Below are 72,089 nucleotides of genomic sequence, written 5' to 3'. Positions count from 1 at the left end.
CGCAGAGAAAGGAACCCCAGCGCATGCGCGGAATCATGCCGGACGTTCAGTGCCAGCTGGAGCTGCGTGGACCAATCCAGCGCCACCCTAGCCTCCTAGGAATGGGAGCATTCAGCATTATCGGGGACCGTTGATGCCGGAGCGGTTGGCACCACTTTTAACGCCGGCATGGGGACATAGCCTCATTATTGGAGAATCCCGCCCATCTCTCCCTCTCTCTCTACTCACTTAAGATGCTCCTTGAAACCTACCGCTGATCAATCTTATGGTCACCTGTCTTAATAGCTCCCGACTTAGCGTAGGGTCATTTTGTTTGATAATACTCCTGAGAATTGTCTTGCAAGTTTTATTATGTGAAAGGCACCACATGAATGCAAGTCGTCATTGCTATGCCAGGCGATTCACAGTGTATTATTCTGCTGCTCAGGTGGAGCCACATGATTTGTGCCGTTGAGGCAAATCATTCCAACCCTGAGATCAATTGGAGTTGAACTACTGCGAGTGAAAGCTATCTGGGAAGCACATACATAATTATTCATGAAGTGCTTGGCATAGAAACAACAGAAAGCAGGGACGAACAGCAACTTCCTGACCTTAGGAGGTTTGTTGGATGTTTTAAATTTTTTGATTAAAATGGGAGCGACGATTACACTCTAATAGATATTATTTAGCCATCGGTAGAAAATAAGCTGGCAAAAAATTATCCTTTGCATAATTTAAGCAAATATTGGGCGATAAACTGCATTGTTTTAAGATTAAAATAAAGGTCCATTGCCAGAGTAATTTATGTTATCTGTTGCTTGCTATGTGTGAGCGAAGAATACTTAATTCAACTCAGCAATATTTCTTCCTCCAATATTGTCACAACTCACATTGATCAACATGCATTATAAAGAATTCATGATATGGGGGAGAAAGTCATTTTTCACTCTTATTGCCATATTCATACATAAGTTGCAAGCAGATGCCAAAGAGAATGAGTTATGCTTTGCCGATTTAGGAGATCCCCTAAGGTTCAGATTGTGGTTAACTGCAGTGTGCTTGCTGATGTTTCTTTGAGCTTATGCACAATAGGAGCTGGGCCTGCCACTGCATTAGTGAAACATTATTTTGCTTGACTGGCAAGTAGTGAAGTTATCACACATTGCTGATGCTGAATTATACACAAGCTCACAGTTACGAGTTATCACCGATGCAATGTTGCTATTCCTATTAATGCAGCCTCTCAGAAAATCAGCTCCGGGTTGAAATAATTTGTTTTCAATCCACACGACATCTTGGGCTGGATTTAGCCGAACCTCTGGGGAGGGCATCTTTCCACTGGCGTGCCGCACTGCCATGGGCAGGGAAGGCAGCGGGACTGAGCCACAGGGAAAGCCCATGGGATGCTGGACAAAGAAATTCCACTTCAACCCAATAAAGTCCATTGGCCATCCGGTTGCCGGCTGTCTGTCCCAGCATCAAGCAACCTTTCAGCATTATCCATATCTTAACACTGGATTTCCCAAGGAATCTAGAAAGCATCTGCACCAGGGCATAAAGCATGACTTTGATCCAATCCCAGACTCCTGACAAAGTTTCAGCCTCCCTGGAAAACTCACAGAATTCGATTTCTCAGTGGCTAGGCCTGCATTTTTATTGCCAATCCCTAATTGCCCTTGAGAAGATGGTGGTGAACCGCCTTCTGGAATCATAGAGACATAGAAAATAGGAGCATGAGGAGGCCATTCAGTCCTTTGAGACTGTTCCGCCATTCATTATGATCATGGCTGATCATCTGTAATTGGTCAACTTTAATTTGCATATAGATTGGGCAAATCAAATTACAGGTGTTTCCTTATCGAATGCATCTCTAATTTCCTGTTTATTGACATCCCCCAAATCGCCACTACAGTTTGGGGGCCTATATACAACCCCCACTAATGTGTTTTGCCCCTTACAGTTTCTCAGCTCTCCCCAAACAGATTACACATCGTTGGAGCCAATATCCTTCCTCGCTAAAGCATTAATTTCTTCTTTAACCTGCAATGCAACTCCGCTGCCTTTTCCTTTTTGTCTGTCCTCCCTAAATTCTGAATAACCCTAGATCTTCAGTTCCCCTCTCTGGTCACCCTGCAGCCATGTTTCTGTAATCCCAATTATATCATGCCCGTTTACATCTAGTTGCGCAATTAATTCATCCACTTCATTCTGAATGCCTTGTGCATTCAGGCACACCGCCTTAAGGCATGTCGTTTTACCATTCCTTGTCCCATTCCCATTATTTTTCACTGTGGCCCTGTGTAGTCCTGGCACTTGATTTCTCTGTCTATCATTTTTCTTATTCCGCTTTCTGCCTTTTGTTCTTGTCTGTGTTTCCCCCTCCTAAGACCATAAGACATAGGAGCAGAATTAGGCCACTCGGCCCATCGAGTCTGCTCCACCATTCAATCATGGCTGATATTTTTCTCATCCCCATTCTCCTGTCTCTTTCCCATAACCCCTGATCCCATTATTAATCAAGAACCTATCTATCTCTAGCCTCCAAAGTCTTCTCCGGCAAAGAGTTCCACAGATTCACCATCCTCTGGCTGAAGCAATTTCTCCTCACCTCTGTTTTAAAGCATCGCCCCTTTAGTTTGAGATTGTGCCCTCTGGTTCTAGTTTTTCCTACAAGTGGAAACATCCTCTCCTCGTCCACTCTATCAATGGCCTCGCAGGATCCTGTAAGTTTCAATAAGATCCCCCCTCATCCTTCTAAACTCCAACGAGTACAGACCCAGAGTCCTCAACCGTTCCTATGTCTCCTTGCATCGGTTCCTATCCCCCTGTCATTTTAGTTTATACCCTCCCCAACCATGTGAGTAAATATACCCTGAGGACATCAGTCCCACTCCTGCCCAAATGTAACCTGTCCAGTTTGTACTGGTCCCTCCTTCCCCAGACCGGCCCCAACATTATCCAAAGCGGTATGTCTGTTTTGCAGGGGAATGGTCACAGGAGATTCCTGCACTGCCTGCCTGTTTTTCTTGCTCTGCCAGCTGGTCACCCATTCCCTTCCTGCCTGTAGAGTGTTAGCCTGTCATGTGACCACCTCCCTATACGTGCTATCACGATACGCACCGCCTCGTGGATGCTCCACAATGTCCCCAGCTGCTGCGCCTGCTCCAAAACCCGAGCTTCCAGAATCTGCGGCCGGAAACACTTCCTTCACATATGTTGGCCCCGGACACTGGAAATGTTCCCGACTTCCTACATAGAGCAGGAGGAGCACACCATAGCTTTGAGCTCTCCTGCCATAACTTACCCCTTTAAATAAAACCATTTGGAAGATACTTAATATTAAATAATATCAATTGCTATAGGGCCCTTCTTCCTTGACCTTCGTTACAGCAGAATGTAGCCCTTACAAACTATACACCACAAAATAAGGACCACACACACTATAAGCAAGAAATACTTTATACAGTGTACTCACCTAACCAGCTGCTCCGCATCACTTTTCAATCCTGAAGTGACCTCAGAAGCTCCAAACTCGAAGCCAGCACTCAGAATTCTCACATGCGCTCTCATGCTGTTTTCAATGTACTGACTGCCTCTCCTCTTGCGCTGTTTTCAATCTCCTAGCTCTCCGCTCGTGCTCTTTTGTCCTCCTGGCTCTTCTCTCAAGTCTTGCTCTATCTCTCGCACTTTTATCTCCCCAGTTTCGCCGCAGTTGCTGTAATGTAGGTACAACTGGAGTGCTGCTAGAGAGGGAGTGCCAGGGTTTTGTCCAGCGACAGTGACTGAACGGCGATATAGTTCCAAGTCAGGATGGTGTGTGGCTTGGAAGGAAGCCTGCAGGTGGCGGTGTTCCCAGGTATCTGCTTCCCTGGTCCTTCTCGATGGGTTTGGAAGGTGATGTTGAATAAGCCTTGGTGGGTTGCTGCAGTGCATCTTATAGATACCACACACTGTTGCTACTGTGCGTCGGTAGTGGGGAGAATAGATGTTGATGGGGTGGAGGTTGTGCCAATTAAGCGAACTGCTTTGTCCTGAATGGTGTCAAGCTTCTTTATTTATATAAATTTAGAGTACCCAATTATTTTTTTCCAATTAAGGAACAATTTAGCGTGGCCAATCCACCTACTCTGCACATCTTTGGGTTGTGGGGGTGAAACCCACGCTGTCACGGGGAGAATGTGCAAACTCCACACGGACAGTGACCCAGGGCCGGGATTCGAACCTGGGTCCTCAGCGCCGCAGTCCCAGTGCTAACCACTGCACCACATGCCGCCGTAGTGTCAAGCTTCCTGAGTGTTGTTGAAACTGTACTTATCCAGGCAGGTGGAGGGCATTCCATCACACCCCTGACTGCTGCCAGGCTTTGTGGAGTCTGGAGGTGAGTTACTTAGGATTTATAGCCTCTGACCTCTTGTAGCCACAGTATTTATATGGCTATTCCAGTCCAGTTTCTGGTCAATGATAAAAAATTAAATACAGTCACCATAGTCTCAGATGACCATCGGCTGCTTTCCCCTTTGAGGGGGAGAGCTGATTGGTGGTGATTTAACCTGAGGATCACTGCACGTCAGATGAGGGCAAGATTGTGAAGGCAGGGCTGAAACAGCTGACCGTGTTTGGGCCTAGGACGCTACTCTGAGAAACTCCTGCAGTAATGTCCTGGAAATTAGATTGCTTTGACCACCTCATAGATGAGGGGTGGGATTCTCTGACCCCCCGCGGGTTAGAATCATAGAATACCTACAGTGCAGAAGGAGGCCAGTTGGCCCATCAAGTCTGCACCAACCCTCTGCAAGAACACCTACCTAGGTCCACTCCCCCACCCTATACCCATAACCCCATCTAGCCTTTGGACACTGAGGGGCAATATAGCACGGTTCATCCACCTAACCTGCACATCTTTGGACTGTGACAGGAAGCCAGAGCACCTGAAGGAAATGCAGGCACACACAGGGAGAAAGTTCAAACTCCACACAGACAGTCACCCAAGGCTGGAATTGAACCCGGGTCTCTGGTGCTTTGAGGCAGCAGTGCTAACCACTGTGCCGCACTCCTGGTAATCAGTTTCTGGATGCTTTTAGAAATATCTTGTTTGTTAACAGGAAGGGGTTCCGTTGACTCTTGGAGAATCACCCTGCAGCAATTCAGCCAATGGTTGATTGTACATTTTCAGCCATCTTTGACTTTGAGATCATTTTAAAAAAACTCAAGTGTTATTTGAAGTTCGCTACTTCATGCATAATTCTGTGGGGGTGGTTTTCCCCATAATCCTGACAAGATTACTGACCGCTAACATTCAGAACTATTTGCCTTTGTGCGAAGTATGACTCCAACCAGTGGCAGGTGTTTCCCCTGATTTCCATTGACTCCAGTTTTGCGAGGGCTGTTTGCGACCATACTTGGTCAAATGCAGCCTTGATGTCAAGGGCAGTTACCCTCACCTCACCTCTGTAGTTCAGTACTTGTGTCCATGTTTGTCAAAGGCTGTACTGGGGTCAGAAGCTGAGTGACCCTGGCGGGACCATTCTATGTGTGAAGAAGCCCTTAATTGGCCAATTAAGGGTCTCAATTGGCCTCTTGGCGGGAGGCTGATTGGATATATTGCCATCGAACCCTACTCTTGTGTTCGATCCTTCACTCTAACAAAGATCATTCCATTTTATTGTTCCCATCTCCCACTTTTCCAAGCTTGCGTCTTCATATCGAGGCACCCCAATCCTGCTGTTAAGGAATTGGTGAAGATTTTTTCAAGATTTTTGGAGAAGATGTTTGGAGATAGTAAATTTTCTAAGAACCTTTGTTGAATGTTACTGGCCATTGCCAGGACAATGAGCACAGAAAATATCCCTCAAACGTTGCTCCCTCATATTTGTATTCTATTCAGCAACTGAATAAAGCAAATACCCACACAGATGAGACAACTGTTCGAACACTAAAAATATCTCCCATAAATAAATATTTAATTTGTTAAGTTCCCAAGTTCACCATTTTCTTGTGAAATGATTTATCACAGACACAGTCCTGGACCTGATTAAAGTTCCCGCTAAGCTCAATGGAACATTTCTCATAGTTTAAAAGACATTAATTGCCGTGGAATAAGAATCTATCATTGTTAAAACCATGTAAGTTCCCTGGAGTCAACTATGTCATTCATTTGAACTTGAGCAAAACAAATTTCACTTTGAAATTTGAGGAGCCCACGAGATTTATATTAATCATTAGCTCTCTTATTGGCACAGACTGAAAAATTCCGACTCCACCTATAACAGCAACTAATTCAGTGCGCTATGCTCATTCAGCAGGTGACAGTGTGTGTGTGATTGAGCCAAATTCAGGTGCAGACTGTGGGCATTTAATGGGCAACCGAGATGTGGAGATCCATTAATCGCCTGATTGATATCTTCCCGCCCACCTGAACTGCCCCCATAACATGGTGGGTGGGTAAGGCACCAGCCAGTTCACCAGCCCTTAGGTCTATTGAGACGCTAAACGTCATGACCTATTTCTGCCTGAACTGCAGTAATATGTGTGGCGAGCTGCTATGAATCCAGTTGAAGTTATAAACCCAGTTGATGCCCGTGAAGGCAGCACGGTAGCACAGTGGTTAGCACTGTGGCTTCACAGCACCAGATTACCAGGTTCGATTCCCGGCTTGGGTCACTGTCTGTGTGGAGTCTGCACGTTCTCCCCGTGTCTGCGTGGGTTTCCTCCGGATGCTCCAGTTTCCTCCTACAAGTCCCAAAAGACGTGCTATTAGGTAAATTGGACATTCTGAATTCTCCCTCTGTGTACCCGAACAGGCGCCGGAATGTGGCGACTAGGGGCTTTTCACAGTAACTTCATTTCAATGTAAGCCTACTTGTGACAATAAAGATTAATATTATTATTAAATAATAGTAAATAATAAATAATCTTCATTCGTGTCACAAGTATGCTTACATTAACACTGCAATGAAGTACCCCTGTTCGGGTACACTGAGGGAGAATTCAGAATGTCCAGCTCACCTGACAAGCACGTCTTTCGGGACTTGTGGGAGGAAACCGGAGCGCCCGGAGGAAACCCACGCAGACACGGGGAGAACAGACAGTGACCATGGCCGGGAATCAAACCCTGGTCCCTGGTGCTGTGAAGCAACAGTGCTAACCACTGTGTTACTGTGCTGCCCACAAACTGGATGGAAAGCTCCCAGAATGGAACCCTGGCTTAAAAGTCTGTGGATTCCCCGTTGGCGGGATGCTCCATTTTGCTGGCAGCCCGGGGGCTTCATGATGGCGTGGGGCTGCCCCACCATGGGAAACCCCATTGACCAGCCGACGTAATGGAGCATCCCGCCGGCGGGGTGAAATAGAAATGTGGCACATTGTGGTGGACAATCCAGCCTTGTAACTTTTAATTTTTTAAAATTAAACGTGGAGAAACAGAGTCACAGGATCACCAATTAATCTTAACAACAAGAAAAAAAACATTTATTAATTCATGAATAGTTGGATTATTATACAATATTCATTTACACCCCCTTAGCTTAACAAATACACATATATGTTAAGGCTAACATGGATTACAAAGTACATCCTATGCTACAATTTCCCCACAATGACAAATCCCGGGCGAAATTCTCCGGAAACGGCGCGATGTCCGCCGACTGGCGCTCAAAACGGCGCAAATCAGTCAGGCATCGCGCCGCCCCAAAGGTGCGGAATGCTTCGCATCTTTGGGGGCCGAGCCCCAACCTTAAGGGACTAGGTCGGCGCCGGACGAATTTCCGCCCCGCCAGCTGGCGGAAAAGGTCTTTGTTGCCCCGCCAGCTGGCGCGGAAATGATATCTCCAGGCGGCGCATGTGCGGGAGCGTCAGCGGCCGCTGACGGCATTCCCGCGCATGCGCAGTGGAGGGAGTCTCTTCTGCCTCTGCCATGGTGGAGACCGTGGTGGAGGCGGAAGGGAAAGAGTGCCCCCATGGCACAGGCCTGCCCGCGGATTGGTGGGCCCCGATCGCGGGCCAGGCCACCGTGGGGGCACCCCCCGGGGCCAGGTTGCCCCGCGCCCCCCCAGGACCCAGGGGTCCGCCCACGCCGCCTTGTCCTGCCGGTAAAGTAGGTGGTTTAATCTACGCCGGTGGGTCAGGCATTTTAGCGGCGGGACTTCGGCCCATCCGGGCCGGAGAATTGCGCGGGGGGGCCCGCCAACCGGCGCGGCGCGATTCCCGCCCCCGCCGAATCTCCGGTGCCAGAGACTTCGGCAACCAGCGGGGGCGGGAGTCACGCCAGCCCCCGCCGATTCTCCGACCCGGCGGGGGGTCGGAGAATTTCGCCCCCCATTTTTAAGCATACAGGATGGCTGTGGTCAAACACATGCACTCCTCTCTGACCCAAATTAGAGTCTGTGGAATTCCCTTCAGAATCCCCACAGATGATTGTCACATGAAAGTTTCCAAACTCCACTCCCAAAAACATGCTTTAAAATCTTCTCTCACAAGAATTCGTTCGCTTAGCGGTTTGCGCTCTGAAATCCAGTCCAGATTTGACAAATTACTCTTTTGAACAGAGCTCCCACTCCACTTTTAAGAGGGAACACAGTCCAGGTTTTACACCAATCTCCTTATGATCTTTTTGTCTTGACGGCTGTACAAACTGTTCAAAATTGTTTAAACTCTCGATTCCCAGACTGTACTAAAATGACATTAAACATTTCATTTACATTTGAAGTCTGCTGTCCCATTTGAAAATATGGTGACTGCAATTGTCTCAGAACATTTTGTTTATTCTTCTTTGAATTCTTCTGATAAATGCCTTTGTCTTTGTTCTCTTACCTCCAGTCATCTTATGAAATTCTTTCTGTCCCAATTCCCTGGTTATCTGGACTGTAACTGGTACTTTAGGAAGACTGCCTCTTTGCAGCTCCCATTCTGTTCAGCCTTTCATCTAGCAGAGTTGAGTAAGGTTCACGCCCCAGTGTCCTGCCTTCAATTGCAGTCGAATTAGCTAAACTAACATTTAAAAGGTTCTCTACTGTACAAGGCCCCTGTTGCTGAGCAACCACTGCTGGTTTATTTAATCTTCACGCCGTAGCCCTCTCTAAGCACAGTAGAATCACAGTCCGAATTGAAACCTACCCTCATACATACAAACACCTTTGTCCAGCATGAATCTAACTATAGGTTTTACCCTTCCAGGCACAGAAACAAATGAATTAGACTCACTTAAAACTGTACCTTACTTCGAATGTTTACCAGTAGAAATAAAAATCCCTTAAAACTACCTTTGTTTTCCAAACACCAGGGAGGACAGAACAAAGGCAGGCAGCCCTACACATCATGAAAGAGCAGGATGGAAGGCTTAAAAGGCAGGCAGGAAATGAGAGTACCTACTTTGGGACATGCCCTGTGCCTACCAGGGGTGCCCAACCCCCAAGTTGGTGGCCCCCTTTTAACCTGATGCCTCCACCTCCCTCCCCTCCATCCCTAGGGTCCCTGATCCCACCCTGATCAGAAACACCAGATTCACCTGTAAGACTGGCACGAATACATCTTAGCCTGAGGACCATTTGTAATCCCATCGGTGACCTCTAATGAGACTTGGCACTGCTAGGAATTGGCCAAATTGTGACACCACTGTCCTGCCCCCTTACAAAATTTACTTTATCGAGGCTGTAATTTTTAGGGCCTGCCCCCCCCCCCCCCTCCAAGCAGGATCTTCCTGTCCCACCTAAGGCAAACCCCAGAACTAGATAAATTGGAATCAAAGGTTCTCGGGGGTACGTGGGAACGTGGAACTCGAAACACAAACACATCAGCCATGATCTAGTTGAATGGCGGAGCAGGCTCAAGGGGCTGAATGGCCTACTTCTGCTCCTATTTCCTATGTTCACAAACCCACTCCTTGAGGTCCTGTAATATCTTTGCCATCAGATATTCTGCATAGGTAGCACTGAGGCCTTAACACTGTGGCGCTCTCCTTTACATGGATGTTATAAAAATACTGGCATGTGTTTCCTCATAAACATTCTCATGATCATTGATCAAAGAGTACCTGGCATAACTTAGAAAGGTTGAGAATGTCACCTCCTTGTACATAAGGAAAGACTTGATGGCTGAATTGTGTTACACCATCCAACAGGTCACATCAAGACCTTTGCTCCCAACAATATTAATCGGGTAAACGTTCCACTTTGAGTGACTGCTAGTCTTTTTCCAAAGTTATCAGATAACTTTGGAATTTAAGAACTAACGTTTATTCATTAACACACTTCGGACAATGCAATGATTAAATCTTATTGCAAAACAATTTTGTTAACATTTGAGGTTGCAAAGACAATTCCAAATGTTTCACTGTGATACATCAACTGCTTCTGCTTAATAAAGTTGATATCATAGTCAATGTCCAATGTTGACAAAATGTCAGCAAGGGTAATTGAAATTAAAACTTGTGTATACCTGGCATGTTAACAGGTTTAAATAAAAGCCAATGATACATCAAGAGTTGAGGATGTTCAGCTTATTGCTGGCAAGCTAGCAGCTTAATCAAAGACTCAGAAGCATTTCTGACCTTGCCTTCTAAGTTAATACAGCAAAGCTGGTTGTCCCATCTCCCTTCGACATGGTTGGACATGTTTCTTCGACATTTGTGAGATAAATCTATTCATCATCGTACCTTTCCCTCTTCCCTGTCTGTGCTTTCAATAAAACTAACCTTCCTTCTGCTGTGAAGAACACAGTGCATTGCACTAATTGCTTCTCAATGGCTAATGGTGCCCTAACACTTCTCTGAACTCTTGTGACCTCTCTATCGCTTTCTTGTCATTCTTCAGCTTCTTGGTTCTTTCTCCCTGATCTTTCACTTCCTTTGCTTCACTGAATTCTGTGTTAAGCGCCCCACAGTTGCTTCACAACACATAGCCTTTAATTTTTGTTTTAACCAATCTCTTGTGATATGTTTGTCACAGTAACTCCCTCAGTTGGCAGAAACACTGCAGACAAGCAGAAATCAAGCACTTATAATGGTCCATCCCCTCCTCTCCTCCCCCCCCCAGTCGCTGGCATCAGTTGGCGCCTCTCCCCCCCCCCCTCCCCCCCCCGACGCTAACTCAATTCCCCCCAAAACAAGCGACACTCCACACTGGGGTTGCTAAAGGCCCACCCCCTTCATGCCCCCCCCCTTCAAGCTGCCCTTCAAGCCCCACCCGTTGGTAGTGCCAACCTGATACTGTCCTCTGGTACCCTTCCAGTTCCAACCTGGAAGGTGGCACTGCCAGGATGACTGGGCAGTGCCAAGGCACTCTCCGGCCATGTCTCTGACCACCCGGGGACCGCTAAGACCGCCGAGCCCCCCGGCGTGGGCATTACATCTATTCATAGAATGCAACAGTGGCTGCGAGAATGTCCTCATTGAAGAAGCCTTGGGCTTCAATGCCTGCATTCTGCCCGTTTCTTTTATGGTGGAAAATAACTTCCCATATCGACTTTTTGTCTTGACTGCTGTACAAACTGTTCAAAATTGAAACTTGAAAAAATCCCTCCATGAAAAAAATGGAGCCAGCCAAAGCACCTGCTTAAAAGAGGAAGCATTGCACTGTTAATGGACTGTGAAGTGCTATAACAAAAAAAGCCATGCCCTCCTTTGAAAGAGCCTTCAGCCATCAATCAAGAGGCTTATAAAAGTCAATGGGGTATGAAATGGAATATGAACAAGCAGGTACAAAGGGATAAATGCAGGCATTCTGCAACAATGAAATTGCAGAACCTCTTGAAACTTCAAGGGGAGTGAAATGCTTCTCCATGAGACAAGCTGCGGAATGATTCTGCTCTGTGAGAGCATTTTAGGATGCACAGGACAGGTTGCAGATGTGCTTTGGCCTGTTAGGGGGTGTTAAACATGAAAGAAAGTGGGCTTCAAGACTTCACAGACCCAAAACGATGACCATCACGTGGGTTGGACCTGGCCCCGTCCAACACACCCCGAGACCGACCCAAACCCCACCTCCCTGAAGGACCCTTACTCTACATCCTGTCAACGGCTGTTTTGCCCATGGGCACCATGGAGGCAAGTGTGCAGATGGCACTCACCTCCTTGCTTCCTCTCGGAATCCATGTGCCTGGTCCCTGCTTTTAAGGACCTGTAGTAATCTTTAACTTGATTAAAGATTCAACTTTAATCTTATTGATGAGATTAAAATCAATGCAAATGTTCTCGTCCTTTCTGGACAGGATCCTGATCATGCCAGTTGGAGCAGTTCGGGAGCATCGGAGGTTGTTTAACACCCAACGCAAATTCCCACCTCCCCCGGAATTCTCCTGACATAGTGGGATTTGCGCTGGGTGCAGTACAGTCGGAGAACCGACTCTGCTGTTTCCAGATTTATATGAGTCAGTGTGTGAATGAGTGCTCCCTGACAATAACCCTAAAGGGCTCAGCTAGAATGTTATGGTTCTGTCCCTTTGTTCTGGACAACCCCCCCCCCCCCCCCCCCACCCACAACACCCCTGTGCCTGACCAATAGGGATCTCCAATGGCCTGGGAGACACCCCCAGATTCCATGTTGCCTGGTCCATGTTTATTTGCATCGGTACTAAACAGTACCCTGGTGAGATCTCCCAGGTGCGGCTGTTGAGTCCGGGCACTGATTGAATCCAGGAAACGTATATTTGAATAAGCCGTACGGCTCAGTTCAATTTGTTGATCGAGACCATGCCCAGTGAGGGCGAGGGCCAGGTTGCAACGTTTCACGAGATTCCGTTGAAACACCATTCTAGCGTCGCAAATCTCGCAGAAGGCTTCTCGCGAGATTCAACAACCTCGTCCCGACACGAATTCAGGCGTGACGAGGCCACTGAATCGCGCCCACAATATTCTAGAGTTAATCACATTTGTGAAATCTCTACCACAGCATAGTTAACCGTGACCCGAAAAATCTCAAGATCCAGCAATCCCTTTCCAACTCGCTTTTAAAATTAATAAGTAGGCACCTTAATGTAGCTTTGCCTCCCCCATGACCGTGAGTCTGCTTTACTCTGATCTCTAGTTCATAAATGTATTCCCCAATTCTCTGTCCCCTGCCGATTGCCTTCTGCTCCACATTCAGCCTTGACCATGGCCCTTCCTTGATAAGCCATGTCCCCTCGCAACTCATCCAGTTGAAATGATTAATTCATCGCCGCCTAAAAGTTGAAATGATTAATTTCTTCACTGAGGAGCCAGTGAAACTGACAATTTAGCAGGTAAAGAAAGCGTCAGAGGACAATTCTGTAACCAAAGGAGCTAAATAGTGTCTCCATGGAGATGGGTCTCATTTGCTGCTGCACCCAGTGTAGTGCGGTCGCTGTGAATTGCCCGTGCATTTTGAAGTGGAATCATTGGAAACAGTTGGATTGCTGACCTCAAATTGACCTACTTCATTGTTGAGTGGTTTGAGTGAGTCTGCACCAGTGAACCCATTAGATTTCTGTCCACAATGGGGAGCTAGTTAGCAGAAAATAGTGCTCCCTTTAGAATTTGATGTACCTTCAGATTCCAACTTGGATCAGGAAACCTTTAAATGTGGAGCTTAACATGTAATTGTCACTGCGATTATGTTTCCTTACTGATGATTTCAATATTCTACAGTCTAGGGTTAAACTGGTCCCCTGAATGATTTATGCTTCCATTTGTTTTTGCTCCAGCGCTCTGTGATCTGACATTTAAATCGTGATGCAATTTATTTGCCATCACATTTGAAGTATTTATCATTTTCATATAGTTTACCGAAGAATGGCTTTGACACAGGAGAATGGAAGTTTATTTGAGCTGAGCTGTAGCCAGGAGTAAATGAGTCCTGCACATAAATTATAGTGTGCAGGGTCTAGACATCTTTACTGTGTGCAATTGATGCTTTAAAATTCCAGTCAGTCCTCTCATTACAAGCTTCATGGTGCCTATTCATAAAGGGAGGAGAGAATAATTACTCATCCCAATAAATTTGTAGAGAATTGCAGATTTCTTCATTAAAGGTTTTGCTTTCCTTGCAAATAATATGTCCACTTATTTCAAACTTTAAGGATATGGCTTTCTATGTGTCACGAGCTTGAGGTCACACCGAGCATAGTGTTTAAACAGGAGACTTTCAAATCATTTGGTTTTAGAGGCATGAAAGAAACAGACCAAACCTGGCGTCAATTAAAAAAGTGTGTGCAAAATGTGGATGGGTTCATTTAACATGCTGCAGCACACTTGTAGAGTGGGCCATGCGCTCCCCATACCACAATCTAGTAAAAGTCGTGGGGCAGGTGATCTCCATGATATACTTTGGAGTTCTCTAAACCCTGGCCCATAACAAATTGGGGGCTCGAGGGGGATAAAAGTCTATCTTTTGGGTTGGCTTTGCGAACGTAAAGACGGTGAGGGGTGAGCATATTGTGGTAGCTTTTCAGGTATGGTATTTTAGTTTAAGTAGTGAGTGTGTTGTGGACAATGGCTCTTTCAGAGGCTCAGAGGTTTATGGGGGTGGAGATGGTCACACGCAGTACCTTACGGACAGACACTAAAATCACTCTGTTAGATTTGGCAAATACATTGCGTTTAACATTACCTGCCAAGGTACGAAAAAATGAGGTACTTACGGTGGTAGCTGAGCATTTGAAATTGTCTGAGATAGTCTGACGCATTAGAAATGGCAAAACTTCAGTTTCAAATCAAGCAACTTGAACATGAAAAAGAATTAAAGCAGCTTGAACACGAAATGAGAGAAAATGACAGGATAGCCCGAGCAGAACAAAAAGAGAGAGAAAGTGAGAAACAGATCAGGGGAAAAGATAAAGAGAGAGAAAGAGGTAGAGAGGAAAAAAAAGGAAAAAGAAAAGGAGAGATAAGAAAGGAGAAAAGAAAGAATGGCCCCAACAGAAAAAAAAAGAAAGAGAAAGGGAAATACAGATCGGGGAAAAAGCGAGAGAAAGAGAGAGAGAGAGGAAAAAGAAAGAGAGAGAGAGGACAGGGAAAGAGAGAGAGAGTTTGAACTTTGGAAAATGGCCATGAAACATGACAGTCAGTTAAGATTGGCGGATGGAAAGAAAAATGTACAGTTGGAGGATAGTGATGAGGATGAAACGAAAGAGCTCCACAGTCGAAGGCTTGGTGGGGATCTATTTAAGTATACCCACGCATTGCCAAGGTTTGATGAGAAGGTGGTAGAAGCCTTTTTCATTTCATTTGAGAAGGTAGCTAAACAAATGAAATGGCCACAGGAGATGTGGGTATTACTGATTCAAACAATGTTGGTAGGTAGAGCTTGTGAAGTGTTTGCATCACTATCAGAGGAGGTATCTGAGACATATGAGGAGGTGAAAAATGCATCTTAGGTGTATATGAACTAGTGCCTGAAGCCTACAGACAAAGGTTTAGAAATTTAAGGAAAGAGCCTAGTCAAACATACATGGTGTTTGAAAGGATCAAACAGACTAATTTTGATGGGTGGATAAGGGTTTTGAAAATAGACCAAACGTATGAAGCTATCAGAGAAATTATACTTTTGGAGGAGTTTAAAAATTCAATTCCTGATGTAGTGAGAACTCATGTGGAAGAGCAGAGGGTTAAAACTGTGAGATTAGCAGCAGAAATGGCAGATGAATATGAATTAGTTCAGAAATCAAATCCAGGAGGGTGGAAGAGACATGAAAAGTTTCAAATGTTTTCACTGTAATAAACTAGGCCATGTAAAGTCACAGTGTTGGTGGTTGAAGAAAAGCACTGGGAAGGCTGATGTGGTAAAACAGGATAAGACGGTGGGATTTGTTAAAGTGGTAAAGGAAAGCCCAAGTGAAGCGAAGGAGGTGCAAAAGATTGTACAGCCTGATCAAGAGATGATTGATAAGAAGTTGTCAGATCTCTTTAAAGAATTTATTTGTGTGGGTAAAGTTATTCATGTGTATCACGAGGTAAAGCAGTCACAATTTTAAGAGATATGGGAGCTAGTCAATCTTTGGTGGTAAGAGATGAGGAGTTATGTAGTTTGGGAAGAATATTGCCAGAAAAGGTGGTAATATGTGGAATTAAATGTGAGAAGAGTAGTGTTCCATTATATAAGGTTAGGTTGGAAAGTCCAGTGAAGAGTGGTGAAGTGGTAGTAGGAGTAATAGAGAAACTACCTTGTCCAGGAATACAGTTTATCTTGGGTAATGATATAGCTGGATCGCAGGTGGGAGTGATGCCTACTGTGGTTGATAAGCTTTAAGAAATGTTTGTCTGCTCATGTGGCTGCAGTGATGTCAGAGTGTGGGTGGAGCTGAGCTCTGGTTCTGCTTTTTAGTTTCGCTTTGAGGAAAAGCTTGGGTGTGTCTGTGTTTTTTTAGTTTTGTTTCAGAATTATTATCAGGTAATCAATTATTTCACAGGAAGCTGCATATTCTCTATATGGATAAAAACCTTATTGATATTGGCCTTTTCCCTGGATAAGAAGGTTTTTCAAAAGCCAGGTTCTCCGTTGTTCATTATTGTGAGCATTCTGTGGGTCGATTAAGTTTTGGACACCTTCTTCCAGAAGTCATAAACAATCATCCTGGAGACTGAATGGGCCTTGGTATATTTGTGATTACTTTCTAACTGACAAGCATGGCCTTTATCCTCCAGGAGTCGCTCGACAATTGGACTCAATTCAAGTGAACTTTATGCTGCTGGTCTTGACAATTTGGACATTGACTTAAGCATGAAAGTTCACAGTTCAGGGGGACCATTTGGTCCATTGTGCCGAGCTGACCATCTGAAAGAATGAGCATAAATATATGAGTCACTAATAAATTGACTAAGACGTTCCGCAAAAACATCTTTAATCAGAGAATGGTTGGAATGTGCAATTTGCCACCACAAGGATCAATTGTGGTGAATAGCATATCTAGATCAGTACATGCATTATTAGGTTAGCTCAAATAGTGTTGGAGGAGGCTTGAGTGGAACATAAACATGAGCATAGACTAGATGGGCAGAATGGCCTGTTTCTATGCTGTACATGCTATGTAAAATTCTATCCACGGAGTTTCAATCCCATGCACGTTTGCACACCTTTTTAAGAAAAAATGTCAGTGCTCTCTTCACCACTGTTACTAATGTAATCTGTGTTCGGCTATCTGAATGATCTAACTCACTGCGCTGGATTGGTTAAGCCTGGGTGTGGATTCAGAGCTAAAAGTAAACAGAGCTGCTGGAAGCTACTGGAGGCTGAACTGGGGTATGCACGGTGCAGACATTTTGTGAGTGCAGAGGTATTGTTGAAGCACTGTCAATAAACTTGTTGCTCACTCAGACACTTGTGTCAGTTCTGCATTGCTTTGAGACATATAGGCACAAAATCCATGATCTGTGCTATAACATGGGAGATCCCTGAACAGTTCTGCTGACATTTCACCCCTTTCACTCATGTTTGTACTTCTGATAAAATGATTGAATAAAGGAAAATATGGTCCCAATGAAGCAGTTAGCTGCTATATGACAGACGAGCTCATGTACCACAACTGACAGTCTGTCAACCTTTGTACACCAGCTGGTGCTTTCCTTGAACCTAATAGCTTGTCCTCAGAAATCCATCATATCCTTAAATTATCCATATTCAAACGGAAAAATAAGTCATTTTCATCTCACTCGCGATGAAATACATATAAATCATACACAGCTTCATTATTTGATATTCCTCCAGCCAAATGTAGAATATAAACGTATTTTGGTTTTCAATACCACATTTGAATTTTGTCTAACTGGGTTACCACATTCTGCTCATACGTTTTTATAATCTTCATTATGTAGTTTCATTACCACAGAGACAGAAAATTAAATCTTCCTCGACCTTTCTGGTGCTTTTAATATTTTCAGTCCTGACCCTCTGGATAATAAGCCCAAACCCAAAGCTGCGTTTTCAAATTACAGCTTCATAATTTTTATACCGTTTATAGCTGGGTCCTCTTTGCAGCTTCAGGTTGCACAGGATCGCTCCTGCGGAATGTGCAAAGACCAGAGTACCGACTGGTACCGACCCTGTTACGAAGTCTTTTACTTTCCGTGGAAAGGTGGGTTATTTAATGGCGCAAAGTATCACAATTAAATCCCAGTTTTTCCAATGGTTTTCTCACTGTGCTGTGCGGTGGTGTAAATCAGCGGAATGGCATTGGAGAATGCGGCTGGACCCTGAAGCCTCAGGCACAAATGTAATTGATGGCAACTGCGGGTCGATAAAGCAGTTAAAATGAAGATAAGAAACAGGAGCAGTCTGAGGCCACTCAGCCCCTCTAGCCTGTTCCACCATTCAATCGGATCATGGCTGATGTTCCATTTCAAATCCACCTTCCCACACTCCCCACATGCATTAATTCCTCAGTTTCCAATAAGCTCATTGGTGTCAATAAATGGAGGCGAATATTTTATTGGCAAAAAAGTTAATGATGATAAATCCGTGCAAAGCAATGGCTATGCCCCCATTTGGCCACTGCATTCTAGGAAGGGCATTACACTGGTAAAGAGTGTCTGGTGCAGACTAGGGAGAGACCTGAAATCCCGGAGCTACTTGCGATGATGCAGGGGAAGCTAAAGGGAGATTAAATAGAGGTGATTATAATGATGAAGGCTTTTGGTGGAGTGAATAGAGCTGGAGTGGTGGGTCGTCAGTGATTAAGGGTGTTCAATCAGGACTATCAGCAAGTGGGGAATAGAGAAGATTGCGGGATTTTACTTACTGCAGTGTATTACTCGATTATGGTTTGAGTTCATGTGAAAGACCAAAGTTACAGAAGGCGTAACAAAGGATTCAAAGGCTCAGGAACATAGAATCATAGAATTTACAGTGCAGAAGGAGGCCATTCGCCCCATCGAGCCTGCACCGGCCCTTGGAAAGAGCACCCTACTTAACCCCACACCACCACCCCATCCCCGCATTTCAGTGAACCCACCCAACCTTCTGGACACTAAGGGGCAATTTAGCACAGCCAATCCACCTAACCTGTGCACCTTTGGACCTTGAACATTTGGAAAAATGTTTCAGGAGGCTAGAAGATAGGAACGGCTTAGAAGTTTAAGGGGCCTTTATAACAGAGGGAGATAAAATCTTTGGAAAGAAGGTTCAGAAATTAGGAAAAATTACTCTTCACTCAGAGTGTTTTGAATCTTTGGAATTCTCTTACCTGGAGGATTGTGGATGTTACATTATTTTTTAATAAATGTTTTTTTACTGGGTTTCTGAACAAAGTATATCTACCGTTATATGCACAGAATAAGCAATATATATATTTATACATATATAGAAGAGAAGGGCACACCCAAACATACCAAAGAAAAGTAATAATAAAAAATAAAATAGAATAACTGGTCGGGTATTGTGCACCAGCTCAACAGCAGCAACTCTGTACAACGGGCAAAATTATTTCCAACACATAAGTAGGGGGGAGGGAGGGGTGTGTGGAGACTGGGGAGGTAGATACACATTTGATTGCCGGAGAAACAATTACAGTGGGCAATACTCGAATGGGTTTGGTGTTGTGTTGTCACTTGCTTCTCCAGGACGGATCTCGCTGCCGTTGTCGTCGCGCGCTCACCTCCGCTTCAGCCGTTCCTCCCGTCTTTCGCCTGTATTCTCCTTGTTCTCTGTTCCTGGAGATGCCAAGTTTGTTTTCGTATCCTGTGCCCCCCCTTCCGGCTATCATTTCCCTGCCTCCCCCGCCGCCCCCCCCCCCCCCCCACCTTCCTGGTTCTCCTCTATTGGTCCCTATCTCTTCCCCCTCCCCCCCCCCGCTTCTGCCCCCCCCCCCCCCCTCCTGTGGTTCGCCTATCTTTCCTCTTAGGTTTAGCTGTCCCTCCCCCCTCTCCCGGTCTATCCCTCCCTCTCATGCTTTGGCTACTTTCCCCTGATTCTTGGCTACCTTGCTATTCTTCTGCTTGTTCGTTGGCCACAAACAGGTCCTGGGACGATTAGGTGAATGGCTCCCACGTTCTGTGAAAGCCGTCGTCTGACCCTCGGATGGCGAATTTGATTTTCTCCATTTGGAGAGATTCTGAGAGGTCGGACAGCCAGTCTGCAGCTTTGGGTGGTGCTGCTGACCGCCAGCCAAACAGGATTCTGTGGCGGGCAATCAGGGAGGCAAAGGCAAGGGCGTCCGCCCTCCTCCCCAGGAATAGATCTGGCTGGTCTGAAACCCCGAAGACCGCCACTCATTCTCACCCTCATCCCCACCACTTTGGACATTGCTTCGAAGAAGGCTGTCAGTACCCCGCAAGTCTGGGGCAAGACCAGAACATGTGGGCATGGTTGGCCGGGCCTCCTTGGCACCGTTCACATCTATCCTCCACCTCTGGGAAGAACCTACTCATATGGGTTCTTGTTAAGTGGGCTCTATGTACCACTTTTAGCTGCATCAGACTGAGTCTTGCGCACGTGGAGGTGGAGTTGACCCTCTGCAGTGCTTCGCTCCAGAGTCCCCACCCTATTTCAATCCCCAGGCTCTCCTCCCCTTTCTTTCTTGTTGCGTCCAGTACGGTGCTGGCCTCTTCTACCAGTCGGTCATACATGTCACTACAGTTTCCTTTATCTAGTATGCTTGTGTCCAGTAACACTTCCAGTAATGTCTGTCGTGATGGTTGTGGGTAAGTCCTTGTCTCCTTTCGTAGGAAGTTTTTGAGTTGTAGATACCTTAGCTCGTTCCCCCTGGCTAGCTGGAATTTCTCTGTCAGTTCGTCCAGTGTTGCGATCCTGCCGTCCGTGTATAGGTCCCTGACTGTCAGTGTCCCTCCGTCCTGCCCCCACCTTTTGAAGGTGGCGTCAGTCAGCGCTGGCGTGAACCTATGGTTGTTGCAGATGGGAGCTTTGTCCGACATTTTGGTCAGGCCAAATTGCTGCCGTAGTTGGTTCCAGGACTGGCGGGTGGCTATCACCACCGGGCTGCTGGAGTGTTTTTTGGGTGGGGATGGGAGTGCTGCCGTGGCGAGGGCCCGGAGGGAGGTCCCCGTGCAGGAGACCTCTTCTGCGCGCACCCATTCGGCTTCTGGCTCCTTGATTCATCCTCTTATTTGCTCGGCCATCATCACCCAGTGGTAGAATTGTAGGTTTGGAAGGGCTAGCACCCCCCCTGGATTTTGTTTTTGTAGGACCTTCTTTGGGATCCTAGCATTCTTCGCCCCCCATACGAATGCCATGATTAGTTTGACTAGTGCTTTGAAAAAGACCGTGGGGATGTAAATCGGAATGGATCTAGATAGGAAGAGGTACCTGGACAGGACATTCATTTTGATCATCTGGACTCTCCCCGCAAGTGAGAGTGGGAGTGTGTTCCATCTTTGCAGGTCCTTTTTCAATTCCTCCGTTAGAGGGTTTGTGGATCCCTTTCCAGTCATGGGCTATTTGGATTCCCAGGTAGCGGAATTTGTGTCGGGCTTGTTTAAACGGCAGTCCTGTTAGTGCTGCCCCCCCTCCTTGTGGGTGTACCGGGAAGATCTTGCTTTTGCTCATGTTGAGTTTGTAGCCCGAGAAGGCGCTAAACTCTTTCAGGAGTGCGATTATTCCGTCCATGCTGTTTGTGGATCCGAAATGTAGAGGAGCAGGTCATCTGCATAGAGTGAGACTCTGTGCTCTCTGCTGCCCCTTCGGATCCCTCCAGCTTTTTGCTGCTCTGAGCGCGATTGCTAGTGGTTTGATCGCTAGAGCGAACAGCAGCGGGGACAGTGGGCATCCTTGTCTGGTGCCCCTGTGCAGCTGGAAGTATCGGGAGTTGGTGTTGTTGGTCCATACACTCGCCATGGGAGTGTTGTATAGCAATTTTACCCAGGACCTGTTCCAAGCCCAAACCGCTCCAGTACCTCTATGAGGTATTTTCATTTGACTTTGTTGAAGGCCTTTTCTGCGTCTAGGGAGACGATCACCTCTGGTGTTCTCTCCCCGGAGGGGGTCATTATCACGTTCAGCAGGCGCCTGATGTTCGAGGTAAGCTGTCTACCTTTGACAAAGCCCGTCTGGTCCTCTGCGACCACCTCTGGTACGCAGTCTTTTAGCATTTTGGCTAGGATTTTGGCCAATATTTTGGAATCTGCGTTCAGCAGTGAGATGGGTCTGTATTACCCACATTCCATTGGGTCTTTATCTTTCTTAGGTATCAGAAAGATTGAGGCCTGTGCTAGCGTGGGTGGCAGTGTGCCCCTCGCTAGCGAGTCTGTGAACGTCTCCCACAGGTGCGGGGCCAGTGCTGTCGCAAATTTTTTGTAGAAGTCCGCTGGGAACCCGTCTAGTCCCGGTGCCTGCCCCGCCTGCATGGAGCTAATGCTGTCTATGATCTCTCCCAGTGCTAGTGGTGCTTCCAGGCCCCGTTTTCTGCCCTCCCCCATGACTGGTATGTCCAGTCCATTAAGGAACCGTTTCATCCCGGACTCCTCCATTGGGGACTCTGAGGTGTACAGCCCTTGGTATAAGGCCTTGAATGTTTTGTTGATCTTTTCAGGTTCTGTTTCCAGCGTGCCTCTGGTATCCCTGATTTGTGCAATTTCTCTGGTGGCTGCCTGCTTTCTCAGCTGGTGTGCCAACAGGCGACTAGCTTTGTCTCAATGTTCGTATAGGGTCCCACGAGCCTGGCGGAGTTGGTGCACTGATTTCCTGGTGGAGAGCAGATCAAAGTTCCTTTGTAGCTCTTTCCTCTCCGCCAGGAGCTCTAAGGTCGGGGCCTCGGAGTATTTACGGTCTACCTCCAGTATGGAGTCGACCAGCTGCTGCCTAGCCGCCCTTTCCTCCCTATCTCTTCGCACTTTGAAAGCGATAATTTCCCCTCTTAGTACGGCCTTTAGCGCTTCCCAGAACAGGGAGGGTGAGACCTCCCTGTTCTGGTTGTTCTCTGTGTACTCTGCTATGGCCCGCGATATCTTTTCGTTGAAGGCCTTGTCAGCTAGGAGGGCAGTGTCCAACCTCCGTGTGGGCCGTTGGGCCCTGCCCACCTCCCTGTTCTGGTTGTTCTCCGTGTACTCTGCTATGGCCCGCGATATCTTTTCGTTGACGGCCTTGTCAGCTAGGAGGGCAGTGTCCAACCTCCGTGTGGGCCGTTGGGCCCTGCCCACCTCCCTGTTCTGGTTGTTCTCCGTGTACTCTGCTATGGCCCGCGATATCTTTTCGTTGACGGCCTTGTCAGCTAGGAGGGCAGTGTCCAACCTCCGTGTGGGCCGTTGGGCCCTGCCCATCTCCAGCCTCACGTCCATGTAATGTGGAGCGTGGTCTGACATCACAATTGCGGAGTATTCCACTTTGTCTATCCCCGGAAGCACCGTTTTCCCTACCACAAAGAAGTCAATTCTGATGTATACGTTGTGTACTGGGGAGAAGATGGAGAACTCCTTCTCCACTGGGTGGGCGAACCTCCAGGGGTCCACCGCTCCCATCATGATCAGTCGGTGCGTCGCTATCAAAAAAAAACAGCTGGAAAATAAAGTCAGGCGTCTATAAAAACTTAAGTTAGCACCCGAGAAGGCAGTCAGAATACGATGAGGTAAAATTTATCAAGAGTCTAACTACACAATTTAATTAGGTGGCAATGAAGGGTATTAAGTTTGACATAAAAGGAGAGTGACAGGTTAAACAGGAAGATCCATTGCACAGAATGTGCTATTGAAGAGAAATCTCTGGATCTTCAATCGCGCTGGCAGGCATTGATCAGGGAGCAAGTTCAATATTACCAGTTAACCAGTAGCTCACTGAGGTGATGAGTGTCTTCAGCTGCAGGGTGTACTTAAGTGAGCAGAGCATGCACTGACAAAACATAGAGACCGAGGGAAGTACATTGCACAAATTAAAGCCCCAGAACTTTAACAATATCAAGGGCAGTGTACGTGCCTTAAATCATGAAATCATAGAATTTACCGTGCAGAAGGAGGTCATTTGGCCCATCGAGTCACCACCGGCCCTTGGGAAGAGCGCCCGACTTAAGCCCATGCCTCCACCCACATTGGCGTAACCCCACCAAACCATTTTGTCACTAAGGGGCAATTTAACATGGCCAACCCACCTAACCTGCACAGCTTTGGACTGTGGGAGGAAACCCACGCAGACACGGGGAGAAAGTGCAAACTCCGCACAGACAGTGACCCAGAATTGAACCCGGGTCTCTGGAGCTGTGAGGCCGCCTTGCTGACCACTGTGCCACCATGCCGCCCTAAGCTTGCTAAATCACCAGGAAGGAATAATATTACCAATACTACTGGCCAGTGTTTTGCATGAATAAATTTGATCTACCGGACCTCGACATTTTTCTTTAAATCCCTTAATGGAATATCAGCATTGCTGGCATAAGGGATTCCCAGATTACCACTGGGAAGGTGGTGGTTAGTCGTCCATTAGAGTATTTAACAGTGGGTAACTCACATAGAGACAATTAATGTGACAAACTCAGAGAACAGAGGGATTGATTTCTAACGAGGCAGCACGGTAGCCTTGTGGATAGCACAATTGCTTCACAGCTCCAGGGTCCCAGGTTCGATTCCAGCTTGGGTCACTGTCTGTGCGGAGTCTGCACATCCTCCCCGTGTGTGCGTGGGTTTCCTCCGGGTGCTCCGGTTTCCTCCCACAGTCCAAAGATGTGCAGGTTAGGTGGATTGGCCATGATAAATTGCCCTTAGTGTCCAAAATTGCCCTTAGTGTTGGGTGGGGTTACTGGGTTATGGGGATAGGGTGGTGGTGTTGACCTTGGGTAGGGTGCTCTTTCCACGGGCCGGTGCAGACTCGATGGGCCGAATGGCCTCCTTCTGCACTGTAAATTCTATGATAATCTATCTATGAAACTCTCACTGTGTCTATGTAGATGAAATGAACATCAGCTGAGATGGATGACAGGCAAATATGGGGTACATGTGCTTTATTAAAAGGGGAATATTGTAGATTCAATAGTGTAAATGAAGCAATTGCAACAGAATCTCTTAAAAAACAACTGAAAATAAAGGCAAACTTGAAAAGCTTTCTTTGGGATGCCCATTGCGTACGCACTACAGGTTGAGATACAGTCAGCCCTGAGGGTAATATTTATATCAATTGAATCAGGCAATTCCATCACGGAGGTGGAGCGGGAAGCATGGAAGATATCGCTTTGGAATGTCACAACCTGAGCGAAAATGCCATTGAAAAGGTACCTAGATCATCAAAGAAAAGGAAAGGTGAGATAGCAGTTTCACAAAAGAAAAACACCAATCAAGTTGGCCAAACTGTTATACAAACGAGAATTGAAATCACTGCTCAATTGCCCATGTTGCAGTTTTGAATATTCAAGGCTATGAGCTCATCCTGACTGGTTAGCGATTGCAAAACAGAGGAAGTCAAATTTATTGGAGTTGGAAACTGAAAAAAAGGGGGGGATGTTAGAAATATGCAGCAGGTGAGCAAACATCGATAAACAGGACAAACTTGTTGATCTTATCAGATTCGCTGGCTGAATTATGCATTTTGTTTTCTCACTTTGTAGATTTGACGTTCTCAGTTTAAGTGTTTCCGCCAGAATGAGAGTTTGAGAAACAGAAATAAATCAAAAATACGAATTTGATTGTTAGATACTGGAATTCAAAAGACCAAGGACTATGATCCACATAAATATCATTAAAAATGTTTTCAATTTGAAGCCAAGAATAGCTTTTGACTGGTTTCTGGAGAATGAAATGTCTGCTGAAGGGACAGAGTAATATGTAAATGTGGAGAGGGATTTTCTGTTATTTTGAAAGGTAAGAGAGGGTATTTTCTACAGTTCAGTGTATAAATTGCACACTAGGGCCGGGATTCTCCATTGCGAGTCTGCCTCACTACCGCTGTTACTGAAGACAGAGAATTTGTTTCTCTGCCAAATCTCCCATTCACTGCAGCAGGACTGGAGAATCCCGCCCTGAATCGTGTTTAGACCTTGTTGCTTTTAGTTTGTTTATTACAGTAAAAACCTTGAAACTTCGAATTGTGCCATGTGATCCTTCCCGTCAGCCGTTGGAAATCTGAATGTTTCCAAAAGTTATCAATCCCCCGAGGGGATCATAACGAACAATGTTTATCTATATAGCACCTTCAAAGTAATAAAACATCTCAAGGTGCTTGACAGGAGGAAGCGAAAACTAGCTAAATGTTATAACAAGCCATATCGGAAATGTTAGTACAGGTGACCACAAGCTTGGTCAATGAGATAGTTTGAAAGCATGTCACAAAGGAAGAGAGAAGGGGAGTTGAGATTTCACAAGGCAAATACAGAACTTAAGAGCCCAGACAGCAAAGTTATAACCACACATGCTTCAGTGTTAAAAATGTGGAATCTGCAAGAGGTCAGGCAGAATTGAAGGACTACAGAGGTAGCAGATGTTTGTAGATCTAGGGGAAGGGCCAGAAATAGGAAAGGATGAGGACATGGAGATATTTGAAAATAAGGATGAGAATTTTAAAACCATGGCATAAGAGTATTGATAGACAGAGGGATCTGGGTGTACAGGTACACAGGTCATTGAAAATGGCGACGCAGGTGGAGAAGGTAGTCAAGAAGGCATACGGCATGCTTGCCTTTATTGGCCACGGCATTGAGTTTAAAAATTGGCAAGTCATGTTGCAGCTTTATAGAACCTTAGTTAGGCCACACTTGGAATATAGTGTTCAATTCTGGTCGCCACACTACTAGAAGGATGTGGAGGCTTTGGAGAGGGTACAGAAAAGATTCAGCAGAATATTGCCTGACACGGAGGGCATTAGCTATGAGGAGAGGTTGGAGAAAATTGGTTTGTTCTCACTGGAACAACGGAGGTTGAAGGCGATCTGATAGAAGTCGACAAGATTATGAGGGGCATGGACAGAGTGGATGAGTCAATTACTAGAGGACATAGGTTTAAGGTGCGAGGGGCACGGTTTAAAGGCTATGTGCGAGGCAGGTTTTTTACACATCGGGTGGTGGGAGCCTGGAGCTCACTGCTGGGGGAGGAAATGGAAGCAGATATAATAGTGGCTTTCAAGGGCATCTTGACAAATAGTTGAATAGGGTGGGAATCGAGGGATATGGTCTCTGGAAGGGTAGGGAGTTTAAGTTCAGACGGGCAGCATGGTCAGTGCTGGCTTGGAGGGCCGAAGGGCCTGTTCCTGTGCTATAATGTTCTTTGTTCTTTGTTCCAGATCAGGCGCCAACATAGACCTGAATGCGACCTGGTAATCGTTAAGATAGGGGCCGAGATTTTGGAAGAGTACATGTTTATTAAAGGTGCAAAGGGAGGGGTCGGGCAGAAGAGCATTAGGTAGACAATTCTTGAGCTAACAAAGAAATGGATGAGCGTCTGAGCAGCAAACTCCCAGAAACCCACTGGGAATGAATTTCTGTGGAGTTTATCCCAACTATTCCCCGTAACGCCGAGCGGAAGAGACACCTCAGAAAAACCCTGACATTTCAGTACAGAGTGAAGAGAGTGTTGCATTGTCCAAGGTGCCTTTTGTCAGAGAAGATGTTAAAGCAGAATACTAGCGTTATTACAAATGACTTCCTGATATACTTCCCATTATTTCCTCAACAAATAACATAATAAACACAGTAAGTGTAATTCATCTCACAGTTGGTGGGATGGCTAGTTTCGAGTGGGAGATTATTGCCTGTGTACAACTCTCACCACAGTCTGAAATGCATTGGGATATTTCAATTATGTGGTGAGCCATTCCATAAATGGAAACAGATTTTTAAAATGTCAAAACCTCTAATCCATCGAGACCTCACCAGTATGAAGAATAAATCTCGTCTCATTCATTTGCAAGTCCACTAGGTAATGGAAGCAATGAAAAAAATCACATCACTTCACTTGAGTATGAAGTAACCAATACAAGCTTCCCTCATGGATCTTACCTGCCCTGATGCAAAAGCAAGGCTGTGCGCAATCCTGGTGTACTTGCTCCAGTGCCAAGATTAAGGAGGGTTGACCTTTACCTTGGTAGACCATTGCCAGCTCCTCTTTGAGTTCAGCTCCCTGCAATGAAAATTACACTGCCATTGACTGTAGATATCAGGTTTCGCAGCAGTATTTAAATGGGAGTAGCTTATCGCTTTGCAAAAAGTATGCAGTATGTTTCACTTCATATATTTTGATCAACATGATGGGGAGGGGCTGACACACACCATCAGTCACCACCTCAAGGGAAAGCGAGTCTGTCTATTTGTGCAATTCAGCGGATTAATTCAAGAAGGAACTGAAGATCTGTAAGACCGTCTTCCTGAGGTCCACCTTGGCCAAGACGGATTTGAATCCTGTGCTCTTGGTACCAAACCGATCCACAGCAGCTATCCAACCAACTCTTCTCAAAGAGTCCGAGTTGCTGTAGCAACATACACTTTTGACATGCATGTTGTCACCTGGAGTTATGTATAGTGATCGGGCAGCACAGTGGCCTGGTGGTTAGCACAGCTGCCTCAAGGCACAGCGGTCTCAGGTTTGACACCAGCTCTGGGAGTTTGCACATTCTCCCGTGTCTGCATGGGTTTCACCCCCCCAACCCAAAAATGTGCAGGGTAGGTGGATTGGCCACATTAAATTGCCCCTTAATTGGAAAAAATAATTGGCTAACCTAAATTTTTTAAAAAATGGATAGTGATGGCAGAATTTCCAATTTTTGTCCATCACATGACTGAACAGACATCTCTCGCTCTTACTGTCTGCCATTGGCATGTATTGGAACGAATTACAAGATGACACACAACTAACTAATCTGGCCACATTACACATGCACCTTCCTTGGCCAGCGAGTCCTGAAGTGGAGCTTGAACCCAGAGCTTCGAGCTCAGAGACAGAGACATTACCCATTGTGCCACAAAACCTCCTTGTCTGTAAGATACTGAACCATACAATCTTGTAATGTGTGGTATGTTAGCAACAATTGTAACTCAAGGGAAAGTTTCTGCTGTCCCACTCAGCTGAAAATCTAGTTATTGGCCCTAAAGTTCTAATTTATTCAGTTTTGCTGAAACATTCCCCAGTCCTCTGCCAAAGTTTTCACACAATCTCAAGATAACCCCGCAGAATTTTAGAGGCATTGTTCTCTATCATCATCATTGTTTGATTCATGATCGATGTTTATGTTTCAGAATACAAGTAGTTGATGAAGGGAAGCCTAGTGCAGCAGAAGCTCAACGTGTTAATATGGGGTTAGGGGTAAAACTCCTGCATTAAATTAAAGAGACTTCGTCGACCATCCTGTGTATCCTGACGACCTCATCAGTGGTGACATTACCTTTCACTAATTCCTCTGGAGCAAGCAACAATTCCTGCGATTGAATTCAGGCAACTAAAAATGTTGGGCCACATCATCCACATCACACTAAAATTAAAGTCACTGTGGAAAATTAAGGCTGTAATTAGGTCTCTTAGCTCGATGATAATTGTTGCTACAATGCCAAACAACTTCCCCAGACCAGAAAGGGAATTATTTAAACTGCTGAGTTAGCACAGGGCTAAATCGTTGGCTTTGAAAGTAGACCAAGGCAGGCCAGCAGCACGGTTCAATTCCTGTAACAGGTGCTGGAGTGTGGCGACTAGGGGCTTTTCACAGAAACTTCATTGAAGCCTACTTGTGACAATAAGTGATTTTCAATTCCTGCAGGTAGTGAATTCTTTGGAAATATTTAAAACATTTCCAATATTGCATTTTAATTTTATATTGGACTTTCACTTTCTGTCTCCATTCTATCTTTCCCTTTCTTTTTTTCTCTCTCTTTTCTGAATTCTAATTCACCCTTCCTTTTTCATTGTTCATCTGTTTTGTTCTCAGTCCTCCCATTTCCTTGATTAATGTGGTAGACTGTGTTCCTGCCATCATTGACCAATGTTCCAGGTTCAGAGATGTCCTCGCGCCTTCCAATAATTTACAGGACAAAACATTTTTAAGCTGAAGGTTGAGGAAAATGTCTGGCGAGTGGGGCATTCATGCAGAAAAATCCAAGGCATTGTGATTTTGAGGTCAATGCATACTGTCTGTTTATGCTTTAACAACCCAATTGATTATTTGGAAGATGAATTCTTGAATCATGGCAGTTAACCTTCTGTAGTCTCCAGCTGCAAGCATCTGGAATAGGTTTATCTGTCTTCCTGTTTAGGAAGGCACTTGCTCCTTTTCAATAGGTTTTGTCCCACATTTTAAGTGCAACTTATAAATGCTGTGGATCAAAAGGTGTATCTTTACTGCCTGGTTGGTACTCAGAGAGAACAGATTTCACACTCATCATAGAACTCATCACTGAGTCATGCACGGAGATATTAGGACAAATAGCCAAAAGCTGAGTCAAAGATACAGGGTAAGGTGCATTTATATAGCACCTTCCACAACCTCAGGTCATCTCAGAGCACCGTACAGGCAACTAAACACTTGCAAAGTGCTGATTTTGTTGTGTGGGAGGCACAGGAAACTTCAACAGGCAGTTTTTTGATTCAAAGGCAGAAGGAATCATAGGAGCCCAAGGTATAGGAGCAGGAATGGACCACCCAGGCTGTTGAGCCAGCTCCACCATTTGATACTGTAACATTTCTGGGTTGTGTAGGAATGGTGACATAGGACAACAACTTCAACAGGTTTACTATCTTCAGCAGCTTTTACCCGCCATGCCTGTACCTCTGTGATGAGAACACCCATGCTACCAACACGTCATTACCTGTGCACAGGTCATGGCAATGTACACATGAATACACATTCTACGAACATGATCATGGCTGATTCTGAGCTTAGCTCCAGTTTCCCGCCCTCTCCCCAAATTTCTTGATTCCCTGAGAGACAAAGAAATCTGTCTAACCCCAGCCTTAACTATATTCAACGGTAGAGCAACCAAGTCCTGCGGGGTAGCGAATTCCAAAAATCCACAACCCTTTTAGTGAAGCAGTTTCTTCTCATCTCAGTCCGAAACGGTCGGCCCCCCTCATCCTGAGACTGCGCCCCTGTGTTTTAGATTCCCCGACCAGCAGAGACAATCTCTCAGTGTCGACTCGATCAAACCTCCTCAGAATGTTGTCGAGATCAATGAGGTTGCATCTCATCCTTCGGAACTACAAGGAAGGCTACCAACACAGCTATGTCTGGCACATAAGGCAAATCTTAATGGTGAAGGGAATCGGGCATGAGTGAGGCACCGAGGTTTCGGGAGGGATTTCCAGATCTTGAGGCCAAGGCGCCATAGGTTGAGCGATTAAAACTGGGGGTGCACGACACGGCAGGAGTTCCCGTCGCTGGAGGTTAGCGAGGACCGAGCCTGTGGAAGAATATTAAGACAAGGATAAGAATTTGCTGGCCCATGGGTCAACGTAGCTCAACTCGTGCAGGGTGATGGGTGGATGGGACTGGTTTTTGTTAGGATAGAGGTAGCAGAGTTATGAATGAGCTCGAGTTTATGCTTGACGGATGATGAGAGTCCAGCATTGAACCAGTAAAGTGTTGAGGTAAGAAAGGTGTTAATGAGTGTTTCAGCAGTGAATGAGTTGAGCAAGGCTCAGAGACACATTGTGACCAGATTACCTAAAACTTCCCCAATACCTGTACTGTCATAATGCATATTGCATATTGGACTGGTTCACTAACCATGACCCCATGAATAAGATGAAATACATTTGATATACGCAGAATATTTCCCAACCGAGTTACAGAAAATGATTAATCATTTCTCTATTAGGAGAACTATCATCAACTTCAAATGGTAAAATCAATAGAAATATTTACACTTCGGACACAGAGGGAGCGCACGGATCTCACAGTCAGTGTTGTGAGCAATCAGTACGCACCTCACTTCACCCACCCTTGATTTACGTACGAATCAGTTCATTCATACCGGTAGGAAAAAAACTCCATGGATGAAAATCAGCAGTATGTGACAACCCTACACGTGGTCAACAAAATATCTCGTGGGCTGCGCTCAGAACCCAGATCGGCCGTATGTGGTTCCTTGGCCACAATTTGCCTACCTCTGGCTCAGAGGGATTGCTTTCACGTTCTATGTCCATCAATTTCGATTAGAAAAAAAAAGAAAAAAGGAATACGTGTATTTATATAGTACATTGCATGACTAGAGGACATCTCAAAATGCTTTGCAACCAATGGAATAATTTGGATAGTAGGCACTTTTGTAATGTAGGAAATGCAGTAGCTAATTTGTGCACAGAAAGCTCCCACAGCAGCAATGTGACACTAACTTGATCATCTATTTTCCTGATGCTGATTGAGGGATACATACTAGCCAGCACATGATCTTCTTCAAAATAGCGGCATGAGATCTTCACATCTTTCTGATAAAGCATAGCAGGGCCTCCAACAGTGCAGCACACCCTCGGCACTGCACTGGAATGTCAGCCTTGATTCATCATGCTTGGATCAAGCGTGAATTTTCAATATGCAGTCTAGTTCGGTGAGGTTTAATGACTGGAGCATGGAGTCAGAAATTTCCCGTTGAGGCAGTTTTATCAATTAGAACGTGTAACTTGTTATCGACTAATTAAATGCAGATGTGAAGAATCAAACAGATAAAGTTAATCACACAGATAAGATGGAAAGATGTGCTTGCGTGCTTTTAATTGGAATTTTAATTTTGATGGACAGTAATTGATCAGATGACCTGAAGTAATGCTTCAGTTGCGAGTTGCTGTTAATCAATTAAAATCTGTTTATTGAGATTTAAGAGTACAAGAGTTCACACTTCCAGAGATGAGAAGCTACCAGAACACAGGCTGGAATTTGCAGTGTACATTCCCAGCAGACGAGACTCCTTGCAGAGATGCACAAAATCAGAAAATTGCCCCTTATGTACTCCGCAATGTTCACTAATGGGGATCATTGACAATGATCAATGAAAGAATCCCTTTAGTTAGCACAGTTGGAGCCTTATGATGTCAACACAATATCGGCAAATTAATCCTATTTTGTAAGACTTATTTCCAGGATTCCATGCCCTGATTGGGTTTCTGGCCTAATCACCATTGCTATAGGTGCGAAAACCATTGGCACAATACTGCAAACTGAAGTTGAATTCCATAGAATCCCTACAGTGCAGAAGGAGGCCATTCAGCCCATCGAGTCTGCACCGACCCTCTAAAAGAACACTCTACCCAGTCCCACTCCCCCCACCCTATCCTTGTAACTCCACCTGACAATTTAGCCTGGCCAATCCAGCTAACCTGCATATCTTTAGGCTGTGGGGAGAAACCAGAGCACCCCGAGGAGACCCACGCAGCCATGGAAGGAACGTCCAAACTCCACACAGACAATCACCCAAAGCCAGAATTGAACCAGGGTCCCTGGCGCTGTGAGGCAACAGTGCTAGCCACTGTGTCACCGGCAACGCCCTTTGTTCCAAATAGAATTTGAAGAACCAAGATTGTGCACTGCAATGTACAAGTGGAAGACATGACAAAGTTGGGGAAAGGCGAGACAAAGCTGGCTTTGTAGTGAAGAATTCTGAGTGCAATATTTTGACCGAAGAGGGGTCTGTAAGGTTTGGGTATAACGGGTGTCCCCTGCTGTTGCAGACTTGAGAGTTTGAGATTTGAGAGAAGTTGAGGCTGGAGATGGCGGAGGTGTGAGTAAGGGTCCCAGCTCGGGAGGGGGGTGCGAGACAAGGATAGCAGGGCAATGAGGGTTTCCACTGACATTGGGTAGGGTAAAGAGATTAGGCTGCGCCAAATTCAGTCCAAGTCAGATGCAGTGAATAGAATGACAGCTTTAGTTGCAGAATTTTTCAAAGCTTTAAGCGCACAGCTTTAGTCTCAGCAATATTGAGTTGGAGAAAGTTCTGCCTCAGCCAAGCATTTATAGTTGTGTTGTTGGTGGTCCCCTGATCGGAGTAAGAAACTGTAGCAATTACATTCCAAGGAGCATCTTGCATTGGTTTGTTAGTCTTTCCAAAAATACCTGGAAGGAGGAGGAGAAATGGCTATCACCACAGCATTGTCACAGTTTAGTTGAATATAAGACATGGAAAATACAAGTGCCTTTTATATTTTTCCAGAACAAGTAAGAAAACAAAGAGGGCTGGCGATCTTCTGGCTGTGGTTCTGGACAGCAATCAGAATTATTCCAGAACTCCCGCCACAAGTCTCAGGCCTATCGTCGCAGCTGACATTCATTTCCTGTTTCCGATAAGTCAAGCTCAAGAAAAAACCTGCACCAGAAAATGGTGGCCCAACAAAACGGTCACCATCAGATGGACAAATTCTACTTGGGGTGAGGAGATGGGGGGTGGGGGGGGGGGGGGGGGAATTGGCCCTCCATTCACCAAATTTAAATGGCCAGAACCGTGAGAAATTTAGGAGCTGACGTCAATTACTTTTGACTTTGCCCTTTGACATAGATAATCGACAGAAAAGTTAGGTTTGTGAGTTCAGAGGGCAGCACGATGGCACAGTGGTTAGCACTGCTGCCTCACGACTCAGAAGTCCTAAGTTCAATCCTGGCTCTGGGTCACTGTCCGTGTGGAGTTTGCACATTCTCCCCGTGTTTACGTGGGTTTCGCCCCCACAACCCAAAGGTGCGCAGGGTAGGTGGATTGGCCACGCTAAATTGCCCCGTAATTGGAAAAAATGATTTGAGTACTCTAAATTTATTTAAAAAGAAAACATGCTTGTAAGTTCCGAGAGGAACAACAGCAAACTATGCATTGGTACAGGCAACAAACTCAACAGCACATTCAAAGCAAAGCTTTGTCATTTGCCTCCACTCAACATATCTATTGTTCCAATTCATGGGAGGAACCAACGCAGGAGCACTGCTGTCACCTTGTGGTGAAACTTAGAAACAGATCTAAAGACAGCATTAAGAATCTCGAATAAAGAATTTGCACAACTTGTTCTATTGTCTAAAATCAAACATTTTTCATGTGATGTATGTCATGTAGCACGATTCACGGGAAATCCCGGCCCCATTTCTTAGCTTGGTCTCAGAGCACCAGTGGATAGTATTTACAGCCATTCGGCCCAACTGGTCTAGGTTAATTTCTGTGTTCGATATGAGCCTCCCACCCAACTTTAGGTCACCTTGTCTCCATCCATCCCTTTCTCCCTCATGTGCTCATCCAGTTCCCCCTAAGATGTACCCATGCCGTTGACCTCAACTGCTTCATGTGTTCCATATGACCCCTCACTTGGTAAAGAACTAAATTCCTCATTGGATTTAATAATGACCATCTGATATTATGGTCCCTAGCTTTAAACTCATCCACAAGTAGAAACGGCTTCTCTATGTCTACCCTAACAAAGTCTTTCATAATTTTAAAGGCAACTATTAGTTCAAACTCTAGAACTAGGGGACACACAGTTTAAGAATAATAGGTCACCCTTTGAAGAGAGAGATGAGGAGCATTGACTTCTCTCAAAGTCTGTGAAATACTCTTCCCCAAAGAGCAGTGGAGATTGGTTACTGAATTTAGGCTGAGTTAGAGAGATTTCGGATAGATAAGGGAGTCAAGGGTTATGGGTTGGGGGTGGGGGGAGTGGGAGGGCAGTCAGGAAATTGGAGTTAAAACCAAAATTAGATCAACCATGACCTTATGGAATGGTTGAGCATGTTTGAAGGGCTGAATGGACTACTCCAGCTCCTAATTGTCCTAATGTAAAGGTGCATATTCACAGACTTTGTGAATGAACTCAAAATAGAATTTATTAATAAGAATTGTTCAGCAATCACATGGCTGCGGCTCGCTCCCTACCCATCCCCTTCCCCCACCCATCCCCCAGGGTGATTACCTACTCTCAGTCCCAATTGGTCCCCTCGGCCAAGTGACACTAAATCAGCTGTGTGGCTGATTTAGACAAGTGACAATGACCACATCCCTCCCCCTTTAACTCTTTATACAATCTTCAATAACTAAGTTACTCAACTCTAAATTCTAAGTAAACATTATACACATGAGTTGAACAATTATAAATCGAGTCTTTCAGGGAGTTTTGGGTTTCTTGTAGAGTGGCGTAATTATGTAGTCTGAGAGGCTTCCACCAGATCGACATTAACAGGAACGGCAATAACAGGTACCTCTTCCGGCACAGGCAGTTCATTAACACTTGCTTCCACAGAGACATCACTTATGTCGAAAACAAGTGGATGATGTACTCCGATGCTTACTGGTTCTTTATCGTAACACTGACTGCTGGAGCAGGGCGGCACGGTAGCACAGTGGTTAGCAATGTTGCCTCACAGCGACAGGGTCACAGGTTCGATTCCCGGTTTGGGTCGCTGTCCGGAGTCTGCACATTCTCCTCGTGGCTGCAGGGGTTTCCTCTGAGTGCTCCCGTTTCCTCCCACAAATCCCGAAAGATGTGCTGTTCGGTAATGCGGACATTCTGAATTCTCCCTCTGTGTACCCGAACAGGTGCCGGAATGTGGCGGCTAGGGGATTTTCACAGTAACTTCATTGCAATGTAAACCTACTTGTGACAATAAAGATTTTTATTCTGTGTAATTCTGCACCTCTCTCGTAGTTGAACATAATTTCTGTATGAAGACTTGAATTGTGCACTGTACGCTGGTCTAACCAAGGTTTGTTATAGGTTTAATGCAACGATGCAAATGGCCACGGAGGTTTATGATAACAAGGAGAGAAGAATTTTTAAATGGAGAAATTGCTGGACTCGGAGCCAATGCAGCTTAGCTACAGCAGGGGTGAGGGGCGAATGGCATTAGTTTGAATTACCTGAGGACACACAAATCATAAAACTTGGCAGCAATCATCCGCATTTCGAGGGATCGATGATGGCGACAGACGGTATCTGATGCTACCAGCCCGACAAAGCACATTAGTAAGTTCACTGTATGTCACATGACTTATGTATAATACTTAATTCTGTTGCTCATATGGGGCGTGATTCTCCGACCCGCCATCGGGTCGGAGAATCGCCGGGGGCTGGCGTGAATCCCGCCCCCGCCGTGTCCCAAATTGTCCGCCACCAGAGATTCGGCGGCGGCGGGAATCGCGCCACGCCGGTTGGCGGGCCCACCCCCGGCGATTCTCCGGCCCGCGATGGGCCGAAGTCCCGCCGCTGTCAACCCTGTCCCGCCGGCGTGGATTAAACCACCTTTTGAACGGCAGGACAAGGTGGCGCGGCCGGGCTCCGGTGTCCTGGAGGGGGCGCCGGGCAATCTGGCCCCGGGGGGTGCCCCCACGGTGGCCTGGCCCGTGATCGGGGCCCACCGATCCGCAGGCGGGCCTGTGCCGTGATGGCACTCTTTTTCTTCTGCCTTCGCCATGCTCGTCAGTATGGCGGAGGCGGAAGAGACCCCCTCCCCTGCACATGCGTTGGGATGACGTCAGCAGCCGCTGACCCTCCCGCGCATACGTCGCCCGGCGAAGACCTTTCGGCACCGGCTGGCGTGGCGCCAAAGGCCTTTCCCGCCGGCCGGCGGAGCGGAAACCACTCCGACGCGGGCCTAACCCCTCAAGGTGAGGGAGGGCTTGGCCCCTAAAGGTGAGGAGACTTCCGCACCTTTGGGGCGGCCCAACGCCGGAGTGTTTCCCGCCACTCCATTACGCCGGAACCCCCCGCCCCGCCGGGTAGGGGAGAATTCCGCCCATGTTAACTTGCTCCAAATCTCACTCAGCCAACAACCCTTGCAAAGTTTCTCGTCCCACACAACATATGTATTTTAAAATTCATGTCCTTGTTTTCAATTGCCGGACCTTCCATCCCTCCCCATCTCTGTTAGACCTTCCAGCCCTACAACCCTTGGAGATCTTGGCACTCCCCCAAATCTGGCCTCTTGTGCACCCCCAATTGTAATCACTCCAACTCTGGCGGCTATGATGTCATCTGCCTCGGCATTATCTCGGCAATTCCCTTGCTAAACCTCTCCACTACCACCCACCACTAATCCAGACTTTTCGTAAAATACCTTCTTTGATCGAGCATGCCCATGGTTTGACTCGCTGTTGAATTTGTCCAATGACATTCCGACGAAAAGCCTTGGGGTTTTCTTACTATGTTGGAGGCGCCATATAAATGCATTTTGTCGTTGTTGTAATTCCCTTTTGAAATGTGCGCAGTTTTCTTTTGTTGCTTTGAGCTGTATCGCAATGGCAAAGCTGTTGGACGCGATTTAATGTGGAAAAAGCAGAGTTTCGGGCGTGTACAGCAGGGTGTTTCTCGGTGTCTGCGGTTCCAAGAATGACCCTGCTATCTAGCCGGACTCTGACGTTTTTTTTTAGCCTTGGCGAGGAACCCCCACGCCAAGGCCACACTTCATTTCAGATGAGTGTGTCAGTGCAGAAAGGTGACTCGCAGGTCGGGAACCATTTTTCAATGCTACCCCGATCATCCAACCCCCCCCCCCCACACCTCTGTTCCTCCACCACGGCCGCTTGCCCCCCCCCCCCCCCCCAACGGCTCCAACTTTATTTTTCGGGGATCCTCGAGCCCCCCCCCCCCCCCCCCCCCTCAGCCCATCTCTTAAGGGCACCCCGGTCCCGATTCCTGGCACGGGCAACCTGGCACCGTGTCAGTACCACTGCGAGCCTGGCAGTGCTAGGGTGGAATTGCCAAGGTGGCCAGTGGTAGTGACAAGGTGTCCAGGTGCCTACGTGAAAGGAAGGCTGCCACCCTGCCCTGTCCATGACCACCTGGGTGTCTCCAACAGCCTGGGAGACCCCCCTAGGTGCCGTGACACCTGATCCACGTTTGTGTGGACCAATGTTAAATGGCGCCATGGCGGGACCTCCCTGGCATGGCCGTTGGCCCCATGGCCTCGGGCGAATCCGGCGTAGACATATGAGCCCAGCGAGGGCGAGAACCAGATGGCGACGTCTCGCGAGACCGCGTTAGGTCTCACGAGGCTTTCCGAGCATCGCAAATCCCACGAGAGGTCAACGACCCCATCGCGTCACTGAGTCAGACGCAACAACGCTCATGCCCTTTGAATACACTGCAGAGTCTATGCACAAATCTTGCTTCTGAACTCACTGGCTTGGGAATGGCACCCTCTGCTGGTCAATGTCAGTTTATCTGGCCGGACCATCTACTGAAATATCCATTGAGCAGCACCATGCCAAGTTTTACTCAATGTATCTTAATAACGAGTAATGAGAATTTTTTAATATACTTCTAGGTCAAACCCTGAAATTGTTTACCATTTTTTAAATGGGCTGTGGGTATTATTGAAAAGGTCAGAACTTACTGCACATGCCCGTGAGAAGGTGATGACGCATCACCTTCTTGAATCATTCCAGATCATATGGTCTCGATGAACCCCAGTCCAGGTATAATTCTGGTAAACCTACACTGCATTCTCTCAAAGGCCAGTATATACTTAATAAGATGTGGTGCTCAGAGCCAATTCAGGGGTTAGATTTTACACTGAGGGTGGGCTCCCCGCACCCCAGCATAAACCCCCCCTTTTAGCTGGACTCTCGCACTTTATTTCCTCAGGTATGGACCTGAATTTGCATGAGGTGGGGATTTGAGCCCAAAGATGTGCAGGTGAGGTGGGTTGGCCGTGCTAAAATACCCCTGAGTGTCCATTAGCTTTTCTGATTATTTTTTATTCCTGTTCGTGATATTTATACGTCGTTTACCTGCCCCCCCCCCACGTCTATTTAGACGTCCACCAATTAGAGCTTTTTATTAATTAAGACGTACTCTGTTCTACCCTTTTTAGGATGACCCTAAATTTTCCCACGTTGAATCTATTTGCTGCCCACCTTTGCCCATTCATTTATTACATTAAAGTCTCTGTCATTTTTTGTGCTGATTTGAATATCCCACGCAAATTACTTTTAGTTTTTGTAGCTCGTGCTCACTGTTCTGTCACCCTTTCCTGTTCTTTGTGCCTTTACCATTCACCAGGATCTGTGTCTTTATTTGGTTCCCTGTAAGTGTCAGGGTCAATGTTTCAATTGTAGACAGTGGGCGGGATTCTCTGGCCTTCCTGTGTCACGTTTCTCGGCAGCGGAATGCAGTCTGCTGTTGGTCGGAGGCAGGGGGCTGGATTCGTTATGACCGGAGGATCCATGGCATTTTACTTCTAAAAATCGGTGGCGTCCCAGGACTGCTCCTCCGACCAGTCAGAGGCGAGCAGCCGCGCCACGTAAAATGCCTGGCCTCCATGACAAAACACGGCTGGAGAATTGCCAGGCCCATGGCAGCGCATGCGCACGGGGACGACCTGCAGCAGTCGTGCTGTACACCATGACGTCGGCCATGCAAGGACCCGACCTGCCAGATTGCGCCCTCCTGGATACCCCCTGGCCACTCCCCACCAGTCCTCGCCGAAGCCCCCCTGACCAGCAGCATGGCTCCCGCCCCGACTGTGGTGGCGCTGGACACAGTCCCCAGCCGCCACGCCGGATTTCCGACCACACGTTCCCTGCGCGGTCACGAACCTGGCCCATCGGGGGCTAGCATCGGGGGAGGGCCTTCAAATGACATCCTGAGGCCTTCCCAATGGCGTGTGGCGTGCTCCTTGATGACGCCGTTTTGGAGGGGGCAGCGCATTGAAAAACATGCGCCGTCTCCAATTCCATCGTGAAAAGGGATTCTCCGCCCGATCGCCAATTACAAAATCGACGTCGGGGAACGGAGAATCCCGCCCAGGGTGTTCTGGTCCCGCCGATGTCAATGGGATTGAGTCCCTCCCACGCTGTGTGGAAACCCACCACGGGGGTGCGCCGTCCACGGGACTGGAGAGCCTGCCAGCGTGAAGAGCCAGAAGACTCGCCCATTATATCGCAACTGGAAGACCTCATCAATGAACTGCCCGTAAAAAGGGAGTGGGAGTGGGGACATAAGGTGGCTAAACATTCAGGGTGGAACAAACACTGGCAAAGGAAAAGCAGGTTCTAGAACCCCGGGAGCAATAGAAGATCAATACGAAGATCGATCGACCCCCCCAGCAAAAGACTTTGACAGAATATTCCCACCCCAAGCACCAGTGTAACTCTGCAGGCTTGAAATACCAACTCACACAGCTCCCACCACCAACCTCTCCCACCAGAGAAGCAGCTAGATTTAAGGTACAAAAGTATTAACATCGCTACTATTGTGTCAAAGGGAAAAAACTGAGATGCCGTTCCTTATGCCACAATTGTTCCTTCATCTTAGTTTAATGCATGAGAGAGAATTGCTACCCTCATAAGAACATAAGAACTAGGAGCAGGAGTCGGCCATCTAGCCCCTCGAGTCTGCTCCGCCATTCAATGAGACCATGGCCGATCTTTTTGTGGACTCAGCTCCAGTTACCCGCCCGCTCACTGTAACCTTTTATCCCTTTACTGTTCAAGAATCTATCCACCTTTGCCTTGAAAACATTTAACAAGGTCCCCTCAACTGCTGCACTGGACAGGGAATTTCACAGGTTTGCATCCCGTTGGCTGAAGAAGTTCCTCCTCAACTCAGTCCTAAGATCTGCTCCCCCGGACTTTGAGGCTATGCCCCCAGTTCTAGTTTCACCCGTCAGAGAAACAACCACCCCGCTTCTATCCTGTCTATTCCCTTCATAATTTTATATGTTTCTGTAAGATCCCCCCTCATTCTTCTAAATTTCAATGAGTATAGTCCCAGTCTACTCAACCTCTCCTCATAAGCCAATCCTCTCAACACCGGAATCAACCGAGTGATGGTCCTCTGCACCCTCTTCAGTGCCAGTACATCCTTTCTCAAGTAAGGAGACCAAAACTATACACAGTACTCCAGGTGTGGACTCACGAGCGCCCTGTACAGCTGCAACATAACCTCCCTGCTTTTAAACTCTCGCAATGAAGGACAAAATTCAATTTTCCCTCTTGATTGCTTGCTGCGCCTGCAAAACCAACGTTTTGCGATTCATGTTGGGGTGGCAAATTGTAACTTGCGGGGAAGAGAAAAACTAGAGGCCGTCGATGTAAAATAATTCAGAAATCAAAGAGGGAATTGTGAAAGAAACTTCTGTACCCAGAGAATGGTGAGAATGTGGGACTTGCTACCACAGGAAGTAGTTGTGCTGAACAGCACTGATGCAAGAAAGACAAAGCTAGATAAGAATATGAGGGTGAAGGAGACAGAAAGTTAGACTGACAGAGTTAGGTAAGAAAGGCTGGGTGAAGGACATGGAGCAGAACGGCCAGGATAGGCTGTGTGCATGCTATATGTTCTATCCAATTAGAGGGCGGCACGGTAGCACAGTGGTTAGCATATAGAGGGCTGGTTTAGCTCAATGGGCTAGACAGCTGGTTTGTAATGCAGAACAAGGCCAGCAGCGTGGGTTCAATTCCTGTACCAGCTGAGAATTCTGAATTCTCCCTCTGTGTGCCGGAATGTGGCGACTCGGGGCTTTTCACAGTAACTTCATTGCAGTGTCAATGTAGGTCTACTTGTGACAATAAAAAGATTATTATTATTATTGTTGCTTCACAGCACCAGAGTCCCAGGTTTGATTCCCGGCTTGGGCCACTGTCTGTGCGGAGTCTGCGCGTTCTCCCCGTGCCTGCGTGGGTTTCCTCCGGGTGCTCCAGTTTCCTCCCACAAGTCCCGAAAGACGTGCTGTTTGGTAATTTGGACATTCTGAATTCTCCCTCCGGGTACCCCAACAGGCACCAGAATGTGACAACTAGGGGCTTTTCACATTAACTTCATTGCAGTGTTATTGTAAGCCTACTTGTGACAATAAAGATTATTATTCTGTGTAAATTCTGTGTAAATTCAGGTGCAGTCTTTATTTCAGCCGCTCATGCAAGTGAAATGAGACAAGAAAGTTTGAGTAATTATTTACAAAAGTTGTCTGCTTTTCGTAACCCTTCATAAGCATGCACATAACAGGGGTACCATTGTATTTCTGTTAGCTGGCATACTGTCAGTGGCATGACGGCCCAGGCATTTACTTGTAGAAAGGTTGATCTCATGAAAGGAGAAAAATGTTTACCCACTACAATGTTAGTCTACTTACTCAGCACAATGAAATAATTAACACCTTCAGTTGATTTCCTAGCGAAAGGAAACCTAACTTTTCTGAGAACAAATGTGATGTATTGGCATCAGAATCTTGAGAAGTGCTCTCTGGTATAATGCAACTAAATATAAGAAAGAAAGAGGATTTGCGTTTATGTAGCATCTTTTGTAATCTCCCACTACCCCTCAGCACATCCCAGCCTATGTTGTAATATTGATGTGCGGTCACATTTGTAATGGTGATGGTAGCACAGTAGTAATCTCAGTAGACTAGCAATCCGGAGACGTGGGTTCAAATCCCAACATGGAATTGGTGGAATTTAAATTCAAGTAATAAAATGGAAAGCTAGTGTGTAAAACTATCGTCGATTTTCGAAAAACCCATTTACTCATGTCCCTTACGCCATCCTTACCTCCTCTGGCCTTCATAGGACCACAGCCCCACAGCAATGTGGTTAACCCTTAACTGCCCTCTAAGATGGTGTGCCAAACTACTCAGTTCAAATGCAATTCGGGATGGGTAACATATGCCGGCCTTGCCAGCGACGTCCCCATCCATCCCAGGAAAGAATAAAGAAACCCCATGTCTGCGTGGCTTTCCTCCGGTTTCCTTTCACAGTCCAAAGATGTGCAAGTTAGGTGGATTGGCCATGCTGAATTGACCCTTAGTGTCCAGAGATGCGCAGCTGAGGTGAGGTTGCAGGGATGGGGTGGGAGCCTTGTTAGGGAGCTCTTTCAGAGGTTCGGTGCATACGTGATGGGCCAAATTGCCTCCTTTTGCACTGTAGTGGTTCTGTGTTCTATGAAAATGAACATGACAACCAATATACACACAGCCATCTCCCATCAACGGCAATGTGCTAATACCATATCATCTGCTTTTAGGTGTTGGCAGAGGGAAACATATTGGCCAGTGCAACCTCTGATTATCATTGAGCCAAGCTGACAGCCAGCTAGAAAGTGTTATAAAAGCAAGGACAATTACATAGTACAAGTCAGTTTCCATTTAGTTGTACTCAGTTGAGATACCGCATTTTAGGAATAACACAGGAAATCATCCAGTTTGATTGTTCCAGGGTGATAACTCAGAGAAATTGATTGAGGGAACAAGGTACTGGATATTGCGCGCCATTTTGATCAGGCAGCCCGATATTGAGATCCAGTGGAAGGCCCCCTCCACCCCACAATGCATATCCTGCCCCCCCCCCCCCCCCTCCAGCTAACAAGAAGGGGCATCCTCCTCCCCCCACCACCATGGCAATTATGGGTCACCCCCACCACTGCATGCACGCACGCCGACACCCCCATCAGACCCCACCCATCAGAATCCCCCATTAGATCCCCCATCAGAGACCCCAACAGAGACCCCATCAGATGCCCCGCCATCAGAGGCCCTGTCATCAGATACCCCACATTTGAAATCCCCCCTTCAGAGATTCCCCCATCAGAGAATGGGGATGAGAAAAATATCAGCCATGATTGAATGGCGGAGCAGACTCGATGGGCCGTATGGCCTAATTCTGCTCTTATGTCTTATGGCTAAAAGAGATCCCCCCAAAACAGATCTCCATCAGAGATCCCCTCAAAAGAGATCCCATCAACAGAGATCCCCCCAACTGAGATCCCCCATCAGTAACCCCTGCCTGGAAGCTAAAGAGCAGTCCAGGCAGAGACAGTGCAAAATCACTGCTTTTCCACTTACCAGTCCCTTACACCTGCTGCCTCAGACAGAAGAGTTTAAAGCAGTAGCTGTCCCAGGTGTCCCAGGCAGCATATACAGCTAAAACACATCAAAACGCTTTAAAATCTCTCAAATCCATGAGCTGTGAGGCTTCTATTCACTTTAAATGAGAAATAACTTTTAGTAGGCTGCAATTGACAGGGTAAATCTAATCAGACAGCCAGGCGACTGCGTTGTTTGTTTTCATTTCCCTTCATGCTTGAATGCATCTCAAATACCCTGCTTTGAAGCTAACCACAATGTTTATAAACATCTATGAGCTAAGTGCATTCACTTCTTTTTCTAGGCAGAAAGCACCTAACGTATTTTGATGTGGTCAGGAGATGTCAATCATAGCTAGCTGTTTATAAACATTGCAGTTAGCTTCCAAACCATTCCACGTGTTTTCTGGCTGAGAGGGTCGGAGCATCACAGGGGCATGAAGAATTGGGCTTCCAGCCCGTCAACAGAATCAACTGAGTTCAAATTAACCTTTTTCATACTAAATAGGAACATAGGTGGGCAGCACGGTAGCACAAGTGGATAGCACTGTGGCTTCACAGCGCCAGGGTCCCAGGTTCGATTCCCCGCTGGGTCACTGTCTGTGCGGAGTCTGCACGTTCTCCCCGTGTCTGCGTGGGTTTCCTCCGGGTGCTCCGGTTTCCTCCCACAGTCCAAAGACGTGCAGGTTAGGTGGATTGGCCATGCTAAAAAATTGCCCGTAGTGTCCATAAGGGTTGGGAGGGGTTATTGGGTTGCGGGGATAGGGTGGAAGTGAGGGATTAATGTGGGTCGGTGCAGACTCGATGGGCCGAATGGCCTCCTTCTGCACTGTATGTTCTATGTTCTATGTTCTATAGTAATTAGGAGCAGAAGTTGGCAATTCAGCCCTTCAAGCCTGATCCGCCATTCAATCAGATCAAGGCTGATCTCTTCCTGGTCTCAAAACCACCTTCCCCCCTGTTCCCCATATCCCTTTTACCTGTTTTTTAAAAAAAAAATCAGAAATATAACTATTTCCCCATTGAAACCATTTAATGATTCGGACTCCACCGCACTATGGAGCAGCAAGTTCCACAGATTCACCACCCTCTGCGAGAAGTAGTTCCTCCTCATTTCAGTTTTAAATCTACCATCTCTCAACCTCTATCTGTGACCTCTCATTCTAGATTGTCCCACAAGGGAGAACATTTGATCTTTTACTTTTACTTTATCAATACCTTTTAGTATTTTATCTAACCCAATCCGAGCCTCTTCTCATCCTTCTGAATCCCAGTGAGCATAAGCCCAAACTGTTTAATCTCTCCTCATACGTTAATCCCTTCATCCCAAGAAACAATTTGGTGAACTTCTTCTGAACTGCTTCCAATGCCACCGCATCCTTCCTCAAACAAGGACACCAAAACTGGACACAATACTCCAGATGTGGTCTCACCAACACCCTATACAATTACAACAATATTTCTCTACTTTCATACTCCAGTCCTTTTGCAATAAACGCTAACATTCCATTGGCCATCCTATTGTTTTTTTAATTTAGAGTACCCAATTATCTTTTTCCAATTAAGGAGCAACTTAGCGTGGCCAATCCACCTAACCTGCACATCTTTGTTTTGTGGGGGCGAAACCCACACAGACACGGGAAGAATGTGCAAACTCCACACGCGTCAGTGACCCAGGGATCAAACCCGGGTCCCCAGCGCTGTAGGCAGTGTTAACCACTGTGCCACCGTGCTACCCCCCCACCCCCCCTCATTGGTCTTTCTTATTACATTTTGGATCTACATACAGACGTTCTGCAATTCATGAACAAATTCGCCCAGATCCCTCTGCCCAGACGCATTGAATCTGTTTTCCATTTAGATAATAATGTGCCTTTCTATTTTTTTTAGCCAAAATGGATAACCTCACACTTAACCACATTATGAAATGAAATGAAAATCACTTATTGTCACAAGTAGGCTTCAAATGAAGTTACTGTGAAAAGCCCCAAGTCACCACATTCCAGCGCCTGTTCAGGGAGACTGGTATGGGAATTGAACTGTGCTGCTGGCCTGCCTTGGTCTGCTTTCAAAGCCAGCGATTTAGCCCGGTGTGCTAAACCAGCCAATTATAGCCCAATCTCCTAGCCTATCTATATCCATCAGTAAAATCTGTATCTCCTTTTCACTGCCTGCTTTCCCACCTATTTCAGTCTCCTCCACACATTTTGCTATGTCGCACTCTGTCCCTGTTTGCAGTTCATTTATATAGATTGTAAACAGTTGAGGCCTTGTGCCACCCCGTTCGCCAGCCAGATAATGACCCATTTAACGCAACCCCCTGTCAGTCAGCCAATCCTCAACCCAATCTAGCATTCTACCCCCAACCCCCTGAGATCTCACCTTCTGCGTTAATCCTTTATGCAGCACCTTGTCAAATGCCTCCTGGAAGTTTAGATATAGCATATCCACAGGTCCCCATATTTCACCTTGCTGGTTACTTTCTCAAAGAATTCAAGCAAGTTTGTCAAGCATGAGTTATCCTTCCTAAAACTATGTTGACCCTGGTGGATTAAGCTTTTTCTTTCCTAATGTTCAGTCATCTCCTCCTTAATGATTGATTCCAGCAACTTCCCCACCAGAGGTCAAGCTAATCGGTCTATAGTTTTCTATTTTTTGCTTCTCTCCCTTTTTGAATACATTAGTGTGTTTCCAATCCTTCGGGACTGTTCTAGAATCCTGAGAATTTTGAAATATCATAACCAATGCATCCATTATCTCTGCTGCCACCTCCTTTAATACCCTAGGGTGTAGGCCATCAGGTCCTGGAGACTTATCTGCCTTTAGTCCCATTGGTTTATTCAGTACCTTCTCCCTAGTGATGGTTATTGGATTAAGTTCCTCTGCATTAACTCTGTTGAAGATTCTTGGAACAGCCAAGACCCCAGTGGCCTCCAGAGGGCAGGAGGCCAATCTGCCTTTGATTGTTGTGGAAGGACATAGGCCCAGTCTGTTGGGAAGAGACCGGTTGCAAAACATTAGGCTCAACCTGCTGGAAATCTTCAAAATATCTAACGGCATCCTCCAGGATGTCTGAGGGAAGTATGAAAACGTCTTCTGCAAAGAATTAGGTTGGCTTTAAAGGCATAAAAGTCAAAATATATGTCAATCCGGATTCGACACCCAAGTTCTTCAGAGCCAGACATGTGCTATATGCATTAGATCATAATAATAATAATCACTTATTGTCACAGTAGGCTTCAATGAAGTTACTGTGAAAAGCCCGTAGTCGCCACATTCTGGCGCCTGCTCGGGGAGGCTGGTACGGGAATTGAACCCGCGCTGCTTGCAGTGTTCTGCACTACAAGCCAACTGTTTAGCCCACTGTGCTAAACCAGCCCCTTCAGAAGGTTGAAGCAGAGTTAAAGAGATTGGAAGAGCTGGATAAAATCAAGCCGGTTCAGTTTTCAGAGTGGGCGGCCACGACAGTCCCTGTCCTAAATCTGATCTGTCGATAAGGAGTTATTTTTGGTGATGATAAGCTGACAATAAATCAAGTTGCCCAGGTCGATCGGTATCCGATTCCCTGAATTGACGACCTCTATGCAAAGCTGGCCGGGGGCCTCATCCATACAAAGTTGGCCCTCAGTCACGACTACCTGCAACTAGAGTTGGATGAGGAGTCTCAGACATTTGTGACAATCAATACATATAAAGGCCTCTTCCAGTACACCAGATTGCCATTTGGCATCACTTCAGCCTGCGCCATCTTCCAGCGCACGATGGAAAATCTCCTCCAGGGAATTCCCAAGGTGATGCTGTAACTTAATGATGTGCTAGTCACTGGCTCTATAGCAGAACACATGGTCAGCCTAGAGGAAGTATTAAAGTGGTTTTACGATGCATGGTCCACATAAAACATGACAAATATACTTTTCAGGCCTCAAAAGTGATATACAGAGGACTTTGCTTTGATGCGACAGGGTTGAACCCAGTGGAAGAAAAGGTCAAGGCCGTACGAGACACTCCACACTCAAAAATGTCAACGAGCTTAAGACACTCCTTGGTCTGGGTCAATTACTCTGGAAGGTTTATTTTGAATCTAGCCACAACGTTGGCACCATTGCATTAGCCATGAAGGAAGAATCAGCAGTGGCAATAGAGGGGGCCACAAGAGGAAGCTTTCCGGGTTATGAAGCAAGCATCACACTCCTCGAATCTCTTGGTGCATTTTGATCTGGGGAAACCATTCATGCTGACATGTGACGCGCCCCCTTCTGATACAGGGACTGTCTTATTCTACGAAATGGTAGATGCTTCGGAACGCCCTGACACCTTTGGCTCAGGCAGACCGTTTATCACTGGGTGGTAGGGGCCTATCCTAGTGTATCGTTTGTCACATGCTCTCACAAAAAGCTGGAAATGATCACCAGTGAAGGGGGTGCATTGTCTGAAACAATCGACTCAGGAAGCCCATGAATGGCAAACTCTCGGCGCAAGGCATCTGTTGTGGCCTCCGAGGTAGTGGTCCCCATTCTCTTGAACTGACAGTCACTTCAAGTGGGCATCTACCAGCACCAAAACATCTTGTCCAGGAACGGGCCCACATAATCAATGTGCTCGGGGCCAATCGCACTGGAGCGCATGAATCTCGGCCAATCGGGAGCCCTGGGAGCAGGTCCATGGACAGTGTGGACCAGGGAGTTGAAGAGTAAAGACCTGTTGAATAGTGTTCTCTGCGTGTCGTGTAACTGCCTTTGCCTTGCATCAGTAAAATCCATTTGTTTATTACTGGAAGTCTGCAGTGTATGTCACACGCCATCACAAGGCTAATGGCCAAGAAATATATAATTTAATAAAGAAATAAATAATTTAGCGACTTGGTTCTCCAAAGCGACACTGAAGAACCTAGAGGGCCTGAACTCCTGGTCTTGTAGCCATTTCATTCCTTACATCCTTTCGCCAAAGCCGACTTCATGTTGCAGATGTGCTGGCTGCCTTTAAGAGGCATCAGTGAAGCTTGATAGTCCATCTGCTCCAAAAGGCCTAAAGATAGTGTCGTGTTGGGTGTTCCGATACACAAACGAACCAACACGGTTGTAGATGGTACAACTCTGTTTTATTATTCTGTACAATAATAACTATTAACTTCTGGCTGAGGTTCGTACTTCACCAGCTAACCTGCGGACCCAGCCCTAGCACTATCTTAGTGAGGCACATGGTGTTATGTCTGAGTGGCACGCTGTGAGCTCTGTGCTCTGAGCTATCTCCTGGTAGAATGAGCGGGAACTGTGGTGTTCCCTGTTTTATAGTGCGTGTGTTCTCACTGGTGATTGGCTGCGATGTTGTGTGTGTGTTGGTTGGTCCAACTACCTGTCCATCAGTGTGTGTGTCTGATTGCACCATGATATGTTACTATGGATATCATGACAGATAGTAGCATGGATATTACATTGTCTCCGCTCCTGACTCATTATAAGGAACTGATTGCATTAATTTGCAATAATTCCTGAGACTATGTAAACAGATGCATGGGTCGCGTTCCTGCCCTCTGACCCTCCTGCCTCCCCAGACCTTGTACACTCACACTTTCAGTACACTCGCACTCACTGCATGTTCCCTCTTCCCTGTATACTCCCTGATCCCTGCACATTCCCCACCCCCTGTACAGTTCCACCCCTGCATCAGAGGGTAGGAATGCGACCCATGTACCTGTTTACATGGTCCCATTGAACTGTCACGCTGCATGCTGTAGACTGTAATCCTGGTTGCTTACAAACTGCACTAATGATCCAACAGGCTGTAAGTATGGGCAGCATTCCCTTCTCTGCAGGTTGGAGAAAAACCTCACGTGCCCAGAGATCAGAGTGTCAAAGTATTGAGAGTTGGTGAGGCTGAGGTCTGATATTTGGACTTACGTGCGAGTTCTGACGTTGAGTTGGTCCGAATTTCCTGTTGCAAGCTAGCGATTGTAAAAGAACGTACCTGTCTTTCCCACCATAGAAATCCTCTCCTGATCTGCAGTCAGCAAACTAACCTTAAGGCAGTTAAATTGGACAGGAAGAGCCGTTCAAGAAATGCAGACCAGCAGATGGCAGTCTTGATACTATGAAGGCTTGAACTAAAATATGTATTTTCCTATTTCCACTGTACAAGCTGCAGGGATGCTGCATTAGGACATTATTCCTTATTTATAGTTCAAAGAACAGAAACATTACTTTTCAGGGGGTATACTGGAGTGGGTGAGAGCCAGCTGCATCCGAGACAATTGTTTTTTTCCTTTGTGGCTTGACATTTGGACATCATTTTATTCAACGTAATTAGGCTAAAAAACGAACTTTGCGGCAAGGTTTTACGCAAAATCATTGAGTGGCATAGTGGTTAGCACAATGGCTGTACAGCGCCAGGGTCTCGGCTTGGGTCACTCCCTGTGCGGAGTCTGCATGTTCTCCCCGTGTCTGCGTGGGTTTCCTCCGGGTGCTCCGGTTTCCTCCCACAGTCCAAAGATGTGCAGATCAAGTGGATTGGCTGTGATAAATTGCCTTTAGTGCCCAAACAAAAAGGTGGAGTTACGGGGATAGGGTGGAAGTGAAGGCATAAGTAGGGTGCTCGTTCCAAGAGCCAGTGCAGACTCGATGGGCCGAATGGCCTCCTTCTGTACTGTAAATTCTGTGATTCTGTGACCCTCACTCAGAGTCCCCGAGGTTGAAGTATCACGTGGTATAGTTCTACTGCCACCTGTTGGTTGGAGGTCCAACATATTAACATACAGAATTGCTTATGCATATTATTACAGGTTCCATACAGAATATGGCAAAAACAGGTTGCTTGTCAACCTGCAGATCATTTCAACATGTCCATTACCGACAGCAAGAGCAGGAGAGATGCCTTGTCAGCCATGCTTGATCTGGAGTGGTGCCTCTCAGCGTTTTGCTTCAGGCTAACAACACATTCCGGGGAAAATAATCTTTGTGTAAGCACATGCTTTGGCTGCCTCATAGACACGGGGTATCTTGCAGGTATAAACTGTGCAAACATCTTACTGAATAAAAACATAGCAATGGCCTCCACGGAATTAAGCAATTCCCCAGCGAGGAATTTCGCGGGCGACGTTTAGTGCTCCCATTTAAAAGCGTGGAGCTGGCGCAATGGCTGCTCAGGGGAACTGAGAAGGCGAGTAGCCGTTTCTATTTTCCGGCATGCAGTTCAAGGGAACAGGAGAAGCTGCCCCAGTGCTCGGGTGGGGGGACCCCTCAGGGGGGTCGGACTTGGTCAAGGGGCTGATGTCTCAGGTCAGGGGTTGCCCCATGGCTGGTGGGGTGGGGAGTGGGTGTGGATGGGGGAGGATGGTGTGGGGATTTTCGTCCTTCAAGCCATCTTTAAGTAATGTGGAGGAGGGGGCCACCCACTCTTGGTCACCATGAAGGTCACCGCAGCCCTGAACATCTATGCAACCAGTTCATTCCAGGGATTAAGCGGGGACTTTTGCGGCATTTTGCAACTTAGTCACGGATGCCCCGTATGCCCGGGCAGAAGACTTTGAACTGAACCACCAAGATTCCTGGGCTGCAGAATTCTCCTCCATCACTGGGATGCCCTAGGGCCAGGTGGTAATTGATGGTAGGCATGTTGACTTGCGCGCAAACGGACATCAGGGCGTGCCCTTCATTAACAGAAAGGGGTTCCTCTCCTTGAAAGTTTAACTCTGGTGCGACCACCACCTCAGGATCCTGCATGTGTGTGCACGCTTCCCAGGGACCGTGCGTGACAGCTACAACCAGGGACACTCGGAGATCCCCAGCATCTTCGGGGACCACCCAAGGCTGTAGGGTTGGCTCTTCGGAGATAAGGGGTACCCGCTGAGATCCTGGCTGATGACACCAGTGCGGAAGCCGGAGACCAAGACGGAGACCTGAAAGAACAAGGCCCAAGCTGCCACCCGTGCTGTCATTGAGGGGTGCATCAAACTGCTCAAAATGAGGTTCCAATGTCTGGTTCGTTCTGGTGGTGCAGTACCTCCGAGGGGGGTCTGCTGTGTCGTCCACAACCTGGAAAAGCAGCAGGGCAACCTGCTGGAGGAGGAGGAGGAAGGACATGTGGCTTCGTCTGAGGAGGAGCAAGCTGTTCAATCTGAGACAGTGCTAGGCAAAGACCAAGATCTGTAGGACACACTTCATGATTGTCCGTTGCTGATGATTGTTCCCTAGCTGCTGGTTCAGAACTGGACATGCAATGCATCATGGACTTGTTCTCCATGGTGACGACTGAGGTAACGTACCAGCCTACTCCAAGAGAGCCCGACATCAACCTTAAGGTCTCAACCCATGACCAGAGCCAGTCAGTATTTGAATAATTCACTTATGTTGGCAGCACACTCTATCTCTTGAGCTGTCTGTATTGACGACAGGACACATCCAAGAATTGCCAAAGCAAGTGTCGCCTCCAACAGATTTTGAACATCTGTTTGGGAATGAAGAGGTTGCAAGGCTTCTGAAAAACTGAATGTAATGGTTCTGCCCATTCTGCGCTACACATGCGAGCCTTGGACTGTGTACCAGTAAGCTCAAACCACTTTTATTTGAGTTATTTTCGAAGGCTTCTGGAGGTTAGGTGGCAGGTCAAAATATCAGACACCGAGGTGCTCACTCAAACTAGCATGCCAAGCATCCACTCCATCTTGAGACAGTCACCGATAGGTTGGGCTGGTCTTATCGCCAGAATACCCTGACACTTGATTACCAGAGCAAATCTTTTGTGGCGAGCTTGAGTCTGGGGTACGATCTCATAGTAGATAAAGGAAGCATTGCATAGACACTCTGAAGGTTTCAATTCGGAAATTTGATATTGGCTCCGAGTCCTGAGAGAAGATCGTCCAGGATCAGTACACCTGGGGGAAGCAAATAAGAAACAGTGTGGCCTTTTTCAAACTGAGCACATATCAGAGGCAGAGACAAATCGCAAGAAGAGGAAATCATGGGCCAAAAACTCATCACAGAGATATTAGGAGATCAAAGTCAATGTGTGCATCTTCAAACGATATCACCTGCTCAGCACCCGAGCAGTGTCCTACACTGCTGAATGCACCACACCTCTATCTCTCATCCAGTGGCATTTTCTGGTACTCCCTACTTTACCTACAATCTCAAAGCCTTTGAAGACCACTAGCGGAGGGCAAGCTTTGCTCTTGTACGTTCATGAGTGAACAATAGAGAAATTAAATGAAAATCACTTATTGTCACAAGTCAGCTTCAAATGAAGTTACTGTGAAAAGCCCCTAGTCGCCACATTCCAGCACCTGTGCGGGGAGGCTGGTACAGGAATTGAACTGTGCTGCTGGCCTGCCTGGTCTGCTTTAAAAGCCAGCGATTTAGCCCAGTGTGCTAAACCAGAGGCACAAACCTTGCCTATATTTGCGACCCTAATGTCCCTTTGGCTGGTTAGGCTCTGTGACATCAAGATGGTGCTGAATGAACATCTTCAACACGCACAGGGACATTCTTCAACATGCCCTTATTGTCAGTGAATGTTGCGTGAGTCACAGTGGAAGTGATCAACAATGTGGACTGTTAGGTTCTGATGCTTGGCCGGTTAGAATAAATGCACTAAAGAAGTTCTAGACTAGTTAAAGTGTTTATTGTTCAACAATAGCGTGTATAAGATAACCATAAGAATATTATCAGAAACTGTTATAAATGAACTAAGAGCTATTACAAATTATGACTATCCACGACAAAGCCTATCCTCAAATTCCCTGAGGTAACAGTGTCATGTGGTTGTTCTCTGCTGCCGCCTGCTGGTTGGAGGTCTTCGCTATTACTACATACATGATTGCTTATGCATATCATCACATGGACCACACATAAAATGTGATAGAAACATCCATAGCTACAGGTGATGATATACAGGCAATTACATGCTCTAAGACAGCAGTTACATCGTTCGGCACCTCAGCACTACAGTCACCATCGTTTACTTTCTTCACCTACGACAAGCTTCGAGCAAACCTATTTTAGTAGACTCTTCCCAGTTTTTACACGGTTTTGCACTTCAGCATTTAAAAATGAGCAAGATTGTGGGGAAAGGGCTGTGGATTGGGACTAACTGGAAAGCTCTTTCACAGATCAGGCTCAATGGGTTAATGACCTCCTGCTGTGCAGTTCCATTCTAGGATTCTCTGTTTAAGCACAGTGGCCTCAGTAAGAGCCAGGAGAGAACTCTACATCTGTGTGATCCTCGGCACGTTTTCAGCTCTTCCCTCAGTCAATCGATTAGAACTTGTATTTTATTGGCAGGTTTCCAGCACCATACATTCTATTTGAGTCGCTGGTTCAGTTCATTATGTGTTCAAGAGGCCTAGCAGTCACCTTTTGAACCCAGTTTTACACTGCAATGAGATAATGCCAAACTGTATGTTACATTTCTAGCTTTTATGACAAATAGTTGTATGACCACTTTCGTGACGAGACATAGGAGGAGGTGTTGACTTGATCTAATGGTGTAAAATGAGCGAATGTGAATCAGCAATCCCATTTACGTCTTTACTCAGTTTTATTTCCGTTGTAGTCCTCAGGATATGAATGATGGAATACCCAAATTTGTCTGGATGTGTGCAGCTCCACAACACTCCAAAGGTTCAACATCATCCAGGACAAAATGTCCTGTTTGATTGGCACCCCATCAACCACCAGAAAAATTCAACACCCTCTGTGGCGTTCTTTGTGTTGCTTATTTCAGGATGGTTGGTGCAGTGTTCACAACGACCACAGAATAGCTTTTAACTTGAAGGGCCCAAACAGAGGCATGAACCATCTCAGCCACATAGTCTGGGCTGGATTCTCCGTAGCCCAACGCCAAATTCGTGATCCGAATTCCGAAGGCAGGATTGGGTCGGCGCCGGATTGAGGTGGACCGCCATGCTCCACCCACTCCAATCCGGCATTAGCGTGACACGCGCCACGCAGCGTTTCAACGTCGTTGGCGCGTCATCGGCTGGCCCACCTGCGATGCTCCAGCCCTGATGGGCCCAATTCCCGATGGCGCTGACCTGGTCCAACGGTCAGGAACCCGGCGTGCCGTCTGCAGCCAGAGTCCAGCTGGGGTCCCTGCCACTGGCCAGTGGGGGGGTGGCTTCTGCTAGGGCTGAGTGTAGGATATGCCAGGCTATGAGGTTACAGATTATGGCTGAGTACAGTTCTGTTGTTGCTGATGGCCCACAGTGGCTCATGGATGCCCAGTCTTGAGTTGCTAGATTTGTTTAAAGTCTATCCCATTTAGCACAGTGATAGTGCCACACAACACGATGGAGGGTATCCTCAATGTGAAGACGGGACTTTGTCCGCACACGCACTATGCAGTGGTCACTTCTACCGATACTGTCAGGAACAGATACATCTGCGGCAGGCAGGTTGGTGACGATGACGTCAAGTATGTTTGTCCCTCTTGTTGGGTCCTTCCACCACCTGTTGCAGTCCCAATCTAGCGGCTATGTCCTTTAGGACCCGGCCAGCTCGGTCTGTGGTGGTACTACCGAGCCACCCTTAGTGATGGACATTGAAGTCCCCCACCCAGAGCATATTCTGCGCCCTTGCCACCCTCAGTGCTTCCTCCAAGTGGTGTTCAACATGGAGGAATACTGATTCATCAGCTGGTGGTGGCCAGTACGTGGTAATCAGCAGTTCTGTTGCCCATGTTTAACCTGAAGCCCTGAGGCATCATGTTGCGGACTCCCAGGGAAACTCCCTCCCGAACGTATACCATTGTGCCACCACTTCTGCTGGGTGGATCCTTCCGGGACATACCCAGTATGGTAATTGCAGAGTCTGGGACATTGTCCAGAAGGTATGATTCTGTGAGTATGACCAAGTCAGGCTGTTGTTTGATCAGCCTGTGAGATAGCTCTTCCAACTTTGACACCAGCCCCCAGATGTTAGTAAGGAGGGATTTTCAGGGTCAACAGGGCTGCATCTTCTGTTATCATTTCCGGTGCCTGGTTCGATGCCAGGTGGTCCACCCTGTTTCATTTTTTTGTGTTTTTGTAGCGATTGAGTACAACTGAATGGCTTGCTCGGCCATTTCAGAGAGCATTTGAGAGTCAAACACATTGCTATGGGTCTGGATTCACATGTAGGCCAGGCCAGGTAAGGACGGCAGATTTCCTTCCCTAAAGGACATTGCACCCCTATGTAGGGCACGGTGAGAGCAATCAAGGAGGCACCGCCTGAGGAATACCTCAGAACTCAAATCCTTTCTGGGATGGTAAACTATTATGGGATGTTCCTTCCACACCTGACACCAATATTAGCTCCACTACATGGTATTATTAAAGAAAGCTCACAGATGGGTCTGGAAGGCACCACATTAGGAGGAATTTAACCAGGTCAAGCAGGTGTTACAGTCGTCGCATTTTCTGGTGCACTTTGACCCCACAAAGTAGTTAACTCTCACATGTGATGTATCCCCGTATGGCGTTGGGCAAGTTTTATCCCACAGAATGGATGATGGATCAGAGACCTGTGGGATATGTGTGGAGAATCCTTCCAGGCATGGAGAAGAACTATTCCCAAATCGAGAGAGAGGGCCTTGTTGTCAGCTGTGCCATCAAAAAGTTCCACCAATATCTATACAGGAGACATTTCACTTTAGCGACAGACTACAAGCCAGTTCTGGGTTTCTTCAAGGAAGGTGAGGTGATTCCACCAATAGTTTTGGTCCGGATACAGCGTTGGGTGTTGTTGTTGTCGGCTTATGAGTACACCATTGAACATCGTCCAGGAACACAAATGGCCAATGCAGATGCCCTGAGTCGTATTTTTTCCCAGAGACGGGTGCAACCCCACACTACCAGAAGAGATAAGAATGGTCATGAATTTTCTCGAGACTTTGCCAGTGTCGGTTCAACAGATTAAGTACTGGACAAACAGAGACCCAGTGTTGCCGAAGGTGAAACAGGTGGCATTACATGGATGGCAGAATGAGAAATCTTCAGAGGAAATTAAGCCTTACCAGTTCAGGAAAGGTGAGCTTAGCTGTGAGCATGGTATCAACACTCTGAGAGTGGTCATCCCCGGACCAGGAAGAGAATTATTACTGGACGAGTAATATACTGTCCATCCCGGTCTGTCTGAAATGAAGATGCTAGCGGGACGTTACGTGTGGTGGCCTGGCATCGAAGCTGCAATTGAAAGAGTGGTGAAGTTCTGCGACTCGTGCTAATTTCAGCAGCCGTTACCTGCCACAGCTCCATTACATCCATGGGAATAGCCAGGTCGACCAAGGCTAAGGGTCCATGCCGACTATGTGGGACCATTTATGGGCACTATGTTTTTGTTGTTAGTGGACACCCATTCAAAGTGGATGGAGGTATTTGAGATGAGATCCACAGTGCTTACACCACAAATTAGAAGCTGCCCTAGTGTTTTGCAATCTATGGTGTGCCAGAGGTCCTTGTTTCTGACAAAGGAACAGCTTTTACTGGTACCGAGTTCCAAAAGTATATGACTTTTAATGGAATAAAACAAATCAGATTGGCATCGTATCATCCTTCATCCAAGGCTGAGGGTCCTGTGCAGACTTTCCAGGTTGGCTTGAAGAAGCAACCGCCCACACCTTTAAACACCAAGTTGACTAGATTCCTGCTGTCATATAGGACCACCCCACGTACAACTACAGGAGTCACTCCAGCTGACCTGCTGATGGGTCTTTGGTTGAGCATCAGGTTAAGTCTGGTGCTCCCAAACTTAGCAGGGAGGGTGGAGGCAAGCCAGGGGAAGCGGAAGAGGAAGCATGATTTGATTACAAGTGCAAGAGCGTTCGAGATAGAGGATCCTGTGTGTGTGAGGAATTTCGGTGACGGTTCAATTTGCGTTCAGGACTTTCTGCGGCCAGGACAGAGCCAGCGTCCCACGAAGTCAAAGTGGAGGACAAGATTTTAAAGAAGCATGTGGACTACTTGCGTGGGTGAGAGCCATCCCCAGAGCCAGTGTTATGACCTGATCCAACTGTGCCAGCGGGAAATGTTGTGGTTGCCCGCTGAGTGAACTGCTGGATCAGTGAGTAACAGGCCAGGGTGTCATTCCCCAGGAAACAGTGGACACAGGAAGACTAAACATCGGTACAAGAAGTGAGCCCTTGACAGATAAGACCCACAGTAACAACCTCAATAAAAGAACCTCAGAAACCACTTCTCCCAAAGAGTTGCGACTCTGTGGAATTTGCTACCCCAGAGTGCGGTGGATTGTGGCTCAGTGAGTAAACTTAAGCAGGAGTTCGACAGATTTTTAATTGGTCATGGGTTGAAGGGTTATGGAGGATGGACAGGACGGTGGAGTTAAGGCCAGGATGTGATCAGCTATGATCGAACGGTGGAGCAGACTCAATGGGCCAAATGGCCTAATTCTGCTCCTCTATCTTATGAACTTATGAACTTGAGCTACGTCGCTCTACGAGAAAGAAAAAGTCACTGGATAGATTGAGTTATCCATGGACTGGTGTAAAAATGTTTGTGATCGTTACTGTTTTGGCAATTGTGTAGTTTAATTATTCCAATGTGTGAAAAGGGACTTAACGGGGAGGGATGTAGCAGTTAAGGGGCTTAGCCCCTTTAAGGGCTGTTCGCTGAGGGAGGAGTCATGTGACCTGCTTGTCCAATCTGGAATGGAGTGGGGATTTCACTGGGACATGTTGGGACTTGTCCCAGAAGTTGGACCCTAGGGCTGATGATGGAAAGATTGTTTAAGCACTGTAAATAATTGTTCATAGTTGTAAAAATCATTGTTTTATAAGTTAACCGCTGGAGCCAACTCTTTGAAGTTATTCCAAAATCTCCAAAGTATATCAGTGTAACTTCCATTCTTGGCATTCAAAGAAAGATGATGCATGTAAATTAAACTTGGGCCTAGCATGGATTAGTAGATTTGGCCTGAAATCCTGAACTTTGAACATTACCAAGGCGGTGGTGCTGGATACAGTTCCCCAGTCAAGTATGTGAAACAGTACAGACCAATAACTTCATCAACTTTACGCCTCTCCTACAACATACAGAAACAATGAGCGGTGACTGACCCAAATCCCGTCTGTGCCATGTTCAGCAAGAAGGAGGCTGATGAATAATCTAACATAGACAAAAATGTCACACTGCACTCCAAAACAGCCAGCAATAAATGTCAACAGGTCTCCAAAGCACCAATGTCCAGATGGTACGTTCAGTATTTTTTTGTTGGATTTGGTCCATGATTGAAGTTATATCCTCCTCACATTTTATTCATAAAGCACTTCAGGCTCAATGTCAGAGAGCAGATAAGATCCATCTGCTCTCTATGCATATGTATTGCAAAATTAGGCCTTTTGGCTCAGACGGTTGAGCACTGAGGTCACACGTTTTCAATGTGGAGCTTCTGCTTGCTTACCACAGTTGCGGAGACTCTGCTGTGGGGCCGGCAAGGCAGCTTACTTTCCACCTGAAGCCAGGATTCAGCTGGTTAGCATGGTGCAGTGGAGAGCGAGAGCAGACGGCACATCTGTGCTTTCCGACCATTTCCAGTGAGGTTGATTCTCTGGATGGTGAGATGACTAATTAGCTCTCTCTTCCCCCCCCCCCCCCCCCCCCCCCGCCCCACTGCCCCTCTCCCTTCCCCCCACCTCAGTCCCTTCCAAGAATGCAATGTATAGTTTCGCAGAGCAGCACAATCGTCCACTGTGTGCGGTAGGTTGTTCAAAAATCAGCTCCAGGTCCCACAGACACCTACGTACAGTGTTATGCAGATGATGAGGTTTCCTGAGATCATGGGAAAAAAGCTGTTTTATTTTCTTCAGCGCCGCTAAAGCCTGAAATGACTCAACTCCCTTTACCAGATTAACATTTTGGGAGCGAACCTTTTGAGGCCGTACACTGCTGTCAACTTCTCATGCGGCAATGTGCATTGTAACTTCATCATTCTTGTTACAATTGAGGTCCTGGTAACATTATATCTTGTAAAATATACCCAGTTTTCAGCAACTTAATAGTCAACGTAGGTCCTTCGTCTTCAAATTAATTCAAAGGTCACCCAGACAATAACAATATTACCTCAACTTTAACACATTCGAAACAGAGTTAACATCAGCCATTTATCTTATTAAATATGAGAAACATTAGCATCTCTTGTCGAAATAGTGCCAGTTTGCATTGGTGGCATGCAGCGATGGAGCTTGAAGGAAAGAGATGGGTTGTTAATAAATTGACACTCCATCTCATTTCCCTTCCTGTGCCTGATGTCTCACTCTCTTTTAAACATAGCTTTTGCTCGGCAAGATTAGGATTTTAACAAGCATTCCCTCATTGAAGAAGCGACGGCTACAGAAATGAAGAGATAAATCTGTTCAGGCGTCAAAAACGAGTGTGATTTCATGTCCAACTGCGAGGCGGATATTGTAATATTTGCATACTGAAATACCAAAAGATCACTCTGATGAAGTGAATAGCATTGTGCCTGAGGTTTACCATCCCTCTTCTGCAGCTTTGGAAAAGCATCACCCACTGCACCAGAATGACAAAAACTTGCAATAATATATTGCCTCTAACAAATAAACATGTCTCAAGGCTCCCCATAGACTCAAGGAAAATGGACATTGAGCTGGATGGAACAGTTAGGAGGGTTAGTCAAGGTTTCGCCAAAGCATTGGAACTTTGAAAATATCAAGCAGTGATCTATGTATTGACATGTATAGTTGAGGAACGCCTTGTCTGCACAGTTTCATTGTAGTTTCTATCTTCCCGAGAGATCCACCTGTCGTGCTAAATGCTTCAGTTGTTCTGTGTTTGATTGTGTGTGTCTTTGACTGTCTTGTGCTCATGGTGCTTGATTAGTTAAGCCTGAGCGTGGATTCCGAGAAAAGGCAACAAACTATAACAAGCTGCTGGTGGGAGCTGGCAACTAATCATCATAATAATAACAACACTAATAATCTTTATTGTCACTAATAGGCTGACATTAACATTGCAATGATTTACTGTGAAAATCCCTTACTGGCCACATTCCGACGCCTGTTCGGGTACACAGTGGGAGAATTCAGAATGACCAATTTACCTAACAGCGTGTCTTTTGGGATTTGTGGGAGGAAATTGGAGCGCCCGGAGGAGAACGTGTAGACTCTGCACAAACAGTGACCCAAGCCGTGAATCAAACCTGGCACCCTGCCGCTGTGAAGCAACAGTGCTAACCACTGTGCAACCTTGCCAGAGCTAGAACTGGAAGCGTGCAGCAGGCATTAAAAAGCACTGTGAATAACATCTGTTCCACACATTAAAAAAGACACTTTACAGCGTATTTTATATCCCAGAGCTATGTAGAGAAAACATTATCATAGAATCATAGAATTTACAGTGCAGAAGGAGGCCATTCGGCCCATCGAGTCTGCATCGGCCCTTGGAAAGAGAACCCGACTTAAGCCCACGTCCCCACCCTGTCCCCGTAACCCAGTAGCCCTACCTAACCTTTTTGACACAAAGGCGCAATTTAGCTGGCTAATCCATCTGACCTGCACGTCTTTGGACTGTGGGAAGAAACCGGAGCACCCGGAGGAAACCCGCGCAGACACGGGGAGAAAGTGAAAACTCCATGCAGACAGTTACTCAAGGCCTGGGACGCTGGGGATGTGAGGCAATAGTGGTAACCACTGTGCCCCGTGCTGCCCTTAGTTTCTATGTTAGATGTGGAAGATAACCACTTTCAATGGGAGGTGGGGTAGGGGCTGGAAATTCTCCGGTGTTAGCCAATTAACAGGCCACTGCTGGACTGCTGCCTAAGTATGGATAGCATCCTGCACCCTTCTCAGCCCCTTTACATCAGCTGCTAAGGCGGAAGCGTGAATGAGAGGATGCCTCAATGGCAAGTACCCTTGAAGAGCGATGCGTCTTTTTGAGGGTGGGATCAGGCAGCCAGGCAGGGGAAATGACGCTTGAGGCTGTTTAAGACTTTGGAAATGCCACCTTGAGCACTGGGGCTGCTGGGACATTCCTGGTCCACATGGTAGAATGCCCATCTGGTAGGACTTCTCCCCCAGGGAACCAGCTAAGATGCTGAGAGCTTTTATCTGATGACCTCCCTGTGCAGTGGTGGCTTCTCTCTAGCCAAGGGTAAAACGTTAGTGGTGGCGGGTGGCGGCCTTTGAATGGACAATATCCCATCACGGCCAGAAGAGGTCAGTTCTCTCTTGACACCAGTTCCTTACCATATTCCCAGCCCATCTCCAAGGGCTTGAAAAAAAATTAGTGCGATATTTCATCTCCATGACCTTCCAGCTTTTTCCGGCCTTTGTTTTTATTACAGATTTAAAACATCCACAGCAGACTGGGAGATGGTAGTGTTGTGGTGATGTGTCTGAACTAGTAACCCCAGGGTTCAGGCCTCTGCTCAGAGGCCTAGGGTTCAAAGCTCACCACAGCAGCTGGTGAAATTTGAAATCAGTTAATCAAAAAAATCTGGAATTATAAGACTAGTCTCAATAATAATGACCATAAAACCCTCAACAATTGTCGTAAAAACCCACCTGGTTCACTAACGTCCTTAAGAGAAGGAAACATGCCATCCTTACCTGGTCCGCCATACTTATGGTTCCAGACCCACAGCAATGTGGTTGGCTCTTAAATGCCCGCTCTGAAATAACGTAGCAAGCTCCTCAGTTTAGGGACGATGAGGGGTGGCCTTGGCAGCGACACCCACATCCCATAAACTGATGTTTAAAAAATTAGCTTAACTTCTTTTCTTCAGACCACTTTATTTATCTTTCAAATTGTTCCTTACACTCGACTGAATGCCCTTCTTAGCAACGTTCAGCGGACTGTAATACAGAATTATTTAGTATTCAGCTTCGTGAAAATACCTATAAGATTACCATTCGAGAAGCAGTTATATCTGACTGCTGTTAGTTTCTCCCTATCTGGATGACGTTTATTTGCCTGTCACCCAATCTCTCACATTTGGGAGATACTAGACTAGGGGATCACTGGTCACACTGACCATGCCAGACAGAGTGTCAAATTCCTACCGCGTCGGCCTGCATGTACCATGAAACTTGTTTTCACATTCTGTCGGGTGCCTTGCAAGTCAGGTTACCTTGTGTGTTAAGAGTTCGAGTCAGTATTCATTAGCAGTATTATCTAATAAGTGATACGGAACATGTCAGGCAGAAGGTAGAGAAGTCTGAAGACCCGCACATCCAGACACAGGAACAGCTTAGGAGTGGTTTAGCCCAGTGGGCTAAACAGCTGGCTTGTAATGCAGAACAATGCCAGCAGCACGGGTTCAATTCCCGTACCGGCCTCCCCGAACAGGCGCCAGAATGTGGGGGTGAGACCCACGCAGACACGGGGAGAATGTGCTAACTCCACGTGGACAGTGACCCGGGGCCGGGATCAAACCCGGGTCCTCCGCGCCGTGAAGCAGCACTGCTAACCACCACGCCGCCCTGTCGTCCTTGATGCAAATTCTGAAAAGTCTTTTTCAAATATTCTTTTAAAAATCCATCACAGACTCCACAAACCTTTCAAAGAAATTACAAAGTATCCTTCTGGGCCAAAGGTAATCTCGCATATGAGAGACATGGGTTTCAGATGAAAGTGAAACGGGGCTGGTTTAGCACAGTGGGCTAAACAGCTGGCTTGTAATGCAGAACAATGCAAGCAGCACGGGTTCAATTCCCGTACCGGCCTCCCCGAACAGGAATGTGGCGACTCGGGGCTTTTCACAGTAACTTCATTGAAGCCTACTTGTGACAATAAGGTATTATTATTATTAAGTTTTATAAGTGTAGTGTTCAAATGTTCAACTGTTCTGCGTTTGATTATGTGAGTCTGTTTACTGTTGCTGCTCACTAAGCTTGATTCGTAAAGCCTGGGTGTAGGCTCAGAAAAATAAACAAAGCTGGAGAAAGAGTGGGAAGCCCAAACCAGAAGCACAAGGTGGACATTTTAAAACAATGTGAATAATGTTCTGACACACATTGAAACTAATGTCAGCTCTGCATCACTCCACTTGTTTTGGCTCTGCTAAGCTTTCTTCGAATTTCAAAGTCACAAAACCAGTTTCAGTTAATGGCCAGTTTCAGTTTTATGTTTGATTTATCAATCATAAATTCTCATATAAAACCTTCACAGTATCACAACAGCCTGCACCTGGAGGCAAGTTTAACTGTTGTAGCTGTGTGTTTTGTATCTCAGATTTCCAGCCTCTGGAGTATTTTGTACCTTTGCTGAACATCTTAATGTTTTCATTATAATTTCACATTGTGTCTGAAACAAAGCAAAATAAAGTGGCTAAGTAAAGCTGGGTGGCACGGCGGCACAGTAGTTAGCACTGCTACCTCGTACCAAGTTCGATTCCAACCTTGGGTGACTGTCAGTGTGGAGTTTGCACGTTCTCCCCGTGTCTGCGTGGGTTTCCTTCAGGTGCTCAGGTTTCTTCCCACAGCCCAAAGATGTGCAGGTTAAGCGGATTGGCCATTCTAAATTGTCCCTTCGTGTCCAAAGGTTGGGTCAGGCTACGGGGTTACAGGGATAGGGTGGGGGAGTGGGCCTAGCTTTGGTGCACTTTTGGTGCATTGGTGTAAACCCGATGGGCCGAATGGCCTCCTTCTGCACTCCAGGGACTCTATGAAGTTCAACCAAGAAGGAAGGTTACATTTTGTGAATCTATAACTATTCGTGAATTTACCTGCATGATCTGCATTGTTTGGAACGGATAATAAACATTCCTGATGTTTATGTACTTTTTGGTCCATATTACACTTGTTTTTAGCCTCTGCTGTCTGGAGAGAATAGTACTTGAGAGGTTTGTGATCAGATCAAGTCCACTTATTAGTCTGAGGTTGCACCATTCAAGCTTGGGCACATTTTATCATCACTGACTTTGAAGTTGGCCAAGGTCTCTCTTCAGCCAAGTTAGACCATAATGTAATTCTAAAAATCACTGTCCAATAAAATCATTGATGCTGCGAGGCCACATTTATCCAGGCTCAGGGAGAGCCACGAAGGCTCAAGGAGGGCCACGCAGAGTCTGAGATGCAAGAGAAGCATTCAAGGAATGAATATCTAATCACCGTGCTTTAGCCCCAGTGGGGTAGAGCCCCTAAGTCTGGGCCACAAGCTCTGAGTTCAAGTCCCACACCAGGACTTCTTAGCCATAGAAGGTGCATTCATAGTGCAGCCAAGGTAGATATTGTCATGATATCCACATCAGCATATCATGGTGCAATCACACACACACTGATGGACAGGCAGTTGGACCAACCAGCACACACATCGCTTTCTGACAACGGGCCTTGCTTTGCGAGCCAAGAATGGTCTTCCTTTGCCACTTCATACAACTTCACACACGTGACGTCCAGTCCCTTGCATCCTCAGTCAAATGGCAAGGCAGAAAAGGGCGTGCACATTGAGAAGCGGCTCCTCTGCAAGGCTGCTGATGCCGGATCTGACTTCTGTTTAGCCCTGCTGGCCTATCGCTCGGCCCCACTGTCCAGGTGCCTCTCGTTAGCCCAGCTGTTGATGGGTCGCACCCTCAGGACCACTGTGCCTTCCATTCATGTTCCTGACCTCGACCATGCTCCAGTATTGCGAAGGATGCGACAACAGCGTGCGCAGCAGAAGGTGGCACATGACGCTCGGGCGACTGATCTTCCTGCCCTGGCGCCTGGAGTCAACGTCCGCATACACCTACCGGAGGGTGGCTGGTCGGCAACTGCCAAGGTTCTCCACCACGTGGCTCCCCGCTCATTCCTGGTTCGTATGCCTGATGGCTCCATTCGCCGCCGTAATCGGTGGGCCCTTTGTCTGGTTCCGCGCTCGCTACGAGATCATGCACCGGTGCCACGCCCTCCTGTTGTCCCTGATGTCGACTTTGTTGAGCTTCCTGCCACTTTGCCTCTTCCTCCCTCGCCCGTGGCCAGGCCGATTCCTCAGCCGGTGGATCCTGACCCACCCTTGAGGCGGTCAACCCGAATTCGTCGCCCACCTGAGAGACTTGACTTATGAGCCTGTTAGCACATTGGACTCACTGAACTGTTTTACAGTACTGTTAACGAGTTTCTTTTCTTGTTGTTCATTGTTCCAGAAGTTTTCTCTCGTCGTTTGTTGATTGCATTTGTTCTGTTCCTGGTACAACCTCATTGTTCTGTTGCACCTGACACCTTCCTCTGTATATAGTTTAGCCTCATGTACATATTGTAAATATTGCACACACATACTCAGATGCACTCAGTACACATTTCTATTTATTAGCATGTAGGCACATATCCTTTGTGAAAGGGGGGGATGTCATGATATCCACATCAGCATATCATGGTGCAATCACACACACACTGATGGACAGGCAGTTGGACCAACCAGCACACACATAACATCGCAGCCAATCACCAGTGAGAGCACACGCACTATAAAACAGGGAACACCACATTTCCCGCTCATTCTACCAGGAGATAGCTCAGAGCTCACAGCGGCCATTCAGACATAGACCATGTGCTGAGTGCCTCACTAAGATAGTGATAGGGCTGGGTCCACAGATTAGCTGGTGAAGCACATACCCAAGCCAGTAGTTAGTTGTTACCGTTGTTTAGACAATAAAACAGAGTTGTACCATCTACAGCCGTGTTGGATCATTTGTGCATCAGAGCACCCAATACGACTGATATGAACTTGCAAATCCTCCCAATGCGCCTCGGGTTAATCTGTAAACTCAATATTATCGAAACCCCCTCTCAAGCATTCGTGCTGTGCATCAGAAACTAAAATAAAATTTCACATGTACGTTTCAGCACTTAGACGTCAATAATGTCTTTTCCAAGCAACGCAGATTACGCAGGTAAATTCATGCATTCACAAAACCCAGCCTTCCTGCTTGGACGAACTTGAACAATTTTTTTTCCCGTCATTTAAGACACATCACACACGTCCGGTTGAAATTGTAATGAAAGGATTCAAGTGCTCAGCAAAGACGCCATTTTCATGAATACAAAAGCAAAATACTGTGGATGCTGTAAATCTGAAATAAAAACAGTAAATGTTGGAAATACCAGCAGATTGGGTAGCATCTTTACAAGAAAAAGGGGCAAATGTTTCAGGTTGATGACCTCTCTATCAGAACAGATTTTATCATCCAGGTGAAGATCATCGACTTGAAATCTTAACTTTGTTTCTCTTTCCACAAAGTGTCCAGAAGTGGCAAAGCTAAGTCAACCTTTTCAATCTTCAGATGAGGAGGAAGAAATCGTCCAGCCTCCGTTGTACAACGTGATCGTTTTATCTATTTATTCACCAGTACCACTGCACGCTTCCTCCTTCAATTAATATTGTTTCCTGTCTGCCTTCACTTCCCTAGGCTTACATAGGAACAGGAGAAGGCCATTCAACCCCTTGAGTCTGTTCTGGCATTCAATTAGACCATGGCTGATAGTTTCTCACCCTACATGCTTATGTTCAAGTAATCCTTAATATTCAATTCTCTAAATAACCTTAACATAAATTCAAAAATCTAACTTGATATTTGCAACTGACCCCCAGTCCCAACAGCCTTTTGCGAGAAAGAATTCTCATTTTTCATTGTCATCTGTGAAGTAACTTCTTCCTGACCTCCCCTCAACAGCCTAGATCTAATTTTAAGGCTAGATTCAGTTGTTCTCGACTCCTTCATCAGAAGAAATAGAATCAGAGAATAATCATAGAATCCTTACAGTGCAGGTAGAAGCCATTCAGCCAATCGAGTCTGCACCGACCACATGGATGATCACTCTATCCATATCCACTCCCCATCCACCCCACCCTATCACCGCAACCCTATAACCTAACCTGCACACCCCTGGACACAAAGGGGACATTTATCATGGCCAAGGCACCTAACCCTCACATCTTTGGACTGTGGGAGGAAACCCAAGCAGACATGGGGAGAATGTACAAACTGCACATAGACAGTGGCGCAAGGCCGGAAATACACCCGGGTCGCTGGCGCTGCGAGGCAACAGTGCTAACCACTGTGCCGCCCATTATCCAACTCATAGATGCCTTTAAACATTCTACACTGATCAATTAAATGACTCTTGAACCTTCTATACCTATGGGTATTCAAGTCTGCACAACACCTCAGCTCCAACATTCTGCTGCTGTTTTACCCTAATGAGACATTTGCTGCTATAGTACGACCAAACGTAATCCAATTAAACTTAACTCCTGCCAATATGTGGAACAACTCCAGTAGCTGCTGTAGGTCTCACTGCTATTACACTAAGAGTTTTCACTGAATGAATGAATGATTGCCTTGATTGAGTTACATTGGGACAGGAAGCTCTGGGTTCAAGCTCCACGTCAAAATGTGTTGCTCACGAAAGGCGCATTCATAACGTGGGCAAGCAGATTGAATATCAACCTGAAAATCCTCCTGAGGTGCCTGATGGCAAACGGTAAGAGCGGGAAGTCTTCTGGTCAGCCAGAATCTGCAGATGGCAGATCCAGTCAAGCCACTGGAGTGCCCAGCCAAGCATAATCATGGATGACACATGGAAGGCCATGGCCTCAATGCCCTCCAAATGGAACATGGTACCTGAAGAGAGAAAGAGAGAGAGAGAGAAAGGGAGAGTGAGAGAGAGAGCCATGACTGAAAAGAGGGCAGGTTGACCATTTTTGTGCATGAAAAGAGGAGGCGAAGGATTACTAGGAACTTCACAACAGGGTGTGAGAACCTGACACTGATTAATTCAGAGCTGCTATGTCCATCGATACACCTCCTAGAGATGAGATCAATAGCAATATATCATTTGAGGCTCGACACATTATTCATTTTCTTTCTCAATTAGGGAATTATGATTGGAGGGGTAGGAAAGAAACTACAGGAAGTCGGAAAAGAGCTACAACAGACTTAATTTCTTCTTTTGCAATCTATTGAGATGGCAAAGAATTAAATGTGGGAGCTTGGACAGGTGCTGAAAACTGGTGTAGGGGTTGCGATGTGCAATTCGTGCATTCCTGCTCATTGCAATGCAGACAGTACTTGTGCTGTCTGCTGTTTTAGATGATTGCTGTGCGCAGCCTGCACTCCCCCTGCTGTTCATTCGCTGCATGTGTCAGCAGGGGGCCCAATGTTGTGAGTGCCAAACATTTCTTAAAGGTACCCCGCACCTTGTGAGCTGAATGTGTGCTGTCCAAGATTGAACAATGGCTCAATATGACAGCGAGCACCCAACAATGGTTTCTGATAATGTGCTGCAACCCCTGGTGGAAGAGAATAGAGGACAGAGCTCCTTTATTTCCATTGGGACACAAAGGACTCCCGACATATGTTTGGAAACAGTGTGAAGAATTAATGATAGATATCATTGCCGGGAGCCTTGTTTGTCAAAGATAGACTTGCAGGAAGAACTTCAGTGATCTCACACACGTTGTCAAGGTGTGGCACTTCAGATACAAATGTTACTAAACGTAACAATTCATAGAATCATAGAATCAGAGAATTTACAGTGGAGGAGGAGCCCATTCGGCCCATCGATTCTGCACCGGCTCTTGGAAAGAGCACCCTACTTGCACCCACACCCTCACCTTATCCCCATAACCCACTAACCCCACTGAACCTAAGGGAAATTTAGCATAGCCAATCCACCTAACCTGCACATCTTTGGACTGTGGGAGGAAACCGGAGCCCCCGGAGGAAACCCACGCACACACAGGTCGAACGTGCAGACTCCGCACAGACAGCGACCCAAGCCGGGAATCGAACCTGGGACCCTGGAGCTGCAAAGCAACAGTGCTAACCATTGTGCTGCCATGCTGCCCACTAATTGCCCCATCCAACTACTTAAAATATAACCTCAATGCTGACCCACCATTAATCTCGAACAATAAGGACTCAACCTTAACATGCATATGTTTTACCTCACCCCTACACAATTACCGTTGTTGCAAACATTAATTAAGCGGAGAAGTCATCTGAAAGGGAGAGGGAAGGAGAGGCTGACATTACAACCTACCTACTCTACATTTTATTTTGTATATATTCTTTCATGGGATGTCGGCCATTTCAGAGAGCAGTTGGATTAGGAATCATATATAGACATGTATAGACCAGACCAGGCAAGGAAGGCAGATTTCTGTCCCTAAAGGCTTTGATCTTTCAGTCATCTTTGTCTACAGGAATAGTGCCAGAAGACTGGAGGATAGCAAATGTTGTCCCTTTGTTCAAGAAGGGGAGTAGAGACAACCCCGGTAACTATAGACCAGTGAGCCTTACTTCTGTTGTGGGCAAAATCTTGGAAAGGTTTATAAGAGAAAGGAATAATTTGATTAGAGATAGTCAACACGGTTTTGTGAAGGGTAGGTCGTGCCTCACAAACCTTATTGAATTCTTTCAGAAGGTGACCAAAAAGGTGGATGAGGTGTATATGGATTTCAGTAAAGCGTTTGATAAGGTTCCCCACGGTAGGCTACTGCAGAAAATACGGAGCCATGGGATTCAGGGTGATTTAGTAGTTTGGATCAGAAATTGGCTAGCTGGAAGAAGACAAAGGGTGGTGGTTGATGGGAAATGTTCAGACTGGAGTCCAGTTACTAGTGGTGTACCACAAGGATCTGTTTTGGGGCCACTGCTGTTTGTCATTTTTATAAATGACCTGGAGGAGGGCGTAAAAGGATGGGTGAGTAAATTTGCAGATGACACTAAAGTCGGTGGAGTTGTGGACAGTGCGGACGGATATTACAAGTTACAGAGGGATATAGATAATCTGCAGTGCTGGGCTGAGAGGTGGCAAATGGAGTTTAATGCAGAAAAGTGTGAGGTGATTCATTTTGGAAGGAATAACAGGAAGGCAGAGTACTGGGCTAATGGTAAGATTCTTGGCAGTGTGGATGAGCAGAGAGATCTCGGTGTCCATGTACATAGATCCCTGAAAGTTGCCACCCAGGTTGACTGGGTTGTTAAGAAGGCATACGATGTGTTAGCTTTTATTGGTAGAGGGATTGAGTTTCGGAGCCATGAGGTCATGTCGCAGCTGTACAAAACTCTGGTGCGGCCGCATTTGGAGTATTGCGTTTAATTCTGGTCGCCGCATTATAGGAAGGATGTGGAAGCATTGGAAAGGATGCAGAGGAGATTTACCAGAATGTTGCCTCGTATGGAGGGAAGATCTTATGAGGAAAGGCTGAGGGACTTGAGGCTGTTTCCATTAGAGAGAAGAAGGTTAAGAGGTGACTTAATTGAAGCATACAAGATGATCAGAGGATTTGATAGGGTGGACAGTGAGAGCCTTCTTCCTCGGATGGTGATGTCTAGCACGAGGGGACATAGCTTTAAATTGAGGGGAGATAGATATAAGACAGATGTCAGAGGTAAGTTCTTTACTCAGAGAGTAGTAAGGGCGTGGAATGCCCTGCCTGCAACAGTAGTGGACTCGCCAACACTAAGGGCATTCAAATGGTCATTGGATAGACATATGGACGATAAGGGAATAGTGTAGATGGGCTTTAGAGTGGTTTCACAGGTCGGCGCAACATCGAGGGCCGAAGGGCCTGTACTGCGCCGCAATGTTCTATGTTCAATAAAGGGGATTAGTAAATCAGAGCCGGCATTCCCCGGCC

The 72,089-nt window shown here is 46.5% G+C and overlaps 1 long non-coding RNA gene across 1 annotated transcript; it reads right to left on the bottom strand.

Moving 5' to 3' along the window:
• Positions 1-24,784: 24,784 nt before the first annotated feature.
• LOC140391365 (uncharacterized) lies at positions 24,785-50,546 on the bottom strand. Its single transcript, XR_011935009.1, has 3 exons — positions 50,489-50,546; positions 27,784-27,904; positions 24,785-25,072 (listed from the first exon to the last, which is right to left on the bottom strand). It is a non-coding gene; the product is annotated as an uncharacterized lncRNA (long non-coding RNA).
• Positions 50,547-72,089: the final 21,543 nt, after the last annotated feature.

This window comes from Scyliorhinus torazame, chromosome 15 (assembly GCF_047496885.1).
Source record: "Scyliorhinus torazame isolate Kashiwa2021f chromosome 15, sScyTor2.1, whole genome shotgun sequence".
NCBI lineage: Eukaryota > Metazoa > Chordata > Chondrichthyes > Carcharhiniformes > Scyliorhinidae > Scyliorhinus > Scyliorhinus torazame.
The sequence above is the reverse complement of the archived record's forward strand: the minus strand, read 5'-3'. Positions and strand labels throughout refer to the sequence as shown.